Source organism: Gossypium hirsutum, chromosome D01 (genome assembly GCF_007990345.1).
Source record: "Gossypium hirsutum isolate 1008001.06 chromosome D01, Gossypium_hirsutum_v2.1, whole genome shotgun sequence".
Classification (NCBI taxonomy): domain Eukaryota; kingdom Viridiplantae; phylum Streptophyta; class Magnoliopsida; order Malvales; family Malvaceae; genus Gossypium; species Gossypium hirsutum.
The window spans coordinates 26,019,705-26,091,793 of NC_053437.1; the positions used below are offsets into that span (position 1 = coordinate 26,019,705).

The 72,089-nt window shown below is 32.9% G+C and overlaps 2 protein-coding genes across 16 annotated transcripts; both read right to left on the reverse strand.

Moving 5' to 3' along the window:
• Window positions 1-20,346: 20,346 nt before the first annotated feature.
• LOC107921301 (MADS-box protein SVP) lies at window positions 20,347-49,105 on the reverse strand. 15 transcript variants are annotated; one of them, XM_041086468.1, is made up of 9 exons: window positions 48,984-49,105; window positions 43,940-43,972; window positions 43,307-43,494; window positions 35,165-35,234; window positions 34,364-34,480; window positions 34,239-34,280; window positions 21,430-21,471; window positions 21,179-21,336; window positions 20,347-20,620 (listed from the first exon to the last, which is right to left on the reverse strand). In XM_041086468.1, the coding sequence occupies exons 3-9, from the start codon at window positions 43,486-43,488 to the stop codon at window positions 20,605-20,607; spliced, it is 627 nt and encodes a 208-aa protein (XP_040942402.1). In that variant the 5' UTR covers window positions 43,489-43,494; window positions 43,940-43,972; window positions 48,984-49,105; the 3' UTR covers window positions 20,347-20,604. The 15 variants fall into 15 exon arrangements, with proteins under 15 accessions (XP_040942402.1, XP_040942404.1, XP_040942405.1 ...); XM_041086470.1 differs by having other exon boundaries at window positions 34,364-34,463; window positions 35,165-35,227; window positions 43,797-43,972; window positions 48,984-49,090; XM_041086471.1 differs by having other exon boundaries at window positions 21,430-21,456; window positions 34,364-34,459; window positions 43,797-43,972; window positions 48,984-49,085.
• Window positions 47,513-48,688, reverse strand: LOC121213571 (uncharacterized). The gene is made up of 2 exons (XM_041086361.1): window positions 47,999-48,688; window positions 47,513-47,559 (listed from the first exon to the last, which is right to left on the reverse strand). Exons 1-2 carry the CDS (start codon window positions 48,480-48,482, stop codon window positions 47,513-47,515), a joined length of 531 nt encoding a protein of 176 aa, XP_040942295.1. The 5' UTR covers window positions 48,483-48,688.
• Window positions 49,106-72,089: the final 22,984 nt, after the last annotated feature.

Consider the following 72,089-nt stretch of genomic DNA (forward strand, 5'->3'; position numbering starts at 1 on the left):
GAAAAGATAAAAATATGATTTTTGGGAGATTTACAAGTTGTGTCGCGACATAGAACTCCTTGTCTTGCGACACGCAAACTTCAAGTCAAAAGATATTAAAAATCCAGGAGTCGTGTTGTGACATGCACTCCCTATGTCGCGACACACTATGATGAACCAGCCCAATGAAGTTTCGAACGAGCAGGTGACATTTTAATGAGTCAAGATTCCACGTCACAACGATGCTGCTCAAAGTCGTGACACTACTACAAGGTGTCACGACACGCAGTAATGAAATGGCCTGGGAACATAGAATTTATCGTAGCACGTGACGAAGAGCAGATTTCATCATGATGAGCTTACTATGGGATTCCCACGTCTTGAAGCACTAACTATCTAGTCGACCCATGTGATTCTCTTTTCTTCTTTCCCGCCATTCACCGCTCTCCACAAACTTAATGACTATAGTTTTTATTTATTTATTTAAGTTTATATTTTATTCGTAAGTATTTTCTGTTCACTTTGAGCACAAAAATATCTAGAGTTCCAAGACAACAAGAATTAAGCCCTTTTAGGGAAGTTTTCTTGTTCGCACTTTAATTCTTTTATATCGACACAATGTTTGTTCTAAAGTGTGGGGGAAGTACATAGGATTTAATATTTTCAGTTTGTGTTTTTTATTTAATTATTTATACCAAAAAAATTATTTTCCTTCTGTGTAAGAACTCCTCACTTTAAATGGCACAACATTCTGGAGCTCCACTGGAAAAGGGGAGATAGCTGAACAACTCTAGCAACACTTTCATGCCTAAATGGGTAATCTTGTCTCCTTATTGTTTTTGGTGCACATTGAGGACAACGGCCGAATAAAGCGTAGGGATGACATAGACTATTTTAAAATTTTCTATTATTTTTACTTAGTTTTGGTAGATTTTTAGAAGTTAAATTTTTTATTTTTGTGTGTTTTGTTTGTGCTCGAGCTTGTAGAAATACAATTGATTGGTTAGGAGCATGTGAATAGGATTTTATGAATAAAATGTTAATTTAGTTTGATAATAATTGATTCTAGGTTATCTAATTTTAGACAAATTAGTTCATTTCATTACACTGTTGACCTGACGTCAAATGTAGTAGTAATTTTGGTCTATTTCCTCACCTAATGAGCTTATTTTCTAGCACTTTTATTATTAATTATTACATATTAGGTATTTAGTATTTAGTATTTAGTATTTAGTATTACATATTAGTAAAATAAGTGTTTTTAACACATTTGTGAATGTTTGTGACCTATTAGGCCGACATGAGCCCTAAATAGTTCTAATTTGTGTAATTGAGAGTGTACAATGATGAACTATAGGCCTAACCAACGTAGGAGTAAGGGACAAGTGAGACACAAGCTTCCCGGGTCGTGAAAGCATGACACGAACCAAAAAAGCCTATAAATCACTATTGTCTCATGCCATGCAAGGCCTATAGCGCGACATAGCATCGACGTGGTGCCTGACTATTTTGGGGTTATTTTTATCTACACAATTAAGTTTATACGAAGACCTAAGATGTGTCGCAGACCTAATTCAGGCTACCAGCACTCCTATAAATAAAACCTTAGGGGTTTGAAGTAACTAAATCACTTTGGACATATCCAAGAACCCTCGTAGTTTAGGAGTAGGATTTAGATTAAGTCTTCCTTTGTTTCTCATAAACACTTTGTTCTTTCCTCTTGGAATCAGTTTCGATCCAAGAGTTCCTTTATAATATTGAAGTTATTCAGTTTATTCTCTTTCGCAAGTGACAAGATTCATTATTCCAATTAAGAGATTCGTTACTCCACGTTTCAATCAGTATCAAAATAGGATTATTCTAATCTCTTCTCTTTCAATTTATTCATGTTTTTCTACATTTTTAATTCAATTTACTTTGAGATTAAGAATACCATGAGTGGCCAAATCCCTTAAGGGATATTAACTAGGGGATGAGGATGTGATTAAAAAAGTTTCCCTATAAGATTAGTTGGTATAAATTACGCGCTTCTTAAACCCTAGGCCGTACAACCCTAGGAAGTAATCATAGGTTAAATGAGGTTGGGAGATAAGTTTTGCCAAGTAAATGATAATTTATTCTGGTTGAGAAAGAGAGGTTGGGAGATAAGTGAGTATCAACAAATTAATTAACCAGTTAGTGGTCGAGAGGTTATAATTGGTTAGTTAATAGTTAATCCACCATAAAGCTCTAATCCAAAGTCAATTACAACCCCTGAAACGAGTTAATCTTCCTGATTGATTTAATTTTTTTAGTCATTTGTGTTTTATTTGTTATTTATTTTAGTATTTAGTTCCTGATATTAATCTCATTTATGATCTATTATAATATAGAATTTAAATACTACTATTTAGACTTATTACTGTAAAGAGATTTTCTATAGATTTAATCCATCCTCCCTTGGGTATAATCCTTCGAATACTTCTCTGTGTTCCGTTGTGACACAAATACTCTTTTACAATTTGACCCGTATACTTGCGGGTACCACTGCTTTAATTTCTTATATTTTTGGTGTAGTATTTTTCAGTCGAACGTTCGCACATTTGGCGGCGGTCAATTATGAATAGATTAAAGGTGTTAAGTATACCACATGATAAATAGATTTATAAATAGCATGCTTGTTTAATTGAACTATAGGTTGTGAAAATTTATAAACTTGGCTAATTTAATCCATTTATTGAAATACCTTGGAATGACCTAAGCCATCATTTGGTTTGAGCCAAAAAACTAACCCGGTGCATGAATTTTCTAGTACTTATTTTGAGCCTAATTCAATTTTCTTGACGAACTGTCAATGAAACCATTAGCTTATAATATAAATTATTTGATCCTTTATTTGTTTGGTCCCTGCACGGATTAGCCCATATGCCATTAATATTGAAGGTTAGGTAGATACATCACAGAGGTTTTAAAAAAATTGAGAGTGAAACTAAGGAATTGTATGATATAGTGAGTATTGATTTCTAATGAATGTCTTGTTATTAATTACTGTAGCATCCCGTAACCCTAATTTGACAATATAGACGAATGATAGGTGTTACAGATTTCGCACTTATGTGTGCTTTATATCGCCTAAAGGAGTTGTACTTATATGCATCTTGGTGTGGTGTAGTTTATGTTATTATGAGCTCTCTGGTGTGATGGAGGGATGCTTTATGCTATTCTATAGTTTAGCAGTTTGATGCTCATTGGTGTGGTAGAGGAGTCCTGTGTATCTGAGTCGATTTTACTAAAGTTTATGGGTGAAAATGGATTAAAGGTTGATAATCAAATTTAAATGTGACTATAGATAGCTAAAAGCAAGATTAAGGACCATGAGCTAAATGATTTATAATTGAAATGGATTAAATCAAGGTAAATGAACAGATAAGCAAATGATAATTAAATTGATAAATATAAAAGTTTATGTCCTGGTCTTGGAAATCAAAATGAAATGGACGAATCTAATAGAGAATAAGCGCCAAAAATGAGAAATAAATGTCTATGCGTGTTTTGAGAAGATAAGAAACAAATACTTTAAAGATTTACGAGGAAGAATAATCCCTATACAAACTTTTCATAAACTATTGCCTAATGAATCATTGAAATGTAAGCTAAGCCCCATAATTTGATTAATTTAGAAGAATTGATTAGAGACACTAGAATGTGACTTAAATAAATCTATATGACATGCTTAAAGAGACTCAACATTCATAAGTAATAAGATAAGTAGGCTTATCCTTAGCTATTTATTGAGCTTTTAAAGCTCGCGCGTTAGTTGTTTAAAATGTGTAGGTAACGAATCTCGTATGAGAAGATTAAAGCTTTGTTCGGGAGCATCGCATCACTCATCAAGTTTTTAAGGTTGATATTTAATTAATAAATGCTATTTTTATAGGTTATTTGCATGTACATAGAGACTTAGAATATCATAAGTGTTTATAAGTATTTGAATTTGTAAAACCAGATGTTGCTTCTAACCTCATTGAAAGATTAAGAGAAGAACTTAAGTTATAAATTGTTTTGAATATGTTTATGACTTGGAATTATGATTAAATATGATTTAGAAATGTTTTTTTAATGATTTGGAACCATGATTTATGATTTAATGGTGTTTAAGGATGTTTTAGAGTGATTTTGAAGTGTTTTGAGCATACTCAGTGAGTCACATTGCGATCATAAATTTGCAACATTGTGACTTCGGTGTCTAACATCACGACTATACAATCCTCATGTCATGACTTCATTCCTCAGTAAGTCACACCACGACATCATAAATTCCTTGTCACAACATCGTATCCTTGCACTAATTTATATCGTTTTGACCTTTCGGAGTATTTTTTTAATTCTGATTGCCCTTGACCAACTTCTCATCAATTCTAAATATTTTTAAAAATTTTAATTTGACTAAAACATATTTTAATTATTTTAAATAAATTATTTAAGTCTTTAATTTTTAAATAAAAACAAGAATTCTTATTCCTACATACCCTGGTGATATCTTTCATTCGTATTGATCATTCGGGACGGGTGAGGTAATAAGTGTTATAAATCAGCTACGAAAGAATCTCTATGGGCTCCTAAATTTTCCTCAGTCACAACCAAACTTTGACGATGAATAGGTGATGGACGTTCTTACCACAAATCAGTTTTCGTAGTATCAGACTATTGTATATTTGGACTCTCATGTTCAAAGGTAGATAGTGGGTTAACTTGTTAATTAGGTGTACCTTCTTGTAGAAGATTAACATTGCTCATTTCATTGATAGGTAACAAAGTTTCCTCTAAAGTTAATTCATGACTCCAAACCTAAAATTGTAAGTTTTCCTCACCATTCTCTAACTCAATTGAAGTAGCAGTGAAAGAGAAGGTAATGTTATGCCAATGCCTAACTAGTCTCTCTCCCATGGCACAACTTTCAGCATAATTTCTTTAAGGGGGACTTGATAATTACTATCAACCAATCTTGCATTTGTAAACTAGCTCTCACCAATACGAAGCACAATTCTTCATAGACAATTATCATGAGGTCAAATACTGGCATACGTGCAAGGTATGCCCATTTATGTTGTTGCATTCATGTTTGTTTGACTAAGAATAAAACCTTGTGCATTCAATTCAAGTGGCGTATAAGAAAAAATCAGATTTGGTTCAGTAGAAGCAAACACATTTGCACCTTGAGACTCCATTTTTCTAATAGAAGGTTGAAGAGAATTAGTAATTGCAGACCTTGAGGAAAGTTAACCAGGCTAGAAAGGTAGTAGTGGTGTCTCCTCACTAGTGTTGTAGGTTTGTAAAGAGCTTTCATGTCCTAGTACTATCGTATTTGTCATTTGGTCAGTTCTTAAAGTAGACCGAGTATGACCAGCACCAGAACGAAATAGAGTGAAAGATATATTTGACTCTTAGGATGTTATTTCATCATTAGCAACATAGTGAATCCCACCAGAACTTGGCAAACCAGCTTAAAAATGACTTTATTCAGGAAAAACAACTACTTATGTTGCGAAGTGACCATCCATGCAATGGCGACCCTAATCACAAATCTACGAGCTCATCAAATGTGCGAGTTCACCAATAGTGCGAGCTAACCAAATCTATGATGACATTAAAAGTGCGAGCTCTGGGAAAACCCATACCTACGAGCTCCTTACTATGCAAGATGCAAACTTGTCCACTTGTGTTGAAATGGTGATGATTTTTTGATAAGATGTTTTGGTTGTTGATTAGACTAAAATCAGCCAATGAGGAAGCAAGTTGTATGAATCAAGTTGCAAGACTAAGAAAAGTTTCAATTCTTTTATTATTTAGCTTATTTAAGCTCACTTGTTCTTATAACCATTGTATTAGTTCTTTCATTAATGAAACAGTTGATCACAAGCTAATCTTTCTCCATTTTTTATCTTTTTGCTTCTGTTTCAATCCTTTCTTCATAAAAGATCCAACAATTGGTATCTAGAGCCACTTATCTTTAAGGGCTTTTTTTCATAAAAATGTCTTTAGCAAGATATACACCACCCCCTGTTTTCACAGAAGAAAAGTACCATATTTGGGTAGAAAAAATGAAAACCTATCTTCAAGCCTTTGATCTTTGGGAGGTTGTAAATGCTGAAATAGAACCACCATTATTGAGACAAATCTTACATTGGCTCAAATGAAACAACACAATGAGGAATGTTCTTTTCCTGTAAAATGGTGTTTCAAACATGATATTTACAAGAACCATGGCTTGTGATTCTCCTAAACAAACTTAGGATAAGCTCAAGGAGAAAATCCACGGTTCATAGAAGATAAGGTAGCAACAGATGATAAATCTTAGATGGCATTTTGAAAACCTCAAGATGAAAGAAGCTAAGATTGTGAAACAATATTCAGATCGAATCATTATAGTGGTAAACCAAATAAGACAGCTAGAGGACCAGTTTGCAAATAGTTGAGTAGTTGAGAAAGTGATTACCACACTTCTTGAGAGATACGAATCAAAGATATCCTCACTAGAAGATTCAAGGAATTTATTAATCATCTCACTGTCAAAACTAACCAATGCTCTGTATGCTCCAGAACAAAGAAGGCCAAGTAGAAAAGAAGGACACACTAAAGTAGCTTTTTAAGCCAACAATAGAGATGTTGTGAGCTCCACAAGTTAGAAAGAAAAAAAAGAGTTGGTTAGATAAGGAGAAGTCAAAGAAAGACAGTGGAAAGAAAAAATATCCACCATGTTTGCACTACAAGAAGTTAAGTCAGCCTAAGAAATTCTGTTAGTTCAGGCCTAATGACCGATGCAAAAACTGCAAGTAGTTTGGTCATGAAGAAATGGTATGCAAGAATAAGGGGCACGCACAATAACAAACCACTTAGGCACAGACTACAGAAACAAGTCAAGAAGAACTGATGTTTATAGCTTCATGTGAAGCATAATTGGCGAAATTCTGTGAACCCCCTGCGAAGCCAAGTTCGCGGCGTCATGCGAACCCTCCAACAAAGAAAGTAAAAACTAGTTGATTGATAGTGGTTGTACAAGTCATATGACAAGAAAACAGGTTTTATTCCAAGGTGAAAGTTGGAAATGAACAGTACATTGAAGTAGTAGAAAAATTTGTTTTGATTAAAACCCCATCAGGTACTAAACTTATCCCAGATGTTCTTTTAGTTCCTGACATAGATCAAAATCTGCTGAGTGTAGTTCAGTTTGTGACACCCCAAACTCGACCGGGACGGACCGATTCGAATTTGAAGCATTACATTAGCCACCAAAGCGACTCTCTAGCTAACGACCACCCAACGCACACCTCAACCTTATAACACCTCATTTATCACTAATTAATTGTCATTTATTAATGCGGAAGCAATTTGTGAACCATTTTCAAATTTTTTCTAAGTATTTAAACTTAAGGGTATTTTGGTCATTTTACCACCTAAGGTTAAACTATCTTGATTTTATTTCTAAATAGTTACTAACTTTCTTTTATTCAGATTATGCAAGCCCTAAAAATTTCAGTTTAATTCGAGTTCATTTACTATGTCTAATTCAAGACTTATTATTAGGGACTAAATCATAACTTTTACAAACTTTTAGTATATTTTTCAAATTAAAAATTAAGAGTGTTTCTGCCAAATATTAACAGTTACAAGTTTAATCCTAAAATATTACCAAGTATCCCTATCATTAAAGTCTTCAATTATTCTAATCAACTTTTAAGACTAAATTATAAATTAAGCAAATTAGAATACTAGATTACAAAAACCAAAAATCAAACCCCCAAAAACCCACATGCCATGTGCAAACCACTGCACCTATTTTGTCAAAATTCATTTTAATTACCCGATTTTATATATTTTACTTGCCTAATAAATTTGAAATAGCTATAATTAATTACCATAAACATCCACACATCTCTAATTTAATTTGTTTACAACAAGTATGCAACAATTAATCAAAATTTAACACCTAGTTACACGCTTAGGAAACACCAATTAATTCACACAAACTACATACCTTAGGCGCAAGTAATCTACTCCATGGTAAGCTTCAATTAAACATTGTTAGTATAAAATACATGCATCATACACCATGTTATCAACCACTATACGAACACTCATCAACATACCATAAATCAAACATCAATTAGACATAAAATCATGTATTAAAGCAATTATAAAATCACCAAAATTAAAGTCTAAAATTTAATGTCCAATGTTCATTACAAGTAAAATAACACTAGTTTTAAAAGCATCACAATGCCCCTATATAGTCTCTAAAGTAAATTTCTTAAGTCACTACCGAGCCTTATTCTTGGATCACCCTTGCACTCGCTTCTCGACCCCTTACGCCCGAAAATTCTCTACATGAAATATGAGGGTGTGAGCTTAAAAAGCTCAATGCATGATAGTAAAAACATCAAGTAATTTGTACTCAATCATGCATAAATCAAAGCGATTAAGCATTAAATTTTTATTCACAACATGTTAACATTTCACCATAACATCACATGCTATTTCAAGAATTAAGAATCAATTTTTCCATGGCATGTAAAATCATCTTTTCACACATAAACCTTCAATTATATTGGCACAATCAATCAATTATATTAGCATAATACGTCAATGGCAATAAGTAAATGTGTGGTCATACATTGGATAAACGGGTCTCCGAATCCCACAAATCAAATACAGTCTTCTGAATTGAGTGGCCCAAAGCCACACGCTCCCTTATAGCGCCTCAAACAACTCGATAAGTGGAGATTCAATCTGAACACTCACTTATCTACGCTAAAAAATCAGTCCACCAAGAGCCATATACTTACAATATCACAAATAATGGTGAGTACTCACAAATCCTATGGCATGTCAACTATATCCAATGGATCCACCATGCAATGTTTCCAATATAATCATACATACAAGGAATAGAATCTATTGTTTAATCACTTAATTTAGGGTGTTAAAATGCAATTAAAAGCGTGTTGCTAAGCAATTTTAACATCAATAAAATTAAGCATAGCAAATATCATTTTCTTAATATTCATATACCAATCAGAACACTTTCATCAAATTTTCAATAAATCAGCAACTCATGCTCCAAATATCAATTTATTACATACAATTTAATCATGCTAAAAGCATAATACACAACTTACCAAACCAATTGTCATTTTTCTCTTTTATAAAATAAAACCTATTTTTGTAAATCCAACCATCCAATATACAATTAAGTCATTAATAACACCAATTAAACCTATAATTTAACACATAATCAGGTCAATTTACCAAATTTTCCTTAATATCACTCACCTCCACACTTAGCTCTTTAAGCAAAAATGTGTTCAAATAAGCAAGTTTGAGCTTCAATTCTGATTCAAACGTTTCTCCTCTTGATGTGGAGCTTTAACAGAGACAAAGTATGCATTACAAACTAACAATAACAATAAGAAACATGAAATTTGATAAAGTATACGAATCTAAATCATTGCTCTAAACTCCCTTTCCATGATTTAATCTGTTTCATAATTTTCCAGAAAATTCATCCATGTTCTTGATCAAATTTGAATTTCTCCAAATAAATCCATAAAACATGTTTGATATTTTGGTTTAAGATGAAAAACCTCTTATTAGACCTATTTTGAGCTTAGACATTCATAATATTTGGATTCCAACTCAAAATTAAAGATCCATCATTGTTGCTCCTCAAGTTGAAAAAAGAAGAAATTAAAGTTGAAAATTCATTATAATCACTTTAATAAACAAATAATGGTTGAAACAAACTTAAAAACAAGTTTAGAGATAAGGATTACCTTCAATTGAACTCAAATAATTGATTTGGAAGTTTGAATCAAAATGCTTGAAGAAATTCGGATGACTTTTTGCCCAACTTTGAAAATTATTTCGAGAGGTTTTAGAGAGAATTTTTTGAGAGAAAATGTGTAGATATATTCTTTGAAATTTGGTTTATGAAAGCAAGCAAAAGAAACGAGAGAAAAAGTTCTCAATTCGGGTGTAAAATGAGTGAAAACTGAAGTAGTTGCAGAATTTTTAAAACTGAAAACCCCCACCATATTTTCAAATTTTGAGGAATTTGCCATCATGCCACTCCTCCTTTTCCCTTGTTTTACAATTTTCTTGTTTCCCTCCTAAATTTCGAAAATATAGTTTATTTGCTATAAAACCTATTACACATTTCCCTTATTTTTCAAATTCGTCTCATTTAGTTAATATTTTAAATCACCCAATTAAACCACTATTTTAAATTATTTTTAAATTCCAATTTAACCCAAAATATTTATTTTTACCCAAAAATTATTTAAAACCATAAAATTAATTTTTCTAAAAATATTTTTCTTTTTTGGAATATTATTTACCTATTATTTTGATGAAATTAAGCTAACTAATTAAGGATATAAATCACTAATTAACCCGATTAGTTCCCAATTTCACTCAAAACTCAGTAAGCTTACTCGAAACTACTAGACCTATTTTTGGGGCCTTAACCAGTTACTTGAGAAAAATTATTTAGTGCTATTCAAAGACAACAAATTCTTAATCTTTGATCCAAGTGGATGCGAGCTAATTTCGACAAAAATTGTTGATAGAAGCTTTGTTGTCAATTTGAATTTAGCAACTTCAGTAGCATATACCAGCTCATTGGATGAAACCAAGTTATGGCATAGAAGAATGGGACATATTGACAATAAATCCTTAAGTCAAATGCTTGAGTCGCATCTTGCTCACCTCTTGCTTTCCTAATAATCTTTTATCTTCAATTCCTAATTCACTTCGATTTCTGTCATCTTTGAACTATAAACCTCAATTAAAACCAAGAAAATCACCCCAAAACTTCATCATCTTCCTCATCCTCTCCAAAACATAGGTTCTCGAGTTTGTGTCAAAATCAATGTTTTTCTTGCATTCAAGGCAACTAATCATCTTTCTATTAGTTTAAAATGTTATTTAGTTCTTTAAATCAAATTATTAACTTGTAAAACGCATGATTTAGATAAAAGCTAAAATTTTGGTCATTAATGGTGGATTTTGGATTTGTAGATGAAAACATGATTTTAAAGTATTTTTCAACTTGTTTTAACATGATTAGAAGTTTTCTAAATAGTTTTGAAGTTTCGTTAAGAGATTCTTGAGTCTTAATGATTTTTCGTCATAAAGGTTAAAACTTGTCAAAAATTTTTAATACCTTAAAACGCGTAGTTTTGTGTAGTTTAAAAGTTGGGAATTAGCCGCAGATGAATCTGTAGATGAATGGAATTTATTTCTTACGAAAAGATTAACCGTAGACTGAGTTATTCAAATTTTAAGTTTGTTGTGCTAAAGGTTTTGGTTAGAGAAGAATGTTGTAGCTTAGGCTTGTGTTTTTGGCTGTTTGAGGTGAATTATTGGCTGAATATGTGTGGTTTGTCTTGTTGATGTATCAGAGTCAGTAGGACCTTCAATGAGTAGAGATAACGGCAAAGGGAAGCTTGTCTAAGCTTTCGATTTTTTGGCAAAAGTGAATATTTCAATGAGTGTTTTGGAATAGCTGCTTGGAAGCAATTCGTTGTGTACTTGGGAATTTAGAGGTAGCCTAAACCCCTTCTCTAAATTCTGAGTGTAAGTGTTCTTTTACTTATGCCAAATATGTGATGAATATGTTTGTGAATTTGACAAAGAGAATTATGATGTGATGAAATATGAACATGTTGTTATGCCTGTTTTGACGATAAATATGAGGGTATGTTATCAATGCCATGTGATAGTGTGTATAATGTGCTAATGATATGATTATGCACTGAATGTGTGCGGATGACCGGTAAGTGTTATTTGATGACATTATGGATATTTTTGCATTTTGACTTAATGAGACCATTGGATATAGTTGGCATCCATAGGATTATGAATACTCACTTATATGTGTTGCGATATGTGAGGCGCAAAGGCCTAGGGAAAGTTTTGGAGAGATAAGGGAATATGGGCTAAGCTCCATTCACTGGGATATGTATATGTGGTGTGTTGGAGAGCGTTAACTCTATGCTTCGCTTATGGGATATGTTTGACTCTACGAGTATATGTGTGGTGTGTTGGAGATCCATGTATCCGATAAATGGTGATAGAGTCCAGTTTATGTTTCATAATCTCAAGGGTCAAATTATCATACATTGTGATTATATGTGCTTGTATGAGATTAATACATGTTGGAATATATGTATGCCTAAATGCTCGTGTAAGTAATGTGTGGAAGAATGCATGGAATATGACTAAATATGTGAATCATGACACTTAGTTAATGATGTTTTGGGAATATGATGTATGTTGTTCCATTGATGTGTGATGATTTGTTTGCATGTTGGTTATTCTAGGCATTTACTAAGCTTCTTAAGCTCACCCACTCCATTTTATCCATTGTAGAATAGTTGCGTTCCAATTGTGAGTGGTGTGGTCATTGAGGGATTGATCCAAGCCATTATTTACACTTTATAGTAGGTGTTTTGCTTATTCTAGTTCTAGGGAATAAAAAAGAAATATGGTAGACATTTGTAACGATTTCTTAAGACGTATTGGGGATTATTTGTATATTGCATACATTTTGGAAGCTTGTGAACTTGGACATGGTGTTTGGTTTATTGTTTTGACATTTTGATGCATATACGACTAGGTAAATGAAGCATAATGTTTAGGGACTAAGTTTGAATAATTTAAATGCTCTTATATGCTAAATTTTTGTAACTAGAAGCAAAGGTATCGATATTAAGGCTTTTAGAACAATACTTTTGTATCGTTGAAAGTACAGGGAGTTAAAATATCGATTTGGTATCGATACCTTGGCCCGAGTATCAATACTCGTGGTGTAATTATCAATACCTTACGAAAGGTACCAATCTTTTCCAATGTTCTGAAATTTAGTGAGAAATAGAATGCTAGTTTGGTATCGATTTTCCAAGTAGTATCGATACAACTTAAAGGAAATATTGACACCATAGAGGCGATAACGATAACTACGTAACATTTTTGGGAAAATTTGCCAAGTGGTCCCACTACTCGAGATATGTACATTTTATGTTTATTTATCGTATGTTAGTATGATTAAACGCTAAACTAAGCTTGCATGACTTGATATTCTTATAAATGCTAGAATAATTAAAATAAAACAAAACTACATGTATTTCAACTCTAATAACTACAATGAATCAATGTGAGAAGGTGGTGTGGCATCTTGATTTACATCCATCATCAATTGAACAATGTGTACACTGCAGAATGGAGTAAGTGATGGAAAAAAATAGAATTGTAATGAACATGGCTCACTCTTTGCTATTTGAAAGTATATTGCCAAATGATTTTATGGTAAAGGCAGTAAACACTATTGTTTACTTACTAAATAGACTACCCACAAAAGTTGTTGAAGAGAAGACACCATTTAAGCCCTAGTATAGTTTTAAACCTTCTATTCCACACTTAAGAGTATTTGGTTGCACCTGTTTTGTTCATGTTCCAGGAGAGAAAGTAAGCAAACTGGACAGTAGATCGCAGCCAAGGATATTTGTTGGATATTCTAGTGTTAAAAATGATATAGAATCTATAGTCCTTTAGCAAGAAAGTGATTATAAGCAAAGATGTGAAGTTTGATAAAGGAGAAATCTGGAATTAGACTGCAACTAAAGAGATGTGCGAACAGGGGTCCTAAAATTGATGTGCGAGCCACTGGAGACCAAACTGAAAATGATCCAGTCGATGAACATCCAGTGCGAGGAACCAATTCCATCACTAAAATTTATCAATGATGTAATTTGGCGAAGCTAGAACCAGTCACTTTTGAAGAAGCTACTCAAGAAGCTGAATGGCGAACAACTCTGAAAGATGAAATCACCATGATCAACAAAAATGAAACATGGGAGCTTGCGGATATACCAGTTCACAAAAAAGTAATTGGAGTTAAATGGGTGTTCAGAACCAAGATGAATCTTGGTGGACCAGTCAACAGATATAAATCAAGGTTGGTTTTGAAGGAGTTTAGCCAGCGATATGAAATGGGCTTCACTGAAACCTTTGCCCTTGTTGCGAGGTTAGACACCATAAGGATGCTAATAACTCTTGCAGCTCAAACAGGTTGGAGGATACATCAAATGGATGTAAAGTAATCCTTCCTAAATGGCTTTCTGAAGGAAGATATTTATGTTGAGCAACCTCTAGGGTTCGTAGTACCTGGGTGTGAGGCCAATGTGTACAAACTACACAATGCACTATATGGTTTGAAGTAAGCAACAAGAGCATGGTATGAAAGAATTGGAAGTCATTTGTAACACCCAAAATAGGACCTAGTAGTTTGAGGGGTATTTTAGGGATTTTAGCTTTAAAGTGTTCAAAATTCTTTGACAATGTACACCATAGATATTTTCGACTATGGTTTTTAGAAAATTAAATCAATTTCTGAAAATGAGTTTAAATACCTTTAATTTTGAAAATATGATTTTTTTAAATAGTCAAAACTTAGAGTATTTAAGAGGCAATTAGACCATATTTCAAAATTCACCCTATATCTTCCCCGCCTAATTTATTTTCACGCTAGTTTTTCTTCTCCCTCATTCTTGTGTCGTCCCTTGCTCTCCCATTTGATTTTTTATTTCCAAACACTAATCTTTTGATTCCTATCAACATCCAAGCCTTAAACCTCCATAAAATTCCACCACTATCAACCTTGTGGGTTTTTCGAATTTTCAACCAAACGCTCGATTTTCATGAACTAAGGTAACAATTTGATTCCTAATTAGTTTTAAATGACATCTGATCTTGTAAACGGAATTTTTAGCCATTAAATTACATGTTATAAATAAAAGTCAAAAATTGGATCGTTAATGGTGGATTTCGGGATTTTGGGTAAAAATATAGTTTCAAAGTATTTTTCAACTTGCTTTAACATGATTAGAAGCTTTCTAAACTTACTTTAAATTTTTGTTAAGGATTTCAAAGGTTTTAATGAGTTTTTATGAAAAATGCCTATTGTACGTCGAAAAATTTTAATACCATGAATTGAGTAGTTTTATGTAGTTTAAAGGTTGAGAATTAGTCGTAGTGACTAAATAGATGAACAAAATCAATTTTAGGCTAAAATATTAAGTATAGACAGAGATATTCAAATTTTAAGTTTTCTATGTCGAAGGTTTCAGTCAAAAGAGAACCTATCTTAGGCTTGTGCTTTTGGATTGTTTGATGTGAGTATTTGGCTAAATGTTCATTGTGTTGTTGTGTGATTTACTTTGTTGAAGCGTTGGAATCGAGAAGATCTTCTATCAGTAGAGATATAGGCAAGGAAACGTTCGTTTGAGCTTTCGGCTTTTTGGCGAAAGCGTAATTGATTAGTGTTTGGAATAATTGCTTGTGGACATGATTCAATGTGTTATTTGGGAATTTAGTAATAGCCTAAAACCCTACTCTAAATTTTGAGTGTAAGATTTTTCATACATATGTTATCTTATGAACTATGTGCTTATGTGTTTGTAGATATGTGAATTGCGATAAGATACTATAACATGTGATATGTGGTTATGTTAACTGTTGTAAAAGTGCAAATGTGTGCATGTTATGTTTATGTTTATGTTTAATGTTATTGACAATGTTTTGCTAAAAATGTAAATATGCAGTGATAGTGCACGGATAATCGGTAAGTGATATGTGTTTGATTTCGTATATTTTGGCATTGTGATCTTGAAATCATTGGATATAGTTGGCATGTCATAGGATTGTGAGTACTCACCTATACATACAGTGATTTTGGGCGTTAAGGCCCTGGCACATGTTTGAGGGATAAGAGAATGTGAGCTAAGCTCCATTCAACGGGACATGTGAGGGGAAATAAAGAGAGTGTTAGCTTTATTCTTCACTTTTGGGACATGTTTGACTCTATGAGTCTATGTAGTGTGTTGGAGATCCGTGTATCCGATGAGTGATAATAGTGCCCACTTTTATATTTCATAGCTCAAGTGTAAATTTATCTATAAACATGTTTTTGAGTATTGTGATATATGCTTGAATGTTATGTGATTATATGATTATTGTGATATATACTTGAATGTTATATGATTATAAGTTTATTGTGATATATGCTTAAATGTTATGTGATTATATGTGTGATGTGATATATATTTAAACGTGAATGTGATTATCATGTAAATGAACTAGTAAATAATGCATGAGTGAGTATAATATGACATTAGAGTTGGAACTGTTGAGGTTGTGTTATATGGTTGTTTCGTTAATGCTTGATGAATTATTTGCATGGTAATTATTCTAGGCATTCACTGAGCTTGTCAAGCTCACACTCCTTTTAAACCCTTGCAAAGTAGTTAAGTGCCGGTGTGAATGGTGTGGTTCCGAGGGGTGATCCAAGCAAGTCCATTTCTGTTTTTCCGTAGGTGTTATCATTATTTATTTTCGTTTTGGGAATAAGGCAATGTGGTAGACTTTTAATGATATTTGTCTTGATGTTTTGGAAGTCCCATGCTTAATTGCTCTTAGGATTTTGAGAATTGAATCGTATTGTGTAGATTATCATTTGAACTAATTGTTGATGTTTGAGACTACTATTACGGCCATTTTGATGTTTATTTGACGATGTTATGATAGCATGATGAATTGGTACAAGTTAGAATAACTTATATTATTAAAAATATTGTATTTTTCTGCTCTGAAGTAAAAGTTTTCATATTCGTGTTGTAAAAACAATACCTTTGTGATATTTCGATGTGTAGGAAGCTAGTATGGTAATTTGGTATCGATACCTTATCACGAGTATCGATACTCGGAGTGATTTTATTGATACTTTTACAAAGGTACAGATAATTTTTGAGACTTTGAATTTTAGACGAGAAACAAAATGCTGATTTGGTACCGATTTTCCAAGCGGTATCGATACCATGTAAGGAAAATATTAGTACCCATATTCTAGTATCGATAACTACATAGTCAATCTTGAGATTTTGCTAAATGGACTTTATGCCTGTTAAACTATTATTATAAGACTCTTTGATGTATGTTTAGCTTGTAACAATGATAACTAAAGAGTAAGTTTGACTTATAACCTATACGAATACTAAAATGGAAAACGTATCGTTTAGAATGAGATTTTACTTGTTATGTATGACATAAGACGATGGTGTGGCATCCTGATATTCGGGCTTGGCGACCAGCCCGGGTATAGGGTGTTACAATCATCTGACAGAGATAGGTTTTGTAAGAAGCATCAGTGAACCCACATTATAAGTAAAGGAAACTAGTAATGAAATATTTCTCATTATTTCATTATATGTTGATGATTTACTTCTGATTTGTAGCAACAGTGAACCAGTGATTGTATTCAAAAACCAAATGCAAGAAAAGTTTGAAATATCAGACTTAGGTGAAATGACATACTTTCTCAGTCAAGAGGTAAATCAAACTTGCGATGCAATCCTCATAAACCAGATAGGGTTCACGATAAAAATCCTGCGAAAATATGCATGGAGAATTGTAAACATGTGAGCACCCCTATAACTCAAGGTGAGAAACTCACCAACAATGAAGATGTTTGTTTTACTTGACAGCATCCAGACCTGACATAATGTTCGTTGTAAGTCTGTTGTCAAGATACATGCATTGCTGCAATGTGAACCACTATATAACAGCAACAAGAGTTTTGTGATACATAAGAGGAACTTTAAGCCATGGACAGAAGTTTGTGAAAACTGAAAAGGTTAAACTACTTGGGTATTCAGATAATGATTGGGCTGGGTCTATTGAAGACATGAAGAGTGCCTCAGGCTATTTCTTTACTTTAGGATCGAGTGTGTTCTGTTGGAGCTTTAAAATGCAAGAAACAATAGCACAGTCAACTGTTGAAGCTAAGAATTTGACAGCCGCAACAGCTGTGAATCAAGCTATCTTGTTAAGGAAACTGATTAGTGATTTTAATTTAAAACAAGAAGAAACAATAGATATTAAGTTTGATAATCAATCTGCTGTTGCAATTGTACAAAATCCAATGTTCCATGGGAGAACAAAACATTTCAAAATTAAATATCAATTTGTGTGAGAAGTGGAACAAGCGAAGGAAGTAACATTGGTTCAATACAGTTCGCAAGATCAATTGACTAACATTCTAACAAAACCCCTTAGGAAGATAAAGTTTGAAAAGCTACGTTATGATAATGGGGTTCTCAACATGGAGGCCAAGGTGGAGTGTGGCGAAGTGACCTTCCATGCAATGGTGAACCCTGACATAAATCTGCGAGCTCATCAAACCTATGATGACATCAAAGGTGCGAGCTCTGCCAGGCGAACCCATACCTGCGAGCTCCTTAGTTCTTGTCAACTTGCACTGATTAGACTGAAATCAGTCAATGAGGAAGTAAATTGTATGAATCAAGTTGCAAGATTAAGACATGTTGTAATTTTTTTATGGTTATTTTTAGCTTATTGAAGCTCACTTGTTCTTGTAAACATTGTATTAACTTTTTCATTAATGAAGCAGTTAATCACAAACTGATCTTTCTCATCTTTGATCTTTTTGCTTTTGTTTCAATTCTTTCTTCATAAAAAATCCAACAACTTAATCTTCAAAAGGGTTGATGCGATTCGAGAACGATAGCCATGTCTGTAATCAACATAGGTAGATGCATGTCGACCTCTATTTAAAGCCTGAATTTTACTTAGAAAGTGTGGTTGGTGAAAATCAACCATAGGTTGGAATCCAAATCTTTGTTGAGTACTTTAAAGCTGGAAAGAAATAGAATCCTCAACTTCATGGAATTGATGAAGACAAACAAAGGCTGAATTTCCAATTCTTCCGCAATTCATATAAACTTTACGAATACGCTCATAATAAAAATTAATCCAATCAAGTTTCCCATCATCTCTTTGGATAACACACCCAGGTAGCAGAGGTTCCTAAGGTCTAAGACGGGGGCATACTCGCATGTAACGGATATTCCATGGTGCAATATTTTCCCAATCAATTCTTAGTACCTCCCCTGCAACTTGTGCTATTCATCTTGCTACAAAAGGTCTGTGATATTCGAGAGGCAAGCCCCAATTATGTACCCATTTATCAACATAGGAAAACAAGTCTCTGTTAAGGTAAACATTAGGTTTCCATCTAGTAACCATCAAGAGGACGACTTCTATAGACCAAGGGCCTCTATTTAGAATATGTTCCATTTCATCTCTAATTTCAAACTAATAACATAAGAATTATCATCCCGACTAATCACAATAATCCTAAATCTCAGACGCCAAATATCACTTAAAGTACCTTGTAAGAAATCCACAGAGAACCTACGTACATCATGTAGATAAGCTAGAACACAATTTCGCCAAAAGGAACGACTTACGAATCCTAGAAAAATCCATGTCTCCATTAATATCTTCAGAATCAGATAAAGAGAGTTGTGAAGCAGAAGAATCTATGTTTGCACTTTCAGTCCAACTACTTTCATGATCAAGACCCATAGTCTTAAACTAAGAAACCGAACACTTAGAACTGAAGTAAAACAAAAATGTTGTACATCTTTTACATGTTGCCACAGTATTCCTCTTAATAAATAGAGAATTCTTATCTTTGATAGAACACGTCTCTAGGGAGTAGTCTTAAGAACCCCATCAAATCATAAAGAATCTATCGACGTGTCGTTCTATATACGATAGGGAATAGTAGAGAAAGTGGTTATCAATCAAAGAGCAGTTGAAAAAGGAGAAAGGAAAAAATATAGCACTAATTGGTAGGACCAGAGAAGCCCAAAAGCTACCCAAAAGACAAAACAGAGGACCAAAGAGGAGTAATTAAGGAACATAGATTATAATCCGATATAAGACTTCAATACCCTCAAAATCCAAAGATAATCAAAGTATATAAAACACCAGAAAGAACCCAAAGAACCCCCAATAACCACAACAGAGACAAACAGAATCAATCCTACCAAAAGAGATAATAAAAGCAACTCAAATAGTTAAAACACAGGTAAACCGACATAAACTAACTTACCACCCCTTACCAGAACTATAGTGGAAATAATACACAATATCCACTGTGAAAGAGTCTGGAAAAGGTATCAATTAGACAAAAGATGGGATGATATCGTAATTTGCAGTAGTCACGAATTAAGCCTCAAAAAGGAAAACGCTCTCCCTATTTGAGAGATAATCCATTCAAATTATCCCTAACATAAAATTATTTTAACAATTTTTTGTTCACAAGTTGCCTTTAACATGATTTACTAATAGTTTATAAATCCATATAATTTCCTTGCATTAAATATAAAAAAAAACATATTAAGTTTGAAATTCAAACCTAAAAATATGAAGTATAATCTTTTAAAAGTAGCTACATAAAAGGCTAACTTAATCAAATTCTTCTAAAACCCATTATCATCATTATTAAGCTCCTTTGGACTTCTGGTAAAAGAAATACATCCAAGTACATAAAATACTAGAATAAGTTTAAAGTAATTTAAGGTAAATTATCCAAATTCAAAACAATAATACATATTATATGTTTCATATTTGCTTTAAACTTGAAACATAATAGAAATGTATTCTCGCAAAGTTCAGCTTTTATCCTTTGCTGGAATTTGATGCGTCGCTGCTAATCTATATTAGCTAAGAAAAGGGAAGCCTGCAAAAAAACATGATAAAGAAAACAGAAAAAAAAAATTATCAAACATATGTAAAGGAGTGCACATTGTTGATTATTCTATAAAAAAGGAAAGCTAATTCTACTCAATTACATTTGATCATACCAGAACCCTAAGCTTGATTTAATTGATTCATAGTCATTCAATAAATCAAATTTGAAACTATAACATCTACAAACCCTTTCTGTCTAGCTTTATTTTTTATCCAAAAAAGCCTGATCACAGCCTTTTCCTAGAATTTTTTTTAGTTATCTCCAATTTAATCGTGTGATTAAAAGTAGTAGTAAGCAACTGGTATCTGGCTTTTATCTTTCAAACTTTAGTTTTCATAATTTCAAGCATCCATGTTTTAAGAGATTCTTTTGATTATATCTCCATTATTTCAGAGTTTACAAATTGGATCTCAAACAAGAGATGCTATCTCTATACTTATTTTTTACATTTACAAGACCCAGAACAAAATCTTACTTAAGGAAAGTTGAGCTCCTTACTACTTGATTTAACAAAGAATGGTTGGAAGATATTAAATTTTAGCTTACCCTAGTTTAAGAGAAGTATCTGAGCTATCATCTTCCAATGGAGGGCCACTACTACAACTATAAACATTATTGACAGATTGTGATGACATGCCTTCTTCCTGAGTTGCAATTTCTGAATCTACTAAGGCAAGTCTCTTGCCCTTGAAAAATGACACCAACTGAAAACATCACTAAAATATTTTGTCAATAATGCTATAATGAACTTGGAAATTGAAGTATAACATATTAACAGCTATCAAACTACTACTTACTTTTTCTTTAAGTAGCTTGTTTTCTTCCTGCAATTGTGCTCTCTATCATTTTCGTCAAAGAGGAAAGTAAACACATCAAGGAAATGAAATTTTCCTAATGACTAGCATAAACCTGACAATGCTAGACACGATAAACAAGAAAAGAAAGAAAGAAACTAAAACCATGATAGGAGATAAGAACAAAAAGCAAATACATCAAAAGAGTAGTTGGTTCTGTTAAATAAACTTAAATGAAAGTTAAGAGTTATGTAAGTGAAAGGTCAAGAGTTGAAAGGTCAAGAGTTATGTTGTTTTTAATGGGTTTAAATTAGTAGTTTTTTGTTTAGAAAAATGAAAGGTCAAGAGTCATTGGTTTATGGTTATTAGATTTTAATATTTTCAATTTTTTGTTGTTCTAAAGGGTAGACTATAGCCTATAAATAGTTTGTAAGCATTTGATTTAATAAGAGAGAACAATTTTATATTGAGAACATTTTTTACAATTTAGTATCAGAGCTATAGAGAGTGTGACTAGTAATGTGCCATTGCCTCGACTAACAAAGGTGAACTATGAGAATTGGAGCATCCAAATGAAAGCTCTGCTCGGGTCTAAAGATGGTTGGGAGGTGGTCCAAGAAGGTTTCGTAAAACCGACTACTATGGGATATACGACGGCTCAAAACAAGGCGTTGAAAGAAATGCGGTTGAAAGATAAGGCGACATTGTACATGTTATTTCGAGTCGTTGATGAGTCGGGCTTTGAGAAGATTGCAAGTGCGACAACTTAAAAAAAAGCGTGGGACATTTTAGCAAAGGTGTACAAAGGAGCCGGCCGAGTTAAACAAGTCCGCCCTTCAACTCTTCGTGGCGAGCTGGAAGGCATGAAGATGAAGGAATCGGAAGGTGTCTCCGACTACATCACGCGTGTTCAAACCGTGATGAACCAACTCAACCGAAACGGGGAAGCGTTAACCGATGCACGAGTTGTGGAGAAGATTTTGAGATCATTAACTAACAGTTTCGAGAATGTCATATGTGCCATAAAAGAGTCAAAAGATCTAGCAACGCTCACAGTCGATGAACTCACCGATTCTCTCGAGGCACATGAACAACGTAAGAAGAAGAAAGAGGAGACACTCGAGCAAGCACTTCAAACCAAGGCATCAATCAAAGACGAAAAGGTTCTCTATTCTCAAAGCTTTCAAGGTAGAAGCCATGGTCGTGGTGGAAAAGGCCGTGGTTAAGAAAGGAATTATGAAGAGAATGAGCATTCAAACCAACAAAATTGGCATGGAAGAAGACGTGGTCGTGGAAGAGGTGGATGGTCGAATTATTCCAATGTCGAGTGTTACAAGTGTGGCAAATATGGTCACTATGCAAAGGATTGTAACTCTGATAAATGTTACAATTGTGGTAAGGCGGGACATTTCGCGAAAGAATGTCGCTTCTCAAAAAAGATGGAAGAGACAACCAACCTAACCACGGAAAATGAGGAGGCAAAAGAAGGTTTTCTCTTGATGGCACAGAACGAAGTCAACACCAACATGGTGTGGTATCTTGACACAAGTGCAAGCAACCATATGTGTGGGCTCAAGCACCTATTCAAAGAGATGCAAAAGGTTGAAACGGGACGTGTCATTTGGATATGCGTCGAAGGTTGAGGTAAAAGGCCAAGGTACCATTTGTTATTTACAAAATGATGGGTTAGTTAGGTCAATCCATGATGTGTATTACATACCAGACCTCAAAAGCAACATTTTGAGTATGGGGCAACTCATAAAAAAAGGTTATTCGGTACTTATGAAAGATCGGGTGTTACACTTGAAAGATAAGGAAGGGTGTTTGGTCGCTCGAGTTGAAATTGAGAGAAATTGCATGTTCAGGTCGAATCTGAGAAGTGTTCGAGGAAAATGTTTCCGAGTTGATGTTGAAGACAAGGCGTCGTTGTGGCATCTCCGTTTTGGCCATCTACATTATGGTGGTCTAAACAAGTTGGCGAAGAGGAATTTGGTGCATGGGCTACCAGACATGGACTATGAGGGAAAATTTTGTGAAGAATGTGTGCTCGATAAGCATGCGAGAACTTCGTTTCAAAAGAAGGTAGAATATCAGGCTAAGCAACTTCTCGAAATGATTCATAACATATGTGGGCCAATCACCCCCGAATCTTTTAGCGGTAAAAGGTATTTCATTTCTATTATCGATGATTTCTCACGAAAAACTTGGTTTATTTTCTTAAAGAAAAATCCGAGGCATTTGAGGTGTTCAAGAAATTCAAAGTGATGGTTGAAAAAGCAACTGGTAGACACATCAAATCTGTACGATTTGATAGAGGTGGCGAGTATACTTCGACAGCCTTCATGAAGTATTGTGAGGAGCAAGGCATAAGACAAGTCCTAACCGCACCGTACTCCCTAACAAAATGGTGTGGCCGAGAGGAAGAATCGGACTATTCTCGACATGGTTCGATCAATGCTCGAGAGCAAGATGCCGAAGGAATTTTGGGCGAAAGCCGTGCAATATGCCATCTATGTGCAAAATCAATGTCCACATGCGAAGTTGGATGATCAAACACCACAAGAGGCTTGGAGCGGACAAAAACCATCAATTTCTCATCTTAAAGTACTCGGTAGTGAGGCCTATGCACATGTGCCAGATCAGCGAAGAACAAAGCTCGAAGACAAAAGCAAAATGTTTATTTTTATTGGGTATGATGAGAAAACAAAAGGATACAAGCTACTCGACCCGATAAGTAAGAAGGTTGTGGTAAGCCGTGATGTACGATTCAATGAAGCAAGCGAGTGGGATTGGAATAACTCCACGGAGGTTATCATCAAAGATGGAGGATCATCAATCGCTACACCAACAATCATACCAACAAATCCTGAAACTACCGATGATGAAGATGAACCACAACAACTAAAAATGCGAAGTTTGCAAGATTTGTATGATTCAACAAATGAGGTACATATTGTATGTCTTTTGGCAAATTCTGAGATTATAAGTTTTGAAGAGGCGGTGCGAGACAAGTGGCAAACTGCTATGGATGAGGAGATTAAAGCAATTGACCGCAACACATGGGAGTTAACGAAATTGCCGAAAGGAAGTCAACCCATTGGTGTAAAGTGGGTGTTCAAAAGAAAGATGAATGCTCAAGGCAAGTTAAAAAGGTACAAGGCACAACTTGTTGCAAAAGGATATAAGCAAAAGGAGGGGATCGATTATGATGAGGTATTTGCTTCCGTTGTAAGAATGGAGACAATCCAGTTGCTCATTGCACAAGCGGCACAATTTAAACGGTCAATATTTCAAATGGATGTCAAGTCGGTATTTTTGAATGGTGTGCTCGAAGAAGTCTACATCGAACAACCACCCGGGCATATGAAAAATGGAGAGAAGGTGCTGAAATTGAAGAAGGCACTTTATAGGTTGAAACAAGCACCGCGGGCATGGAATACTCATATCGATACATACTTTAAGGAGAATGGGTTCAAACAATGTCCTTATGAACATGCCCTCTACGTGAAGAAGAATGGAGGTAATATGTTATTTGTTACTCTTTATGTCGATGACCTCATTTTTATGGGGAACAACGGTGAGATGATACTCGATTTTAAGAGCAAAATGACACAAGAATTCGAGATGACAGATTTGGGTTTAATGAAATTTTTCCTTGGTTTGGAGGTTCAACAAGAAAGGACAGGTATTTTTGTGTCACAAGAGGCATTTGCAAAGGAAATTTTGAAGTACAAGATGGCACATTGCAACCCGGTATCAACATCAATGGAACCAGGTGTAAAACTCTCAAAATTTGATAGAGGAGAACGAGTCGACGCAAGTAAATACCGAAGTTTGGTGGGAAGCCATCGCTATCTCACTTGCACAAGGCCTGACATTTCGCCAAGTGTTGGCATTGTAAGTCTGTTCATGGAGGAGCCGGTTTATTCACATTGGAAGGCATTGAAGCGAATCCTACGGTACATTCAAGGAACGATGTCACTCGGGTTATTCTATTCAAATATGGAAGGTTACAAGTTAATTGGGTATTCCGAAAGTGATTGGTGCGGAGACTTAAATGATCAGAAAAGTACATCGGGATATGTGTTCTTTATGGGTAACACAGCATTTGCTTGGCTTTCAAAGAAGCAACCAATCGTGACACTATTGACATGTGAAGCAAAATATCTGGCAGCATCTTAGTGTGTCATGCTATATGGCTCAAAAATTTGTTGGGTGAGTTGGAGCAACTTGGTGCAACTGAGATACGAGTTGATAATAAATCAGCGATTGAGTTGGCAAAGAACCCAGTGAATCATGAAAGAAGCAAACACATTGAAATTCATTTTCATTTCATCCGAGATCATGTAAAGGAAGTATGAAATTAATGCACGTGGCAAGTCGGGACCAAGTCGCGGATATCTTTACAAAACCGCTACCGATGGTACTCTTCGACAACTACAAGAAATTAATCAGCATGAAGGATGGCAGAAGCATTTAAGTTTACAGGGGAGTTTTGTTAAATAAACTTAAATAAAAGTTAAGAGTTATGTAAGTGAAAGGTCAAGAGTTGAAAGGTCAAAAGTTATGTTGTTTTTAATGGGTTTAAATTAGTAGTTTTTTGTTTAGGAAAATGAAAGGTCAAGAGTCATTGGTTTATAGTTATTATTAGATTTTAATATTTTCAGTTTTTTGTTGTTTTAAAGGGTAGACTATAGCCTATAAATAGTTTGTAAGCTTTTTGATTTTATAAGAGAGAACAATTTTATATTGAGAACATTTTCTACAAGTTCAAGTAATTTGATATTCCTACAAGTTATGTGAGATTTTGAGATAACATTCCAACGCTTAGATTCTAAAAATTACCTTGTGCTGCTAATTTTATAATCTGAACAGAGTCAAGATTGCAATATATAAAAAGTAATTTCAATACCACCTCTTCCTTACACAACCTTATATTCATTTTATGACATTTTTTCTAGTTTTAGTCAATTTTACCCTTTTAAACCAAAAAATATCATAATTTATTTAAAAGGAAATTGTGTTTCTCTTTTCTTTTACTAAGAAAATATTATATTTTATTTAAATAATTAAGATCAATTTTAAATTATATATGGCCATTTAATTATTATGATGATTTGCATTTGATTTTCTTAATAATAGATGATTAGTGCAAAAATTTTGATTTCTTTTAAGTTTCCTAATTTTATTTTAACTAAGGTTAAAATAGTTTTTACAACTTAAATTTTCTCAATCATTCTCATTTATAAAAATCTCAAAATAAGGCATTACACGCATGGTTCATATACCTTGAGTTCATATTATTCATATGAAGTTCCCTTTAATATTTACAAAAACTAAATTCGAATGCAACTCATATCCAAAATTATAAATCTACGTAATTTATATGTCAATAATTCTTAAAATTATTTCAACTTCTTTTTTTATACACATTAAAAAAATTTTAAAAATTTCTATAACAATGACAATTTATTAAAATGTGCTTTTAGATAATCTTGCATTCTATCAATTGAATCGAACAAGATAATCTAACATATCTAATAATATGTTAATTAACCTTACATTCTAGCAATCCTATTACCAAAGATATTATTATTTTGTGAATCAAACACTCCATAACACGTAAATCTATGTAACATAAATAATTAACTTATCAAAATTTTTGTAAATATAAATAATTTAAACACAATTATGACATAAGAAAACACGTGATTGTGAAGCCTAAGTTTTCACTAAACTTGAATGGTTATAATTGTAAATTGTTGTAGATTTAACATTTCAAGTATTTGTAGCAGCACTCTAATTATAGCTTTTAACATTGGATTCACATTTCAACATGATACATATTTCTTAAAACATATTGTTAAATTGGTCATCTTAATAAAATTACAAAGAAGCATATTTGGAGCAATCCCATACTTATAGTTTTTAACATTGGAATTTTCTCTAAATTGAATAGAAGCTAGTAGAGTTAGAAACTATACAATGGATTATTAACACATGACACATTGACTTAATCTTCCTCCTTTCTACAGTTTAAGCAATCTTATGTGTTGATTTTTTTAATCATATATAGGCTTCTTATTTATTGATTAGGTTGCTTTGATTTTGAATAATTTCTATTGTGATATTAGAGATATTTTTCGACTTTCTTGTTTATTTCAAGGTACCATTCATAGAATCAATAATACATTGTACTTTTTCATCATTTGTAAGATGATTCCTTTATGGTATCAAAGTATTACTAATCTCCAACGAGAATCAATCTCAGCCTGCACATTGTTTTCCCTTTCCAACCCTCACTTTCACACTCCATCTTTCTTATGGCATCTACAACCAACACCCCAACCATGGTGAATCCAAATGATTCCTAAATACTACCATTATAGCTCACTTGAACCATCAACTTTGCAACCATCACAGACCATCAACGTCAACATGGAAACTCCAAGTCCTAGATACAAAATTTGGTTTCATTAGGAACAACTAATCTACAAGCCAATTATGTATCAGTAAATCTAACTATTGCTTCCATAATCACCAAAACCACTACTTCAAAGCAAGCTTGGGATGCTTTACACACGCTGTAGACCAACAAGTCACATACAAAGGTCTTTAGGTTATGGAATTCTCTAGCCGCCAATACAAAAGAACCAAGGACTATTTATAAATATATGAAGTTCACAACATACCTATGAACTTGCCATACGTGGTACTCCTACCAACAACACAAAATTAATTGTCAAAGTCAATGGTTTAAGAATAAAATATGACTACATCTTTGCAACTATTCAAGCTTTTAATTCTTCAATCTCAATATCTTATAAGGATCTTTTTTATAAGTTACACAATCTTGAGCTCTTTCAGGAACATAATAGACTCAAAATATTCAAGACCTAATTATAACAACAATAGTGTAGAAATCATCTACAAACGATTCAACCCCCTGAAACAATAGAAAAGGATGTCAATCTTCCCAACAATGGCATCCACAAAATTCCTCGTACAACCAAAACCACCATCGTCCTTACAATCATAGCATACATCACCCATATCGCAACAAAATGAACTTCTCTATCAACTTCGTTCGTGAAAAGATTTAAAAAGAGTTCATTTTTATAAGCTATGTTAAAATTGAAGATCAATTAGGAGAGATCTTCACAAAAGCTTTGAATGGAACTCGAATTCATTATATTTGTAACAAGTTAGCATGATTAATATTTATGTTCTAATTTTAATGAATGTTCTAACTAAGATATTATTTTGTATTGGTCTTTTTAGAGTTTTTATTTACTTTTAACTTCTTTCCTTAACTCTTATGCACCCAACCTAAGAGATTAGATATGGGTCAAAGTTGAGAATTCTTAAATTGTTATGCCTTGTTTTTGTTGTATTCTTTTAACATTGTGTTGTTATTATGGTTTCAGGTAATTTTCTTGTATTTGTTGTTATTTTGATGTAGACGCTGTTGAGGTCATAGTTCTATAATGACTTTTTGTTCCCATTGATTTTTGTTAGAATTGTGTGACTTAAATCCTGTCACATGTTAAAAAAACAGGAGAATTAATAAGGGCGAAGGCCTGAGGTCGTAGCCTACCACAAATCCCCAATCAACACTAAAATCGATTGGAGGTGCAAGGGCAGAGCCCCCATAGTACGAGTCATGCTGCACAAGTTGAATTCGTATAGGACTATACTTCTATTAGTCATTAATTATAATAGGGCTGTTTTACTCTTAAAATAGATGCATTCGAACTCCTCTTGTATCATTTTTTTCAAAATTAATGAATTTCTCATCTCCCCATGATTTTTTCTTGATAAAGGTTTTCCACGTAAAATCTTAGAGTTCTTATTTTTCTTTCTTATTACTTTGCGATAATTTCTAGTGTCATTATCGTAATATACTATAACAGTTTTAAAAGTTTTAGCTATCAATAAAATTCATTTTGTTGAGAAAAAAAACTCTAATATGTGAATAGTAAAAGTCTTCTCTACTTCTTAATTTTCATTCGATTTTTACCTTTGTTGCAATTGTAAATGGCTATACTATATCAAAACAAATTGTTTGAGATGTAACCCAAATTCATGATAAAATAAAATACGTGCAAGAGAAGTTCGAATAGAAGTATACTTCCTCCGTTTATTATTGATTTGAATAAGATGTTTTAACCTTACTCATTACTTCTATTTTATTTAATTTAGAATATGATTTTACACACCTATAAATAGACATAATCTACTTCTCTTGTATTCATTTGAATTTGACATAATGAATTATCTTCTCTTCTGCTCATGATTTTTTTTCGAAAGATTTTCTACGTAAAATTTTTGTTTTTTATTTTTCTCATTTTTATTTGCAATACATTATCATTATCAACGTTATATTTTTCACAAATTGGTATCAAAGCTTTCCCGATTATCTCGATCATGGTAATGGCATCTCCGAAGTATGAAATTTCGTTGTTAGATCACAACACCAAATTCGTGTTGTGGCAAATTAAGATGCAAGTCGTTCTTGCGCAATTAGATCTAAAGGATATCCTGCTATGGATAGATGAGATGTCTTCGACATTAACGGATGAAGAGAAGAAGAGTAAGGATCAAAAGGCTTTAACGCAATTACTTCTACATTTGTCTGACGAAATTTTATAGGATGCGATGAAGGAGATGACCGTCACTGCATTATGGATAAGGATAGAACAGTTATGTATGCAAAAAGCTCTAACCATCAACCTCAGAAGAAGTAGTGTCTTTATACCCATCATTTGAATAAAGGCGTCTGTGCACGAACACTTAACAGCTTTTAAAGAAATTCTCTCAGATCTTGAGGCCATGGAGGTTCAATATGATAAAGAACTATGGTTGGTTTTTCTTTGTTCGTTGCCCCCATCTTATTCAACTTTTAAAGACACGATTTTTTATAGCCACAAGTCTCTCACAGTTTATGAGATTAATGATTCTTTAACCTCGTATGATAAGATAAAACCTCTTGTGGTTAAACTTGACTCTCAAGAAGAGGGTCTCATTATTTGTGGGAGACTGAATCGGAATGTTGATGATGATGATCGTGGAAGGACATAGAAACAGAATCCTCGTGGTAAATCTAAAGGAATATCAAAATCTTCAAACAGAGGTAAAACTTGTAACTTGTGTAAAAAGGAGCACATTAAATCTGAATATTTTAAGCTACAAAACAAGATCAAAAGGGAGGCTGCAACTCAAAAAAGCAAACCACCAAAAAAATCCGGTGAAACTAATGTTGTAGAAAACTACAGCGACAATGAACTTCTAGTCGCTTTTGTCAACAATTCTAAAGTGAGCGAGAAGTGGATCTTTGATCCGGGTTGCACCTTTCACATGAGTTACAATCAGTATTGGTTTACAGCTTACGAAACAATGTCTGAAGGTGTTGTTTTGATGGGAAATATTATTTCGTCTAAAATCACAAGTGTTGGAATGATTAAAGTTATGATGTTTGACAAAGTTGTCAAACACTTAGTGACGTGCGACATGTTCCAAATTGAAGAGAATTGATTTCGTTGAGTACTTTTGATTCAAATGGGTACAAATACACAGCTAAAAGTGGGGTTTTGACTATTTCTGAATGTTCCCTCGTTCTGATGAAAGGGCAGAGAAAGACAACCAAGTTATATGTTTTGCAAGGTTCTACAGTTACTAGTGATGCAACTTTCACTTCCTTTTCCCTGTCAGATGATGATATTACTAGACTTTGGCATATGCGCCTAAGGCATATGAGTGAGAATAAGCAAAAGAGGACTTCTAGATGGGTAAATAATTTGCAAACTGAAGTTATGTTCATTCTGATAAGTGGGGGTCATCTAGAGTGCCTTCGAGAGGTGGAGCGAATTATATGCCAACACTTATTGATGACTTTTCTAAAAAAATTTGGGTGTTTTTCCTTAAGCAAAAAAGTAATGTGTTTTCCACATTTAAATCTTGAAAGACTATGATTGAAAAATAGATGGGAAAACAAATAAAACACCTCCGCACAGACAATGGCTTAAAATTCTGTTTTGATGAGTTTAATGAAATATGCAAGTCAGAAGGGATCGTGAGACACTTGACAATTCGTCATACTCCACAGCAAAACGGTGTTATAGAACGAATGAATAGAACAATCATGCAAAAGGTTATTGTATGTTGTCGAATGCCAACTAACCAAAGTCGTTTTGGGCCAAATCAACCTCAACTGCATGTTTTTTTATCAACCGATCTTCATCCGTTGCCATTGAGAAAAATACTCCACAAGAGGTATGGTTTGGTAATCCTATTAATTATTCTAATTTAAATATCTTTGAGTGTTCTGCGTATGCTTATGTTCATAATGGAAAATTAGAACTAAATTCCATCAAATGTGTTTTCCTTAGTTATAAAGCTGGTGTAAAATGATATAAATTAGTGTCATGAAAGTAAAAAAATTGTGATTAGCAAAGATTTTTTTATGAAAATGCTATGCTATCTAACTAAACTCTTAAAGACTCTTCCAATAAAAAACAACAAAAGCAAATGGAGCATCAAATTAATCCAAAAACCACTACAGAGTCAACTCATCAAACCATTACATAAATTCAGAATAGAGTTGCTTCTTCACCACAATACTCTATCATTAAACCTCTAAAGAGGTATGCCAAGGTTGACCTAATTACTTATGCTTTAAATCTGGTTAAAGATATAGATGCAAACCAAGAGTCATCTACTTATTCTAAGGCGGTTAGCTATGAAAACTCTGAAAATTTGATGTTTTATATATAAGAGAAGATGAAATCACTCCACAAAAATAGAATATAGGATATTGTAAAACTTATTAAAGGCAAAAAAGATGTTCATTGTAAATAGGTGTTTAAAAAGAAAAGACTCTAAGAGTTAAAGAACTCAGATATAAAGTAAGGCTTGTTACAAAAAGTTACAGTTAAATTCCAAGTGTGGACTTCACAGATGTTTTCTCTTGAGTTGTGAAATATATGTCGATTCGAGTTTTGTTTAGTATTGCAACCATTCATGATTTAGAGCTTGAGCAGTTAATTGTAAAAATTACATTCTTGCATAGAGAACTTAAGGATATTTACATGAAACAACCAGAGGGTTTTACAATTTTAGAAAAAAGATGACTACATTTGCTTGCTGAAAAAGTCTCTTTACAGGTTGAAAGTCACCAAGATAGTGGTACAATAGGTTTGATTCCTTTATTACTTCTCATGACTTCAAAAGAAGTATCTTTTACAGTGGTGTTTACTTTAAGAAAAATAGTGATGGTTCTTTTGTATATCCACTCCTCTATGTTGATGACATGTTGATAGCAATAAAAAATAAATGACACATAAAAAAGGTTGAAGCCTAACTTAGTGAAAAATTTGATATGAAAGATTCGAGACCAGCAAAGAAAATACTTGGTATGAATATTCTTAGAGATAGAAAAGTAAGTAAATTGTACGTAGATCCGAATGGGTACATTAAGAAAGTTCTTTGCAGTTTCACTATACAGAGTGCTAACCCTGCTAGTACTCCGTTAGCAGCTCATTTTAGAATTTCATCGACTTTGTCTCCATAATTAGACGATGAGATTAAATACATGTCACATGTTCCATATTCTAGCGCGGTGGGATCTCTCATGCATGCTATGATTTGTTCACATTCAGATTTATCATATCCAGTCAGTGCAATTAGTAGATACATGGCAAATCCCGATAAAGAACACTGAAAAGCAATTCAATGGATTTTAAGAGACGAGATACTACTAATGTTTGCTTACGGTTTAGAAGAACTAGAAATAGTCACTAGTATGGCAAACCCCTCTTTGGTGCATCTTTATTCTAACCATGCTAGCTTAAAAGGTATTAAATATGCCAAAGGTGTATCAAAAACTCCCCATAGTTGCAAACATTTACTAAAACCATGAACCTTATATCACAATCATCCTCTCCTAACAAACAGATTGAAGAAAAAAGCCACTGAACCTCCCCACTGCTACCGAAAGCTCAAAATCAAAAACAATACAACCCCAAAAACAATTAGTCTACTTGTTATCCATAACTCCAAATTCACTTCAAGAAAATAATCCATTTCAACAATAATCACCTTTAAAACCTAGCTCATGATTCAACACTAAAAACCCTTCCCAATTCACTCGCATTCAAAGGTAAAAACATAGCAGAAATAAAATACCACCACCACACCGTTGCCCTGTCAAGCTTTATAGCATCGTCTCAAGCTTAAGGTCGTTGACATAACCTTCAGTTTATGGGGGTATTTAACACATGAAAAAAATCTAATTTGTTCTTCTACATAATTTAACTAGGTCTTCCTCTTCAGTAGTCTTATTGGTTCAGTTATCTTGATTTTTGAAACATACTTATAGGCTTCTTGTTCATTGGTTGAAATGTTTTGATTTTGAATGATTTTTCCTCTATTATAAGAGATTTTCTGGACTATCTTGTGTACAAGAGACCATTCGTACCATGCAACTTTTTATCATTTATCAACTAGTACTTCAATGCATGACTTTGAATAATGAACAAAAACCATATTCAAATCAGCCTTCTTTACATGGATCAAACGGCACTTGTTTTCTAAACATGTATCTCGTGGCGAATACTCTTATAATTTTGCCGCTAATAAAGCTTTCTGAACAAAGAAAGATATTTCATGAAAAATATATGGCAATTAATGTTACAAAAAGTAAGGGGTAAGTTCGAGCATTTGTTTAACATAAGTATATTCATTTTTTTATGTTTTTCTATATATTTGATCGTACCAAGTATTTCAAGAAAAAAAATCAAATCCATTGTACTAACCTTGGTTTCAAGTGAAGAGATCTCATTCATAATACGTTCACCCTGAGAGAAAAAAAAGAATATATAATATGTTATTACAATGGAAAAAATTCAAGAATTTGCTTCGCAAATTAACATATATGAACCTTGGTCTCAAGAACTCGAGTCAGTCCTAATTCCAGCAGTTTCTCTAGTTGTTGCAATTCATCAATGTTCAATCCTTGAAGATCTTCTCCTCTTATCTGTCTATTATATATAAGTGACTATATTTATATGTCAAATTTCCTTCAGCAACAGTCAACAAACAACTGATTACTGACCTCAGTTGATGTGTTTTGTCAGCAACTTCCTTACTCAAACTAATTTCATTAGTGTTTTCCAATTGCAATTTAAAAGAAAAACAGCAAACACCATAAAAAGCTATACATTCTCAATTTGCAAGACTTCAAATATCAAAATTGGAATACGATGAGAAAAAATAGATTTTGCAAAAAGGGTTTCTTTTTTGTTTTGGTATTGTATAATTACTGTATTTGTATTCACTCACACAGTACATTTAAAGGGAGCTGTCCAAATAAATGCATATCAATTACTTCCCGAAAGTTCAAATCCAAATCCAAGTGAGTTCTATGAATGAACAACCCTTTGGCCATTAGGCCAAACACAGGAGTTCAGAGAAAGAAGATTGGAAACCTAGAAGATGAGTGTTCTACATATGTATGATTAATGAAAGCAGTTGCATTAATCTTCATGAAACATTCGAAGCCTCCAAAGGACACTCAGAAGGTATGACAAAAAAATGGTTTAGGTGGTCACAAACAACTTATACATATGATATTGGCATGAATATAGTTAATCATGCAACATAAATATACTCAAATTTCTTCTCTATAACCTTATATCAACATTCAAATGTGTCAAAAACAGGCATAGACTTATTGAATTACCTGAAGCTCAAGAGATGGTTGATCCAATTTGTTGGAATGCAAATTATACCTTCCCAACATGTCCTTCATGCTTATAGAGAAAAAAGAATGGTAAAAATTAGTTAGACGAAATTATTCTTCAGGTGAAAACCTGAAGCAAGCATCATAAATATGAAATAAACATATAAGCATTTATGGATTTACGGATTTTCTACAAACTTATTATTCAAATGTTGATGTTTGAGGATCCTTTGCAAGGCAGCGTTGGCTGGTGGGTGGGTTTCATTTCACTTGTTGACCTTCTCAAAGCTAGTATTGTCTTTTTATTTTTAATTTCCTCTGTGAGGCATATGGTTTTATGGAGTTTGATAGGATCTTTGTGTGATCATTTTGGTGTTTAATTGGCTTTTTAAGTGTCTAGTATGTTGGTGTCCAATGAGATTTTTCAAGAGAGCTTTTAATAAAACTGTTCTATTTTTTATTAACTAAATAACTGAACTTAAATAGAGAAAAGAGTCTTAATCCTAATTGGGAAAATAATACTCTTATTCTAATAAACTACTAAAAGATAAAATAAAATATTTCTAGAATATGAATAAAACTTATCTACTTAAATAAGATTTATCTACCTAAATAAATTTAAAATATATACATATTTCAACACCCTTCCTCAATTTGATGCATATGTATCAATCAGGCCCAACTTACAAGAAAATCAAAGCTCATCTTAGAGAGCGCTTTGGTGAATATGTCAGCAATCTGTTGTTTTGAAGGAACAAACGACATGCACACTTGGCCTTCTTCAATTTTTTCCTTAATAAAGTGTCTATCAATCTCAACATGTTTAGTTTTATCATGCTGGATTGGGTTGTGAACAATACTAAAGGCAACTTTACTATCACAGTACAACTTCATTGGTGAAGTTATTGATTTCCTTAGCTCTTCCATAAATCTTTTTAACCACATCATTTCTTAAATTCCTTAAGTTATTGATCTAAACTTAGCCTCTGCATTACATCTTGCTATAACACTTCGTTTTTTTACTTCGTCAAGTCACAAGGTTTCCCCAAACAAATGTACAGTATCCTGATGTAGATCTTTGATCTATTATTGAGCCTACCCAATCTGCATCTATATAAGCTTCAATTCCTCTTTATTCGAATTTCTTGAAGAGTAAGCCCTTTCCAGATGAACTCAAGTATCTTTAAAATCCAAAACACTGCTTTTTAATGTTCCTTCATTGGGGAGTGCATAAATTGACTCACTAAACTCACTACAAAAGCTATGTCTGGCCTTATATGAGATAAGTAAATTAACTTACCAAATAATCTTTGGTACTGCCCTGTATCAAATAATCGACTTTCTTTATTTCCGAATTTTACATTTGGATGAATTTGTGTGTCAACTAGGCGGCAACTACTCGTCCCAGTCTCTTTAAAAAGATCAATCACATTTTTTTGAGATTCCACAAGACCTTTTTTTGATCGAGCAACTTCCATTCCAAGAAAATATTTCAAATGACCCAAGTCTTTGATCTCAAACTCCAATGCTAGATGCTCCTTGAGATGCCTTATTTCGCCCAAATCATCTCCTGTAGGAATGATATCGACACAAACTATAATAACTACTATTCTACTTTTTGTGAATGTCGATAAAACATTGTGTGATCAGTTTGTCTTTGGGAGTAACCTTGTTTTTTAATAACTTGAGTGAACCATTCAAACCAAGCTCGAGGAGACTGTTTTAGACCATACAAAAAATTTGAGTCTACATACTCGAGTTCCAAATTTTTCTTCAAAACCTGAAAGAGGATTCATGTAAACTTCTTCAAGTTCCCCATTTAGGAAAGCATTCTTCACATTGAGTTGTTGTAAAGACCAATCAAGATTAACAGCAATTGATAAAAGAACCCTAATGGAATTTACTTTGGCTACTGGACCAAATATTTCAAGATAATTTATCTCATATGTTTGAGTGTACCCTTTAGCCACCAATCGGGCTATGTATCTATCTAAAGATCCAACTGGTTTGAATTTGGTTATGAACACCCATTTACACCTACTATTTTTTTCCCTACAGGTGATTCTATTGGTTCTCATGTACCTATTTTTTCAAGAGAGCGCATCTCCTCTGAAATAGCCTCCTTCCATTCGAGAACCTACGAAGCATCTTTCACATTTTTGGGTATTTTCTTAGTATCGAGACACAAAACAAAGGCTAAGAGTGTCGAAGACAAGGCTTTATAGGATACAAAGTTAGACGTGTGATATTTGACAATATTTCTAACATCTCTTCTTTTAGCAATTGGAATAACTAAATTAGAAAATTCATTGGCTAGATTATGAACTTTACTTGGACTTTTGACAAGATCTTACGAGTTAGATTTTTGGTGATGAATCTGGTAAATTCCACTTTCTTGATTTCGATTTCTTGAGTAAACAATTAACTCCTTTGTTTCTCATTATCAGACTCTACACCTTCATACTCCTTTTTATTAATATCATTAATTTTTGTGTTAATCATAAATTCGCCTTCCCTGTTATTAAAATCCCTATGTTGTATATTCCTAATCTTTTCTTAATTAATTATAAAATCTTCCTTACTATAATTCCCTCCATGAAGATTATAGTCAAAATAAGATAGCGTTTCAACAAATGTGACATCCATGGTAACAATAATCTTCCTATCAATTGGATCATAATATTTGTAACCCTTTTTACTAGAAGCATAGCCAACTAAGAAACTTTTTTTGCTCTAGGATCGAGTTTACCTTGGTTGTAAATATGAACAAAACACTACACTCAAAAACTCGAAAGGATAAATCTATGATCAATTTAGAGTTGGGAAAGTTATCTTTAAAGAGACAAAAGGAGTTATATTGTTTCGAGTTTCACTATGCATTCTATTAATAAGACATGTAATTGTTCACAAGGCTTTACCCCAAAAATAACGTAGTACCTGACTAGTGAACATCAAGGCTCTAATTACTTCTGAAATGTCAGTTTTTTCTTTCTACAATCTCATTTTTGTTGTGTATTTGTACAAGAACTTTTGTGAACGATTCCATGTTCGGTTAAGAAAACACCTAATTGATTACTAAAAAATTCCCCACCATTGTCACTCCGAAAACTTATATTTTCACATCAAATTGTGTTTTCACCATAGCATAAAAAGACAAACACATTTTTAACTTCAGACTAAACTTTTATTAAAAGCACCCAACAAATACGAGTACGATCATCAATAAATGTGACAAACCAACGTTTTTCTGAAAAAGTTAAGATATTGAAGGTCCCCAAACATCACTATGAATTAACGAAAAAGATTTAGAGGCCTTATATTTTTAAGGTGAAAAGAATGACCGGTGATGTTTAGCCAATTCACAAAATTCACAATGATATGGACTTCTATTTTTAAATAGATTAGGTAACAAATATCTTAAATAGTAAAAATTAAGAAGTCCAAGCCTATAATGCCAAATCATAACCTTACCAAAATTAGAAACAGAATTTAAACATAAAGTAGTTGTTGGTTGACTCAAATGGTCGTCATCAAGAAAGTAAATTTCACCAAATTTTTTAACATTTCCAATTATCCTCCCCGAGACCATGTCCTAAAATTTACACATAAAGGAGTCAAATATAACATAACAATTTGAGGACTGGGATAATTTGCTAACCAATACGAGATTACAAGCTCGATTTGGCACATGTAAAACATCATGTAAAACCAAGGAAAATGAAATTTTAACAGTGCCTTTTCCAACTATTGCCGAGAACGACCCATCTGCTACTTTTTGTTTCAAGACGTTAAACTTTAATAGCAGGTACTAATTTTTTTGTTTCTTGCACAAGGTGTAAGTTGAAAAAAAATGATTACTAATCATATGATCACTAGCTCCAGAATCAACGATCCACGTGCTTATTTTACAAGGTTTGACACTAAAAAAGCAAAAAAATTAGTACCTAATTAGGCAAAAGAGGAAGATGGATTATTGGATGAAATAGGAATAAAAGAATCCATCCGAAACTGTAGTGATTTAGAAAGCTTGTGTAGATACTCTAATTGTTCCTTAGTGAATGGAAACTCTCCCAGATAACTTTGGCCCTCATAATTTTCATTAGTTGTTTGAAAAACTCTACTATCTTTTGATCGTGAACCACGACCATTGCCACTCTTTTATCTTTCATTCGTCGGTTTCCCATGGAGCTTCCAACCGTTTCTTGAGTGCGCCAATTTTTCTTGTAGTGATCGCACCAAGGATTTTCCCTTTTTACTATCTATCATTTTTTTAATAGTTACAATAGTAGAATTATCATCATTAGCTTTAAACTCTAGCCTTAAACATTACTTTTCTCCTTGTCTACTCTCTTCTAACCTCAGAAAAAATCTCACGAAGTTTTAAAAGCAATTTTTTTCCTAAAATTCAAGATCTCACTTCATCAAATTCTTTATTTAAACCAGCTAGAAACAAATAAGCTCATTCGTTCTCTTCTTTTTTCATAGCTTTTACACCATCTCAAGGACACTCTCATTCATCATTATAACACTGATCCAACTCTTGCCAAAGATACACCATCTCGTTATAATAAAAAGTAACTTCCTTTTCCCCTTGCCTAACTTTCCAAAGTTTTATTTTTAACTCAATAATCTGTGAAGCGTTTTCTAAATTTGAATAGGTGTCTTTCACAGCGTCCCAAGCATGTTTCGCAATCGAGAGAAAAAGAAAAAGTTTATCTATGGATACTTTCATAAAATTAATAAGCCACGCAATTATCATAGAATTTTTTGCCCTCCACTTACTCATCTTTGGATCACCCACCTATGATTGATGGACTTCTCCAGTTAAATAACCTAGCTTGCCGCACCCATCAATTGCTAATTTTACAGACTGCACCCATTCCAGATAATTATTTCCATTCAGCTTGTAAGATGTCAACTAAGAAGAAATGTAAGACGCCTCTGTCCCTTAAGTCGTACTCTTGGTAGTTGTTTCAATGGTAGAACTTTCTTCCCCTATTTAATTGTTGAATCTCTTATCTCCAATGAAGGTTGTTTTAACCAGGATGTTACTAGAGATTTAACCTAGCTCAAATGCCATGAAAGTTTTTAATAGAGCTTTTAATAAAACTATTCTATTTTTTATTAACTAAAGAACTAAACTTAAATAGAGAAAAGAGTTCTAATCCTAAATGGTAAAATAATTTCCTTATTCTAATAAATTACTAAAACATAAAGGTAAATAATTTCTTATTCTAATAAACTACTAAAAGATAAAATAAAACATTCCTAGAATATGAATAAAATTTATCTACCTAAATAAAATTTATCTACCTAAATAAATTTAAAATATATAAATATTTCAACACAATTTCTGTTATTTTGGTTCTTAGGTGTGAGGTGTTTTTTTTTTTGGTGCTTTTTCTTCGGAAATTTTGGTGCTTTGGTGATGAGTTTTTTTACTCATTGTCTCACTGGCATTATGCTAGCTTTGTAACCTTTTTGGTTCTTAAAAAAATTAATGGCTTAGCAAAAAAATAAATATGAAATAAACAACAGGCCAAACAAAAAAAACATTAAAACAAGGAACGGTTTAAAATTATTTCTTCAGCAAAACTTCCTCTTGAGGAATTCACCAGAAATGAAAAGAGTAAGGTAAAAGATGCCTGCTATTACTACTGCGAGCGGTAGCACTAAACTCCAATTGGCAATCAGGGTCCAAAGCATACAGCAAATCCATAGATGCTAGCGGCAAAGCCTAAACATTTACTGCTACTATCGATGAGCGAACTAGCTTCTTCTTTTTTTCTCAATAAGGGATTTTTTTTTTTAATACAAGGAACCAGAAAGTTTCCCCAAAATCAAAGTTTTTTTCCTTTATAAGACATGATAATATATGACTAAAAAGAGCGAGCAACAACAGGGTCCATGAGCATGAAGCAGCACAAATACATGAAAAGATCTACTGCACAAGGAGTTAGATATTATTTTGCACTTTTTATTCAAAAAATGATAAATTAGTCTCTATAATTATTTCAAAAAGAAAGCAAATTTTTTTTATGTTAAAAATCTTATCCATTTCTACTATTAGATACTTACATGACTAACGAAATAACCAAACAACTATACATGAATTAATTTATTTTTTTAATAGAATAAATAAATTACAATTCAACTTCTAATACAAAGTTCTCCATAATCTTCTTATTTGTAACAAATGTGTAAAAATACAAAACAAAACATAATTGAACGGCAACAGAAGTGAATACAAAACACAGCAGAACAAACAAGAAAGCAACTAGCTATTTAGTAATAGAAAAAATTAGTTGATATTGGATCTCAAACAAGAATCCATTTTGTACATTTAACATTCAAACTCGAATGTTAAAAGAATGATTCCGGCATGTATTCATGCTCGAATCTTACGTTCAACTTCTTTTTAAATTTTTGCATTTTGAGATTTTCAAAAAGTAAACTCCTATTCATGTCTTTTTACTTTAAAACCGAAATAAAAGAAAAAGTAATAAACTATTATGCTCCTATTTATGGGAAAGAGGAGTTTTTTTATTTATTTTGAAGATATTTTATTTTTTTATAAAATTTATTATTAATTTTTTTAATTTTAAATTTAAATTTGTACTAGTTATTTTTTTATATTTAACTATTGTAATATATGTAATAAACAATCTTTTGCTTTTATCTTATTATAATATACTAATAACCAAAGGAAGCATTAGTATATAATATTCACTTAAAAGGAATAGAGATAGATAACTAAATACTCTTTAATTAATACCCTAACCCATAAATTCAAAAAAGAAGTTTTCAATATTCAAAAAATAAATTGAGTAATCAAATATGCAATATTAATAAACAAGTGTATTTTTTGGGGCCAAGTCAAATAATTTATTAAAAACCAAAACGATTTCAGTACTAGCTACAACCTATTAAAGCAAAACATAGTATTTTGCAAGTTCTAATATCAACATTACCTAAAAGAAAAGTCTCAACTAAAACCCATTCCAGCCCCACAAAAAATACACAAGAAGGGCAACCAAAAATTAGCATTTTCCAGATTTTTTTAGACTTTTACGAACTCAACCTTTTTTAGACGTTAACCGGATAAATGGGTTCTTATTTGTAGAATTTATTCGCAATATAAGCTTTAAAAATTGTCAACTAACTTTTAGTTTAGTCTTAGTTAAGGTCTAAAGTTTAAGCTTCGACACTGAAGTTCCTCCCCGAATATATAATTTTGTGATAGAACTGGTTTTTGGAAAATATATCGAATATTCCGTACGTAATGCAAGAAACTAGACCTGAATGCAAAAACTTGTATGCTTGCTTACCAATAAATGCTCTTTGCATAACATTGATTAGAAACAGTTTGGAAAATGAGTCGGGATACATTGAAATCAAAGGTAAGATCTGATAACATATGAGGATTAATATATTGTAAAACATCCAACGCAACTAACTTTGGGAGATTAAACCTCACCCCTATATTTTAATATATATATTGAAACGAATATTTAATAAAAAATAAACATAAAAATCCAAACAAGATATAAATATAATATAATAATAAGAAGTTTGTGGGTAAATTTAAAATGGATATAATCTTTAGCTAAATGTGCCGGTAAAGATTCTCAACATATACCATGGAAAAACAAAGATCTCATACCCCAATAAATCAGTAACCGAAGGGCATAGGAAGATCAAATGCAAAGTGCCCAAATTTATCCAACACTTATGAACTAAAACCAATCGATTAATGAATAAAGCCAGGAAAAATTAAATCAAAAAGACATCGAGAATTTTTTTTAATCATAAAAAGATATATTGGTATCTTTTTAGAGAGAGAGTGTGTGGCTATTTTATGCAAAAGATATCAGTATGGTAGTATAGCCTCCACGATCTAAGGAATCTGAACAAAACAAAGATCATGTTACCAGGTTTGTTTAAGACTTAACTTTTTTTTTCTTTTTCATTAAAGGCTTAATTTTTGTTTTGGAAGACCTTTCACAGGATCTAAACCGGACATGGCAATGGAAGCTTACTACAAGTTCCCTTTGCTCTTTCTCTCCATCTATAACTATGATATAAGTAGACAGAAAGTAAAAGAAGAGAAAGAGTATTATTGGAAATTGATGGAAAATATACCTGGAGCTAGCAAACTCAAAGAGCTTTCCAGTAGCTGAGAAAATAATGAGAGCAACCTCAGCATCACAAAGAACTGAAAGCTCTTCGGCTTTCTTGAAAAGCCCTCGCCTTCTTTTAGAGAAAGTCACTTGCCTTGCCGTCAAGTTGTCGATCTTCTTGATCTTGATCTTCTCCCTCGCCATTTCTACCTTAAAAATAACAATATAAAAAAACAAAAAGATAAACAGTTTGCCTTTCCCATGTCTGATTTCTCCTCTCAGAGGAAAAAAAATTGCAACAATAATACATAAAATGACTTAAAAACAAGAGGGAAAAAGTGGCTTTTCTTGACTTTTTGTGCCAAGTTCATTTGAGGAAATTTTAAGCTGAAGCCCTAGTGAAAGACCCCATGTTTCAGATCCAGGTTTCTAAAAGAAGAAAGAAACTGACAGAACTAAAAACTCAGACACAAAAGGAGTAGGATTGGTGGGTTTACTTTCATTAATTTTACCTTATTGAGATATATTTGTTCAGGAGCTGGAGTTAGGTCTGGTGAAAGAAATCAAAAGCCTCCCAAATCCAGAGTTTTAAACTGAAAAATCATAAAAGAGAGAGAAAAAGAAAGGCAAAAGCCCTTTGGTTTGGGACTGTTACCTGACTCAAGAAAGGAAAGGTCTCCTCTTCGACCTGTTGGAAACGTGATGGGCCGAAAATTTACTTTTTATTACACACTCAATATATTACAATACGAAGATTACAAATATTTTCTCAATGACTAGATAGTCTAGCTGCTGCTAGATTTTAACTCACTCAAGGTTTGCTAACCTTCTCACTCTCACTCACGTTGCTTCTCTTATTTCTTTTTTCTTCTCATTTTTCTTCATTACAACACAAGTTCAAGCCTCTATTTATAGGCTGATAAAGTGACAACAAATGTGGCTATTAATCCACTTAATTTCCAGCCACAAAACATCTCAATAATGGAGCACTTTGTATGGCTAAAATTTCAGCACTTTGCATGGCACAAAATTGCTCAACGTCTCATGCTTCTAGATTATGCTTGGAGTGGGTTTGATTTCTAACACTCTCCCTCAAACCCAACTTTCATACCGAGCTTCTCTTTGAATTTGTTGAATGTCTCCACTTTCAACGGCTTTGTGAAAATATCTGCCAGTTGATCTTCTGTCCTGCAATGGACCAACTCCACGTTTTTGTTTTTCACTTGCTCTCGGATAAAATGATACTTCGTATCGATGTGCTTGCTTCGGCTGTGCGACACCGGATTCTTGGCAAGTGATATAGCGGATTTGTTGTCAACGTAGATGGTAATTGGACCTTCATTTGAAACACCTATTTCTCCCAAAATATTCTTCAACCACATTGCTTGGCATGTACAAGTTGCTGCGGCCATATACTCTGCTTCACATGTTGAGAGAGCAATTGTTTGTTGCTTCTTTGACGACCATGAAAAAACTGCGGAACTGATGTGAAATGCATATCCGGAAGTGCTTTTCCGATCATCCAAGTCTCCCCCATAATCGCTATCTGAGTAGCCAACTAATTTTGAATCTTGTGAGTGGGTATAGAATAAACCATGGTTCATCGTACCTTTGATATATCTCAAAATTCTTTTTGCGGCAATTAAGTGGTCTTGCTTCGGCTTCTCCATGAATCTGCTCACCAATCCTACTGCATATGTAATATCTGGTCGTGTGATTGTCAAATACCTTAAACTTCCAACGAGACTTTTAAACAACGTCGGATTTATCGACTCCCTTGTCGAATCAACACTTAGCTTCATCCCTGGATCAGCTGGCGTGACTACTGGCTTGCAATCCTTCATTTTGAACTTGTTCAAAATCTGCTCCGCATACTTCTTTTGAGAGACAAAAATTCCATCTTGCATTTGTTTCACCTCGACTCCAAGAAAGTATGACATCTCACCGATATCTGTCATTTCAAATTCTTTAGTCATAGCTTTCTTGAAATCATCAGACATACCTGGATTGTTTCCGGTGAAGATCATGTCATCCACATATAGGCATACGATCATGATATCTCCATATCCATTCTCCTTTGTGTACAGGGTGTGCTCGTGCGGGCTTTTGATGAATCCATTTCTTCGGAAGTACTCGTCGATCCTTGTGTTCCATGCTCTTGGGGCTTGCTTCAATCCATACAAAGCTTTCTTCAATCGGTAGACTTTGTCCTCCTTTCCTTGTATGCTATATCCAGGTGGTTGTTCTATGTAGACTTCCTCCTCCAAGTAGCCATTCAGGAATGCAGACTTGATGTCCATCTGATAGATTTTCCATTTGTATTGTGCTGCGACCGCTATGAGAAGCCTAATTGTGTCTATTCTTGCGACTGGAGCAAATATTTCATCATAGTCCACTCCTTGTCTTTGCTTGTAGCCTTTGGCGACTAGTCTTGCCTTGTATTTCTCTACTTTTCCTTCTTTGTTGGTCTTCGTCTTGTACACCCACTTGACACCAATCGGGCTATGTCCTTCTGGCAGACTTGTTAGCTCCCACGTGTCATTCCTTCTTATTGCAGCAATCTCCTCGTCCATGGCCTTCTTCCATTTATTGTCTTCAATTGCTTCTTCGTATGTCACTGGATCACATTCTGTCATTAGACAGAATAGTGAATAATCGAACTGCGTCTCTACAGGTTCCGTAGAATTGTAGATGTCGTTGAGACTCCGTGTTCTTGTGGGTGCTTCATCTGAGCTGCTGCTTCCGCTGCTGCTGGTTGGTGACGAAGGGGCTGTTGTACCAGGACTTTGATCATCGCCTTGTTCTTCTTGGTTGATGACATCATTGTCGTCTTCGTTGAAAAATAATCCTTCCACTTTCTTTTCTTCTTCACTCCATCTCCAGTAATCCGCTTCATCGAACTCGACATCTCTTGAGATAATCAATTTCTTAGTAAGAGGATTATAAAGTCTGTAGGCCTTACTTCTTTTGTCATAGCCTATAAAGATACACTTCTCTCCTCTATCGTCAAGCTTTTTCCTCTGTTGCTCAGGAACGTGTGCATATGCAATGCATCCAAAAATTTTGAGGTGTCCAACTCTTGGCTTGTGACCGCTCCATGCTTCTTCTGGTGTCTTGTGTCTTACACTTTTTGTTGGACATTGATTCAACAGATAAACTGCGCATTCAACGGCTTCAGCCCAGAAAGTTCTCGGAAGGTGTTTACCTTTTATCATGCTTCTTGCCATATCCAGAATTGTCCGATTCTTCCTTTCTGCAACTCCGTTTTGTTGTGGAGTGCGTCTGGCTGTTAACTGATGAATGATTCCATGATCCTTGCAGAAACTTTCATAAAGCTTTGCAGTATACTCGCCTCCTCTATCGGATCTGAGTATCTTCAAATATCGACCACTCTGTTTTTCCACCATTGCTTTGAACTCCTTGAATTTTTCTAGGGCTTCCGATTTTGCTTTGAGAAAATAAACCCAACATTTTCTGCTATAATCATCAATAAAAGTTAGGTAGTACCTGTTTCCACCGAGTGATTCAATGTCGTACGGACCAGATATGTCGGTGTGTACAATTTCCAATGGTCTTCTAGCTCTTCGAGATTTTTCTACTTCAAATTTCTGCCTATGCTGCTTTCCTTTGACACAGGCTTCACACAGTTGATCTGGATGATTAATACTTGGTAATCCATTCACCATATTTGTCTTCGACAACAGCTTCAAGCCAGAAAATCTGAGATGTCCGTACCTTAAGTGCCACAACCATGATTCATTCTTCAGATCCGTCTTCATGCATTTTATTTCTCCAGACTCGATGTCGAGGGTGAAAAGACGATTTCGCGTCATATCAACTCGAACAACTAATTCTCCACTTTTGTTCCTGATGGCGAGTGAGCGGTCTTTCATATGAACTTCATATCCTTTTTCTAGGAGTTGACCAAGACTGATCAGGTTGCTCTTCAAAGCTTGTACGTAGTAAACGTCTGAGATGTACTTCTTCTCTCCATTCTTTTGTGTTATAACAACCTTGCCCTTTCCTTTGATTTCTGCATGTGAGTTGTCTCCAAAAGTTATTTTTCCATGAACTGTTTCATCTAATTCTGTGAACAGCTCCTTTCTTCCACACATGTGGTTGCTTGCACCATTGTCGAGATACCACACACTTCTCTTGCGATCTTCATTTTCTCCGTAAGTGAGAAAGACACTTGATTCCACTTTTTCGTTGCCTTCTGCTGCGACTGCTACATGGTTTCTTTCATCCACTTTGTGTGTTGATCTGCACTCGTAACTGAAATGTCCATACTTGTTACAGTTGTAGCATTGTACCTGAGATTTATTTTCTTGAAATCTGCCTCGGCCACGACCTCTAGATCCACGTCCACGGTTGGATGTTTGATAATCTTTATTTTCTTGATATCTCCCATATGATTGATTTCCACGTCCTCGTGATCCTCTTCCTCCTCTGTTTCCACCACGGTAGCCTCCACGGTATCCTCTGCGGTTTCCTCTTCCTTGGCTAAAGTTATTACTTGTTTCTCCGTCGTCGACGGACAACTTGCTATGCAAGGCTTGATCAAGATTTTCACTATCTTCATTTAGCTTCATCTTTTGCTCATGGGCTTGCAGAGAACCCACAAGTTCTTCGAGCGACATCTTTGACAAATCTTTTGATTCTTCGATGGCAACGACTACGTACTCGAATTTGCGTGTGAGTGACCGTAGAATTTTCTCCATCACTCTTACCTCGTCAAGAGTTTCTCCATTTCGTTTCATTTCATTTACCACCGATTTTACACGATTGGCATAGTCATCGATATTCTCGGAGCTCTTCATTTTTAACATTTCAAATTCAGCTCTAAGTGACTGAAGGCGTACCTTTTTAGCTTTTTTTACACCTTGAAATAATTTTTGCAAAATCTCCCATGCATTCTTCGCGTTCTTCACATCTGATATTTTCTCGAAGGTTGATTCATCCATACCTTGAAAGATACTATTCAAGGCCTTTTGATCCTTCTTTCGTGCTTCTCGTAACGCCTTCTTAGCGTCATTTGATAAAGCTGCTTCTGTAGCGGCATCTCCGGGCTCGATGTATCCTTTTTCAACGATCTCCCAACAATCTTGGGAACCGAGCAAAGCCTTCATTCGAATGCTCCAATTTCCATAATTTGTCTTCGTCAATTGTGGAACTTGTAGCTGAATTACGTCGCCCATATCGACTTGTTAGATGAACACCAAAGGTACTCCGAACTGGACACGAACCGGACACGAACCGAACTCCGAACCAAGCTCCGAACCGTAGCTCTGATGCCACTTGTTGGAAACGTGATGGGCCGAAAATTTACTTTTTATTACACACTCAATATATTACAATACGAAGATTACAAATATTTTCTCAATGACTAGATAGTCTAGCTGCTGCTAGATTTTAACTCACTCAAGGTTTGCTAACCTTCTCACTCTCACTCACGTTGCTTCTCTTATTTCTTTTTTCTTCTCATTTTTCTTCATTACAACACAAGTTCAAGCCTCTATTTATAGGCTGATAAAGTGACAACAAATGTGGCTATTAATCCACTTAATTTCCAGCCACAAAACATCTCAATAATGGAGCACTTTGTATGGCTAAAATTTCAGCACTTTGCATGGCACAAAATTGCTCCACGTCTCATGCTTCTAGATTATGCTTGGAGTGGGTTTGATTTCTAACACGACCTTGCTTTTTAGAACTACATATAAAGAGAAGCTTTCTATATTTTATTTTCAGTCTTCGGACATTTTGTTTTTGGAAATTAAGAGTCTCACTCGGTTTTATTTTCCCTTTTATATGGAGAGAAAGGAATAGCCAAAATCAGCTCTGATCACCAATAATAGCAGATTTGATCAAACCAAACAAAGTAACTACATTTAACTCCTTTTCTTTATTCAAAATAATTCCTTATTTTGGGGATTTTTTTGTGGACGATGGCTTTCCGTACAATGGATAGTAAACGACTGCCATTGGCTAAAAACCCAAGATATTAACCCACTTTTACTTTAGCGCGTCACTTCCATCAATCAACCGACAGCGATAGCTCCAGAAGTCGTTTCTTTCTTTATCACTTCCCACTTCATATTTATATATCACCCCCTACCTCTCTTTTTCTTACAAAATTTTCACACGTGTTCCGACAATTTATTGATATAAAATTAAAATTCCATCTATCGGCACCAAAATAAAGATGTCCGCCGAGCCGAGTTCGGACTAGGTCTAAAAAAATTTTGAACCTCGTCCTAGATTCGGGTCCAGCTCTGCCTGAAATATGAGTTTAAAATTTTGTATAGGTGTGGCCCGAGAAAAATTTTTAAGCCTGAGTCTGGCCCGGCTCGGTCTATTTTTTAATAAACATTAAAATTTATTTTTAAAATAAAAAATAAAAAAGTATTTTAATAATATTTTAAAATTAAAAAATTAAAAAATATTTATTATATTTGAACCAAGCTAGAGTCAAAAAAGTGGTGCTCGATGCCCGGCCCGTTTTTTAAATAACCCTCGTTTTTTGCCTAAACTCATATTTTGAGCCTATATTTTTACTTGAACCCTCTCATATTTTGGGCGGACCGTCGGGCCGGACCAAGCTGCCGGCCCATGGACACCTGTACACCAAAACAGGTTCTGTTGTTTTATAAACAAGTTCCTATAAATAAAAAAAAGATAATGGTAAATTTTCACATGTACTTTAATAAAAAATTTGAATGTATCTTCCATTAAGATGTTATTTTTTAACTACAACACGTAACTCACTTAAATAATAACAGGTGTTGCTTCTTTTCTATTTTCTTTTTTATCTTAAAAGATGTTAAAAGAACTCGAAATTAATTTTTTTTTAGCCCAAGAAAAGCCTTGATGGCCTATTTTAATTTAAGTTTTAATATCATGAAGTCATCTTTTCAGTCTTTTTTATGCTAATTTCATACACTTTCTCCCATCGTATAATAATCGTCGATTTTTGAAAGCTCAAAAAAATAAAAAATAAAAACAACCCTCCTGGGAAATTTAGACATCGACTGTAGGGCTTGGTGACAAATCCACTTGGAGAGATGAGAAGCAAGTGTGTGATGTTCATTGAAGTTTTACGACATATTTGGTTAGATGAAATGAGATATTTATTTAAATTTGATTCAACAAGTTTAAATAAAACATCTACTTAATTTATTGTAATTGAATATTACGAGTAATATCGTTTTAACTTTTGTTCGAAGGGAAGCCTGAACAGCATTCAACGCACCCTCTTCTAAATCTCCAATTCCGGCTAGGAAGAAATAGGTGATAAAATAAGATTTTACATTATTAACCGGTTGAATGTGAATGTCGTCTCCAATTCTTCCTTCCCCTTTGGTTTCTATTCTATTCTCAAACCTCCAAAACCCCTCCCTTCACTTCTTTGCTATTTCCCTATTTTAATTCAAAAAGCAGGTCAGTTTCTTTCTTCCCTGTTTCTTCCTTTTAACGATATTTAAATTCTAGTAAACTTTTGACTTAATCCAAGTAGCATTATTCTAGGTTTTGCTTTTTTGAATAACTGTTTATGTTTTCCATTTCTGTTTGCTAACGGGTCTTGTGAAATTGATTTACTTTTGTTTTAGTAAGCATTTTTTTTAGATTCAATATGGGTTTTGTATTTTCGATTATAGTTATTTTGGAGCTCGAATATATATATTTTTTATAATTAGGGTTTTAGTTCTTAAGTTTTGAGGATTATATTTACAATTTTTTCCTTGAGTGTTAAAACGAGGGAATCTATTTGGTTTTTCTATTTCTTCATATATAGGCTTCTGTATGATTGCAACGTTGATGGAAATTGTGATAATATGATTGTAAAGTTTCGACAACATGATTTTACAGTACAAAAAATTGATATTTAGATTAAATCATGAACATGGAACACACAACAAACTTATTTTTGTAGCAATGCCATGACTAATGTTTTGTTTTAGAACTGTTTTATCTTTTGTTCAACTCGTTCAAGCATAATAATACAAAGATTTAAATATACCATTAATTTTCTATTAGTCTTGCATGTTTCTATTATCTTGTGCTTGCTTGTCAATGTCATTGTAGAGTTATAACTTTGTGATAGTTGTATTCTAGTTTTTGTTTTTGGATATTCTAAATTGCATATGATATTTGCTTGTGTACTTAAAAAATTGGATAGTTTATGTTTGGTCTAATGTCAAATTCAGCACTTAATTTTACATTTTTTTATTCTTTTTTTAGCAAATTTTGGCTCTCAACATTTAAAAAAAAAGTTAAATTTGTAATGCCTCAAAAATTTTAGTATGAATGGTATAATTTTGGCTTGAATGTTGAGAAAATTATGGAAAATTTTATGGAATGACTCAGATAAGAGGCTTTATGAAAATAATTTGATATTGGAGATGGTAATATGTTAAAAGAGTTGTGAAAGTGAAAATATGACAAAAACAACCAAATCATAAATTTTGAAAAGTATGAGGACTAAAGTGCTTTGACCTAAATGCAAAAATGTGAGTTATTAATGGTTAATTAACATGATAAAAATTTAGAATATGCATTGTTATTATGGAAATCAATTTTGGGACTAAATTGGAAAAAATGGAAAGTACAGGGACTAAATTGTAGATTTTCCTTTTTATCGAGGAATGAGCAAAAGTGTAATTCTCTTATCTCTTAGTAGTATATTAAATATTTATTATGAATCATGAAATTGAATTGATCTAAGTATTGAATTTTAAAAAGAAATTACTAAAAAGGGTAACAAAAAAGGGGCAAAATAGTAATTTTGTCGTAAAAAGGTAATTTGGTCAATTCTTGAGACTTTTATGATGGAAAAAATATTCAAATATTATATTCAATATCTAAAATTATTTTGATCCATTGGAACCCCGTATTAAGGAAATGGGCTTTAAATGGACAAATTTGGACTTAAGTTATTAGACATGAGCCTAAAGCCCATATGTGTTTTTTAGGGGATAAGAACCCTCATTAGCCCCATTTCTATTCTTTTCTAGCCAAAAACAACCCTTCTTTCCATTCTTCTTCTCCTTCTTCTTCTTCTTTTCTATACTTTCTCCCAAAATTTCCACTACCCACCTTAAAATTTTATTAAAAACTTCGTGGAAACAACATCCTGAGCTCATCTCATCCATCAATTTCAGCCTAGGGTTTATGGAGTTTTAGAGAGAGAAGTTAAAGCTAGAGTGAGAAAGTTACATCAAGGTAAAAAAAATGGCTTTCTACACCTCCATTTACTTTATATTTGTTGAGAAATGTTATGAGAAAGCTTGAAAGAAATTTATATTAATTTTTTAATGTATTTTATTGTATGAAAATTAAGGAAATGTTTATTTATAAAGTTCCAAGCTTGATTGAAGATGAGTTGAAGTTCATGGAAGTTTGATTTAATGTTGTAGAGCATCCATTGAGGTAACTATCATGGATGCTCTTCTTTCTCCTAAATTAGTAAGCTTAGAGTTTATGAAATTAAGGCTATAATTAAGTGTTTAGTGGTGCTAATATTAGTGTGAAATTCCATGGCATTATCATATGAGTAAGTCATTAAAACATCAAGTTGTAATTATGTAGCCATGAGGTGCTTTGTCAATTAAAATTATGACATAAGAATTTTGAGGTGCCAAGAAAGTATTGGTGGATATGTATGAATCATGTCACTAATATGGAAAGATTAGATAAGGCCACTATAGAAAAAAATATGTCAAAATGCAAAGTCCTTTAAGTTAACAAGTATCGATACAAGCTTAAAGTAATGAAATGGCCATAAACTTTTATACAAGTCTCTTACTATACTTATTGTAACATCCTTAAAATTTTCGGAGTTCGGAACAGTGATAAATACACAATTATTATAAAATAAATAGAGATAGAGAGAATAAAGAACAAAGAAAATATGGGATGCAATAGAGAATGTATTTTATTAATCAATGGGATGATTACAATATTTCATCAGAGTCTCTATTTATAGGCATAAGAAGTATAAAAGAAATAGAGATCTAATTCTAATAATTATTAGAATTTAAAGTACATCAAAACTTTATCTTGATCATGATGGACATCCACTTAATAAGATATTCATAACACTCCCCTTTGGATGTCCATTGGTAGATAATGTGCCTCATTAAAACCTTATTAGGAAAAACCTTATAGGATAAAAGCCTAATGAAGGAAAAAGAGTACACAATCTTCTATTACAAGTTGCCTCATTAAAAACCTCTACTAGGAAACCCCAATGGGACAAATTTTGGTTAAACGAAAATAGTACAACTTGTTTTAGACTTTTTCTAATGGCAACATTACATTACATTTTTGAGTTGACGCATTCCAATCTTGTGTAGTAGTCTTCCAAATGTTGAAGTTGTCAATGCCTTAGTAAAAATATCTACTAAATTATCACTAGAATGAATTTTATATCACCTCTTTTCTCAAGATCATGGGTGAAGAATAATTTTGGCGAAATATATTTCGTTCTATCACATTTTATGTAACCACTGTTCAATTGAGCTATACATGCTACATAATCTTCATATAAGATAGTTGACATCTTTTCCTGTAAAGGTAAATTACATATCTTCTGGATATGTTGGGTCAATAACCTTAGCCAAACACACTCTCGACTTGCCTCATGCATTGTAATTATTTCTGCATGATTTGAAGAAGTAGAGACTAATGTTTGTTTTGTCGAATGCCATGATATGGTAGTACCTCCACATGTAAATAAATATCTTGTTTGAAATTGACCGTTATATGGATCTGATAAGTATCGAGCATCAACATAGCTAACTAATAGCGATTTTGAATCATTTGAATAAAATAACCCCATATCAATGGTCCTTCTAAGATATCTAAATACATGTTTAATTTCATTTCAATGTCTACGTGTTGGAGAAGAACTAAATCTTGCTAACAAGTTTACAGCGAAAGCTATATCAGGTCTTTTGTTGTTTGCAAGATACATCAATGCCCCTATGATACTTAGATATGACACTTTAGGACCAAGAAACTCTTCATCATTCTCGCAAAGACCAAATTGATTTTTATTCACATCTAACAATCGTACAACCATTAGAGTACTTAATGGGTGTGTTTTATCCATGTAAAATTTCTTTAATATCTTTTCCATACAAGTTGATTAATGAACATGAATTTCATCTTTTAAATGCTCGATTTGTAAGCCAAGATAAAACTTTGTTTTTCCAAGATTTTTCATCTCAAATTCTTTCTTTAAACAATTTATTGAATTTTGGAGCTCTTCAAGAGTTCCAATAATATTTAGATCATCAACATAAATAGCAATTATCACAAAATCTGATCCAAACCTTTTTATAAAGACATATGGACAAATTAGATCATTTTTGTAGCCTTCTTTTCACAAGTATTCATTAAGACGATTGTACCACATACGCCCGAATTGTTTTAATCCATATAAACTTTTCTTTAATCTGATCGAGCAATTTTCTCGAGAAACTCTATATCCTTCTGGAATTTTAAATCCTTCAGGGATTTTCATATAAATTTCACTATCAAGTGTATCATATAAATAGGCTGTAACAACATCCATTAGATACATGTCAAGTTTTTTACGTACTACTAGACTAATAAGATATATAAATGTGATTGCATCCACCACAAGATAATGTCTCTTAATAATCAATGTCGAGCCTTTTCTAAAATCCTTGTGCTACAAGTCATGATTTATATCTTATGACTTCATTTTTTTTTTCATTTCATCTTTGCACAAATACCCATTTATATCCTACCGGCTTTACACCTTTAGGTGTTTGGACTACAGGTCCAAAAACTTTACATTTAAAAAGTGAATTCAATTCTGCTTGAATTGTATCTTTCCATTTTGACCAATCTTTTCTACTTTTACATTCCTTAATAGATTTAGGCTCAAGATCCTCATTTTCTTTTATTATTTAAATAGAAATATTATAAGCAAAATTATTGTCGACAACTACAGTTTTTTCGCTTCCATCTTTTTCTCATATTGACATAACTTATCGAGATCTCTTTATTTTCGTCATTTTCATTTTCACTTTTAGGTACCTGAATCTCTTCTTGAGTTTTATAATTAGTTATCTCATGGGTCTCTTCAATAACCCCTGCCTCCACAATATGACCATATTAAATGTTTGCTCCTTTTCTTTTACGAGGATTTTTATCTTTGGAATTGATCAATCTTCCACGCTTTAGGCATGAATTAATTTCTTTTGCATTAACAGTTTGCCCTATTAGGACATCAATTCGTATTAGAGCATTTTCAGCTGGTATGTGAGATTCAATGAATATGGCAGTTGATTTGTAAAATGAATTATCTGTTGAACTTTCAGTTCACATTGCTTTGTATGAGGACCTTAAACATTGATAATTCATTTCAAGTACTTTATTAATCTAGCTTTTTATTTTCTCCCTCTAATGTTGGGAAAACTGACAACTCATGTCATAACTAAATCTCAAATTAATAGCTCAAAAATATTATAATGAGACTTGTAACGCCCTAAATAATTTATTTTTGTTTCTGTAAATCTTGGCACAAATGTGTATTTTCTTCAATGGTTAAGAGTTCTAGGTGTGTGTGTGAGGTTTTGGGTTCAAGTCCCACTTTTGGCAAATTCTGTTATTTTTTGTCCTAGCCTTATCCTTGGTGGGTTGGGTTTTATTTTATCTTTAGTAACTTATATTAGAATAAGCCTACTGGTTTGAGTGGTAAGGAGTTAGTGTGCTGGAAGTCTTGTGTTCGAATCCCTGCGTGAGCATGAGTGTTAATTTTTGTCTCGGTTGTCCGACCAAGTTTTGGTGGAGCTGGAATTTTGTAGTGGTAGGTTCGGGTTAGTGGGGAGTTAGAGAGATTTTAGGGATGTGACTAATAATATTAGTTAAATTTATTTTATTTTAATTTCTTTTTCAAGTTTTTCCCTTTCCCAAATTCACGTTCCTTTTTTTCCCCATCTTCCTCATTGTGTTTTCTTTTTCATTCTTTTCCTTGCATTCGGTCAAAGGACAAAGTGGTAAGTTCTTCGATTTTGTTTAATCGTTCGGGTGCTTCTAATTGTCGGTTCTATAGTCGGGTTTTTTGAGAGGGGCTAGAAACGATCATTTCTTTGGTGAATTTGGTTTGAGAAGCGTTGTTCATTAAAGGTTCTGATGGTTTCAAGATTGCAAGTGCTCCGAAACAAACCAAGTGTGTACTCCCAACACGAAAAATTGAGTTTTGATGAAAGTAGAAAGTGGAGTTTGTCGACACCACACAGGCATGTGGTCAGCCGTGTGGTTGGCTGTGTGCGAGACACAGTCTTGTAACTGAAGAAGGTGTGGTCGTGCGCAAGACATGACCGTGTGATGGTGTGAGTGTGGCCGTGTGGGCCACACAGGCGTGTAGGCCTACACGCCCACAGACATGTAGGCCCATAATTCTAAAAATTTTTCTGGGGTCACACAGGTCGTTCCGATTGACTGTGGGCCTACCATAGGGTCAATAAAGGCTAACCAAACCCTATTTTATAAGATTTGATGTTCTGATAGACTGATTTGAGTAGGATACTAATACGTATGTCTGTCTATACTGTTTAATGTCTGTCTATACTGTTTAAGTATGTATCTATCTGTATACGAGCATGTAAGCATGTATAATCTGATATATCTGCATCTGTATTCTATACCTGTGTTTGGGGTGAGAATTTTATATGTGGAGGAAGTGATCTGTATGGTGACTCTTCGCCTATATTCTGGCAGCTTGACTACATATTATCTATTTTGTGTCGCATCGACACTATATGGTGTGTAAGGATGGGTGGGAGTTTTCAACCCCAAAATGGTGTGATGGGATGGTCATAGATGGTGTGTAGAGGATGAGGGTAGGACTCACTATATCTATTCTATTTATCTGATTCTGATATCTGTATCTGTTATGGACTTAGGTTTGAGTCTGTATCTGACTGGTCATGAAATTCTGTGTATGTTGCATGACTATTTCTATTAGATTACACATTGAGTTTACGAAAACTCATATTTGTTTGTCTGTTCTATTTAAGTAATCCACAGATTTAGGCGGGTCGATATGGCAGAGGACCAAAGGTGACCAATCTATTGAGATCCATTTTTTACTTAGTAATAATGTTTTAATTTAAAAATCTGGTTTTCTTTAGAGTTTGTAATTTTTGGGACTCTTTGGACTGTATGGTTTAACTTTGGATTTGGATCTCGATTTGCATTCTTTTGATGAAAACACTACGCTAACAAATGGTTTAAACAAAAGGTTTTTGGAAAACAAGCTTGGTTTGGTTTTAAACGATTTTCAACCTTCCATTACGAAATAATTTGTTAACTTAAAAGGAGACCAGGTTTGGGGTGTTACAAGACTCATATAAATACACATTCTCATTCTCTTATGATAACCCATCTTTGTGTGTTGTGGTGGAGCAATTGGAACATATACCGCACATCCAAAAATTGTAAGATGGGAAATATTTGGCTCTTGACCAAAAATCAATTGTAATAGGGAGTATTTATAATTTATTGGCTTGATGCATACAACATGTAAATCAATACAATCTCATGCTGAAATAGGAATTTTTTTCTCATAAGTAATGATTTAGCTATTAGTTGGAGGCATTCGATAAATGATTCAGCTATATCGTTTTATGTGTGAACATGAATTACAAGATTTTCAACTTTTATCCCAATAGACATACAATAATTATTGAAAGCTTGGGACATAAACTCACCAACATAAGCAAGATGAATTGTTTTAATTGCATAATCTGAAATTAATCATTTAAACAAGCAATCTCACAGATGATAGGTTGCGAGTTGATAACGCATGAGATTATTTTGTAGATGCATCTACCAAAATCATATAATGTCAAAATCATCCGCATGGTGGATGAATGGGGCCATATTCATTTCAGAAATGTAAAACATTAAATCTCAACTTTAACCAGTGAATTTGTAATAATCAATTATCATTGAGAACAAGCAATACATGAGAATTCTTTAAATTAAAGAATTTGTTGGTTCTTTAATAAATGTCTATATGAATTCTCATTTAATTTTTGCATTATATATAATTCAGGATGGTCTAACTGGTCACGTCAAATAGTAAATATATTTGTATCACTAAACTTCTGGTTTACTTAATCATGTTTTTCAATTGTACTAATGATGTAAATATAAATTTTGACAATTAATAATTTTATCGTCATTCTTTTTATTTTGTATTCACATATAAGCAATATCCTGACATTTACTTTTGGAAATGTCTACATCAATGTGAAGTCCATAATGTTATTAACTCAATAAAAGAAATATAATTTGCAAAAAATTATTTGCAATATTCACTTCAGGGAATATGCCAAAATCTTCAAATATTTTGACCACAATTTTCTTGTTATTCATTATTATTCTTTTTCTAGTGGTTAGAAGTACCACTATAATAACCACATTGATAACGGTTATTAGAACGTCTCCAACCACATCCTCAATTACAAAAACAATCATGATCTCTATATTTTCATTTTTCATAGTTGTTATGTACTGCTACATTCACTTCAGGGAATGAAGCAAAACTAGTGGGAAGAATTTCATAGTTTTTTTATTAGTAACTTATTATTTTGCTTAGCCACTAGAAGGTATGAGATCATTCGAAAATATTTTTAAAGTTATTTTCACAATATTGCTACTGCAGGAGCACATTAGATATTTCAATCATATAGTGAAATGTATTCCTCCGAGAATATATAATACAAATACATGAGTATCTCATGTTATTTCTATATATGGTTTTAATGTAAACCACGTGAAGGTTTTATTCAACATATATAGTTTTTATCTAAAAAAATATTATATTTTACAAAATTTTGCATCATAAGGAGGTAAAATATTAGCTCTTAAAGAGCTTTTTACAGTTTGATGCAATATTAGTTCTTGAGGAGCATATAATCATTTTATTATATAACCTTATTGAATGCTTAATTTATTTTAAATAATATATAGTTTTACAATTCTTTTTAACATGAATGATAAAAAAAATTTCTGATCTTTTAAAATTTTATTTATTCATATAAAAATAAAATGAATAGGTATAAATAAAACATATATTAAACATAACAAATAATAAATTCATGTTACTAATAAATCATTATGGTTAGATAATATTTTTTTATATATCATAACACAACAAAATACAAAATATTATAGTGTCAAATTAAAATAACTTTACAACTATAAAGGTTTAAACATAAACATTTTCTAACCTCCACCTCTTATGACATAATTTCATTTCAAATTTTACAATGATATGAAATTATCATAAACAGGGTGAATATCCCAAAGTTCATGACAAGTAAGTATTTTTACTCGTATTCCGTAATAATCATATATATTAATCAAAATCAAAATTAAACCAATCAATTCTATTAAAAAAATATTTATCTCCACATAAAAATCCCAATAACTAAATGCGTGAAAGGTTTTATAAATTCATAGAGATACAGATAGTGAATTATATAAATTGAACTTTTTAATAGAAATCAATTCAAATTTCAAAAGAAGTTCATTAGATTGACTTACATTACCATGAATGAGAAGTAGTGATTATAACATCCTTTGTAATGAAGAGAAAGCGGTCATCCCTAAGCAAATATCAAAAAACAAACTTTGAGAGTGGATCTTATTTCTCGATTTCATACAGATAACGATATCAAATGTTTCACCATCCTTAAGAACAAAAAGTAAAATAAGTTAATCAAAACAATGATAACGTATAATGAAATAAGAATGAAAAATAATAATCAGATATGAAACATTAAATAAAAGAGACTTCTTGTAAAAACTTTGCATCTTGCCGTTAAAGATATTGGAAATCATGGAGGATAAATTTGATCATCGATAAAAGGAACTATTACTTTGAGCAATATTGTGCTAATAACCTGTTATAAAATAAAGAGAGATGGAGAGGATAAAGAACAAAGAAAATATGGGAAGCAATAGAAAATTTATTTTATTGATCAATGGGATGATTGCAATACTTCATCAGAGTATCTATTTATAGGCATAAGAGGCATAAAAGAAATAGAGATCTAATTCTAATAATTATTAGAATTTAAAGTACATCAAAACTTTATCTTGATCATGATGGACATCCATTTAATAAGATACTCATAACAACAATAAATTAGTCAGAATTTTGAGAAAGTTAGAAATAGGAAATTTACAGTATTATGAGATAGTTAAAATAGGTGCAAAAGGTATTTGAAAAAGTATGTATGTTGAGAGAAATTAATCTAGATTATCAAATAAATTATAAAAGTGTGAAAAGTAATAAGGCCAAACTGAGAAAATTGAAAGTTATATGATTAAGTTCAATTAATGAAAAAGGTGGAGGGACTAGAGGTGAAATTTTACCAAAAGAAAATATGAATCATCTATGGAATTATAGGAAAAGATGAAAGGAAAATAGTAATTATTGGAAAAGATAATTATGCAGTGTAATGATTATAGACTTTAATTGTAATAAAATAGAAATAAAAGGGTAAAATGGTAAATAGCATAAATAGATCTTTTTTATAGAGATTTTATATGGAAAAATGTAGAAACTTGGAGAAAAAGATGGAAAAAGGCTATAAAATCCATAATCCTTCTTTGTCTCTCACGTTAGACACTAAAACCATCCATCCCAAGTTTTGCTTTTCTTTCAATTAAGTCCTTTTCAATATTACCAAACCAATCAAGCCAGCCTCTTCCAAATTTCTTCATAATTAGTGAGTGAAATCAATAGAAGAGTGTAGCAACTACCTAAATTCCATAAGAAGTGCATCCATAAATGTCTGAGATGAGAGAGTAAATAGGAGTTAGTGTTGAGTATAAGTGTTTGAGGCAAGAACTATCAACTTCACTTGAAATACATGCTAATTATAGTTGAATAATATGAATTATGATATATAAGTATGATTTTAATGTATAAATGTTGTGTATTTTGATATTAAAAATGAAGTAAAAGTGAAGGAAGGTGAGAAACAAATAGAGAAATAAAGCAAGAAAGTGGACAAAGGGAGAATGAGAAGAAGACAACTTAATTTCAAGTCTTGAATTATAAGTAAAACTAGAATCTTACTTGATTTAATTATATTGTTAATTGTTAGAATAATTATAAGTTTAATATGATGTTTAATTATAAGTTTATACGTTAAATAAATGTAGAACAAGGTATGGTAATGACTAAGGGTGAGTAAATAATAAATTGATTGTGTTTATTAATTAATATGTGATAGAGGAAATGAAAGAAAAGTGAGAAAGAAATTAAAAGTGAATAAAATGATTAAATTGTAAAAGATGACAATGTTGGTAAAATTATAAATATTATAAGTAAGTGTATAGATGCGAAGTAAAATAAATGTGTACACGAAGGATATGTGAATATGATAATAAGAATTTGTCGTGAAATGTGGAAATTAAACAAAGAAATGAAGTATGTTATATGAGTTTTTGAAAGTAAAAGATATTGTTACATGGAATGTTGTGATGAGGATTAAATTGTAAAATATGTAAAAGTGATATGTGCAATGTATAATAAGAATTATTAGTAAATTATGGAAGGATATTAAATATGGGGACAATTACATGTGTCCATGAAAGTGGAAGATATAATTATACGAAATATTGTTACAAGGATTATATTGTAAAAAGTGTAAAAGTGATGTGTATATGTTATGATTTGCCCAAGTAGACCAGATAAGAACTATTGAGATATTGGTGACATACCATTGAGAAACCTTAGCACACTCTCTGATTATTAGCATGTAACACCCCTAACCCGTATTCATCACCGGATTAGGATTACGGAGGATTACCGATCATTTGGAACCTTTAAAGATCATAACATTCAATAAATTCAGAAATATCATAAAGCATTCATTCTCATACATTTCATCCCTAAATTGAACCCTCGAGGCCCTAAAAATAGCATGGGAGCAATTCGGGACTAATTCAAAACAAAATAAAAAATTCAGGAAAAAGAAGCAACATTTGAAAACAGATGACACACGACCGTGTGGAACCTCCCAGGTTGTGTAACTTTCAAACAAAGGACACACGGCTGTGTCCCAGCCCGTGTGCCAAGCCATGTAACTCTTTGAGTTGCCCCACACGCCTGTATGCCAGGCCGTGTATCTCACTGACTTGCATACAAAAGACCTTCAGATGACATACGACTATGTAGCAAGGTCATGTTCCTCACACGGCTGAGTCACACGCCCTTGTCTCAGATTGTGTGAACCCAAATTGATCTATTTCTTGCTCAATTTCACTCCCTTACTGCATAGGTACCTACACACTTTCAAATACACATATGGAAGGTGCAATTCAACTTCAAACACACTCAATGTGCTTCATCACAATTCATTCCCAACTTATAGCCACAATCACATTTATCTCTATAAACAAACATCAATTTCATTAAAAGTTTAAGTTAACTCATAACATATCATTTCATACTATAATATTTCAAACACATTTAAGTAACAAGTAGGAGATCACAAGTTGTTCAAGTGCACAACACATCACAGCATATTACTCAAAAGCTAGGCATTTGACATAACAATACATAGGGACCTAGTACATGCCATATACCAAAATCGAGAAATTAAGTCTACCAAGATTCCTAGATAATGTGATTCCTAGCGTTGACCTGATCTTTCTAGCCTTCACAATGTGACCTACAAAATGAACAAATTATAGGTAAGCTTAAATGAAGCTTAGTAAGTTCGTTTAGAAATTAATAAACATTTCTAATCAAATATAGATTTAATCAACATTTAGCATAGAGATTTCCATTTTATCAGCTTATAACGGTAGTTACAACCATTTCAGTAGTTTAGTATAATCAATGAGCATTACTCGATTGAGCTTTTCATCAGTATAAGCGTAGATTTCTACTCGTTTGATCTTCACTCAGTATAACCGTAGAATTTTCTCGATTAATCATCATTCAGTTTAATGGTAAGATTTGCTTAGTTAAGCTTTATTCAGTATAACGATATAATTTGCTCAATTGAGCTTCATTTAGTATAACGGTAAAATTTGGCTCGATTGAGCGTACTTCCAGTATATGATACAACATTCATTAAGAGCATATTAACAAGAATGTAAGAATTTTAGGAGTATAAATAAACATACGAACTTACTGGACTGATTTATAGGAGATTCCAGAGTGTATGGGTTATTTCGTAATTTTACCTTTTCCATGATTATCAGCACGTTCTTAATCTAAAAAATAATAATTTCATTCCATAAATTAGAATAACAACACAATTTGACCCTATCATGCAACTAATTCCCTTTTAGAAAATTACCTATTTGCCCATTAACTTTTCATTTATTCAATTCAGTCCTTAGGCCCTAATCATGCAGTTTACCCATTTTTCCTAAACACCCATGACATCCAAATATTTTATAACTTCATATCATCCCCCTATTTGTAATAATTTCACCTCAAGTACAAGAAGTTTATCATTTAATCAATTTAGTCCCTAAACATTAAAAATCATAAAAAATCACTTTTCAAAATAATTAAATCTATCAACAAGGTTTCATATTTCATCTCAAGTTCTAAGAAATAACTTCATTCATCAATTGAAACTTTTATAAACTTTAATAGTTTCACAAATTGGTCATCGATTTAGCTAGATCAAGCTAATAAGAGTCAAAAAACAAAAAAAATAATAATAACGGGTTAAGATTCACTTACCAAATTTTAAAGTTTCCAATTGAAGCACAAACCCTAATTTTTTTAATTTATTTTCTGTGGGGAGAAGGAGTTAAAGGAAGAAGATGAGTTTTTTCTCATCTTTTTCTTTGTTTAATTTAATATATATACTATGGTAATTTTGTATTTTTTATCAACTTTCTTAATTAAGCCTTACTTAATCTAAGATTAAGCTTAATTAATCCATTTCCACTAATGAAAACAATCATCCCATTCCAATAACTAAATTTCATGGTTTAATTATCCCTTTAACCCCTTTTATTTAACTATTCAACTTTTATAATTTTTTTGATTCAGTCCCTTTTACTTATTAAACCATCTAAATAAGAGAATCTCTTTTCCAAAATTTAACATAACTCTAAAGACCTCATAAATATCCTAATTAAGTAATATCCACGAAGTATTTCGTCGGAGTTATGGTCTTAAAATCATTGTTTCCAACACCACTGAAAATCGGGCTGTTACATAGCACGTCAATACTTTCCGGTTAGCACATTTGTGTTCTCTGTTTACCTACTTTAACGGTGTCTCGTTACCCTCTTCGGTGGTGTCTTGTTCAGTTTTATATGTCCTATGTGTTCTGTTAAGTCTACTGGGCCTCTATTAAAAGGTAAATGACAGATCTCGCACAATTTGTGTGGCAAATTAATGTCTTTCCGACACTTAATGAGTTTGGTTTTAGTGTTTTTATATGTTCTTATTTCATTTTTATTTTTTTATTATCCTAAGTTTAAATTATGTAAAATAAGCATTTTTATGCAATTTTGAGTTATGTTTTGACCTAATGGGCCATTACGGGCCTAGGAATGATCTAACGGCTCTATTTAGTGTGTAGGACACTATTTTCGGGCTTAGAAGACGAATGACGATTGCAACATCACAACACTGAGGAGTGGTGTCGCAACATTGAAATTTGAAGCCAAAACATCCAGAAAATGAAGGCAGTGTCGCAAAACCAGGCGATGATTAGGAAAATTAAACATGAGTATTTTTGTCCACACAATGTAACTTAATCGGATTTTGGGTTGTTTAGTAACCCTAATTAGGTCAGATCATAAACTCTATAAATAGGCATGTTTAGCCTCATTTTAGAAGGTTTTGGCCAAGGGCCTACTTAGTTAGTTTTAGGGTTTTAATTTAGTTTTTATTTTATTTAAATTTAGTCTTTTAAATACTTTTTGTTCTTTTTTATTCTCGGATTTGATTTCGATACAAGCCTTTAATTTAATATTTTTTAGTTATTTCTTTGTAGATTCCAATTGCAATTGAAGTGATCTTCGCAATTGTCAAAGGAAATTTTTATTTCGCGCTTAAATCGACATCGAAACAAATTTATTTTTGTATTCCCTAATTTTATTTAATTTATTGTTTTGTGTGTTAAATATGAGTTTAGGGATTATTGCATCTAGATTCCATGAGTAGCTAATTTTCTTAGGGGGATTAATGAACGAATATGTGACTAATTAATAGATAAATTAGGGTTTAAAATCTGAGTTAGTTGGCTTAAATTATGTACGATTAAACCTTAGGAAGTGACGTTACTAGGAAGTAATTTAAGATAAATGAGAGAGATAAGGTTACTGAGTAAATCATAATTATCCTGGTCAAGAAAGTGAGGGTTAGAGGTAAGCATGTATTGGTCGATTAGTTAATTAGTCAGAGTCTGAGAGGTAATAACTGGTTAATTAATAGCTAACTAGATAAAACCCGAGTCTGAAGTTAATTAGAAGCACTGAAGTGAGTTAATCTCCTACCTGTTTCATTGGATTTATTTTCATTGTTAATTGGTTTATTTTTAGTTAAATAATTTTAGGTTAATTTAATTAATTGATTTTAATTTGGTTTTTTGTAATATAATTTTAAATTAGTACTAATAAGCCCTGTTAGTGTAGACAGCTAATTTAATTTTAATTCAACCTCCTTTGGGTCCTCGAAATGTTTCCTGGAGTGTTTCGTTGTAACATTCTTTACGATATTACAATTTGACTCGTATACTTGTGGACACCGCTGTTTAATTCTATATTTATTTGCTGCAGTATTTCCAATCCAGACGTTCGCATGTCTGACGGTGATCAAGTTGTTGGTGGCATTTTCGAGGATGTTTCGGCATTAAACTTATTTTAATTTTCTAAATTTTAATAGCATAAATATGAATATTTAGAATTATAGATAAAAAATTAATTTAGTTATTTTTATTTATTTATCTTATTTAATTTTAAACCACTAATTTTATTTTTGATTTTTATTTCTTAGAATTAGTGAATTGATTATTTGTTAGATTAAACAATGACAACTCTCTTGGGACGAACAATATTCGACACAGGCTAGATTCAACCAAGCATAGCAAAGCCTATTGTTCATGGAACTCACTTTGAGATTAATCCTACATTGCTAACTTGGGTGCCAATGAGTCTTCAGTATACTGACGAGGCTGATTTTGGTACCGTGGTATTCCTGAGGAGATTTGAACAAATTTACAGTACCATAGGGATTTGAGAGTTTCCAAAAAAGTCTTTAAATTACTATTAATTCCTTTTGCACTCAGAGGTCGAGTTAGGGAATGGCTGGAAGCATTACCATCGAGCACTATAATATCATGGGAAGAGTTTGTAAAATTGTTTCTACGGATACTTATACCTATGCCTACCATTCTGAATACATACGAAGAATTGTTGAAGTTTAAACAAAGCCAGTAGATATATTATGACAAGCTTGGGATCAAATCAAAACGATTCTTCAGAAAGTGCATGGAGGAGGTGTCGATCTTGTGGTTCAACTGTAACATTTTTATGAGGGTTTAGGTTACAACAGTAGTCACCAATTTGACATTATCGCAGGGGGAAGTGTTTGGGCTAAATCAAATCATGAAATAATTGTGTTGTTGGAAAAAGTAAGCAGCAATGATCATACTTGGAGGAAGATTCGCGAGCTTGAACCTGTAGATATGTCGATGAAAGCAACTGAGGTAGTTGGCTTTGAAACAGATGATGATAATTGAAGTAATTAACAAGTTAGATTGAGCAGCAAGGAGTCAGTAGGTGGTAACTCAGACACATCTGATCTAGAAGATACGAAGGAGGAAGAGGTGACAAGAAATCATCTAGAACGAATTTATCGGGTAGACAGTTGGAAACACTGCAAGGAACCATTGAACACGGAGGGTTCTTCACTTGATAAGATGCTTCCATCGATTATTAAGCCACCAAACTTGGAATTGAAACCTGTAACACCCTAACCCGATTTGGTCATCGAACCCGAGTAACAGGGTGCTACGGACAATACCAAACAATTTACATGCAATTTATTTATCAATATCTCAATTAAATAGCATTCATTCACATATAATTTGCAATCCATATGAACCTAATTATCAAATCTAGGCATGAAATAGGGTTGAATTGTAAAATTTCAAAATTTCAAAGTTGGTATCAAAATTTAATTGCTTGGTATCGATACCGTATTGATGCTATATTAAATATTGATACCAATTCAAGATTCTGTTTGTTTACAAAAACAAGGTATTGATATTTATTTTCGAGAATTGATATTTTATGAAATAGTATCGATACTCAAATAAATATCGATATCATTTTGGCATTTTGTCATTTTAAAACTGTCCATATGGTCAAGTATTGATATCAATTGCCAAAATATCGATACTTGAGTTAAAAATTGGTAAAATCCTATCTTCAAATTGTCTATTTCATGCCAAAATCACCGAGAATTCAAATGGTACCTTATAAACACAATTATAACATAAAAATCAACAACTAAGGACTTTTCTATTCATTTCCAACATATCAAAAATATCATTTTAACAATCAGCCTAATTGTCTAACCAATATTCTATAATTGGCACCTCAACAATTTTAACTCTTTTAAAAACAATCAAAAGAGTACGCACATATATAAATATACCAATTCAATAAACATTTAACGACAGTTCCACAATCATCTAAATCAAACATAAAATGACTATTCAATCGATTTCATATTTAGACACCAAACTTACTAATTCATTTCAAGCATACCTAACCTTACCAATCATCATTCCATAATCACAAATTAATCAAAGCATATCAGATAACATATCATTTTCTCCACCATTAAACATTTAACATTTGATCCAAGCTATCTAACAAGATAATAACAACATGACTATTTCCATCACACACATATACACTTATATAAATAACTTCCAAAATGCCAACAAAAATACTCAATTTTCATTGTAATCATTAGACATCCTAGGTATATGCCAAGACCAAAATGAATACATCGCCAACACTTGAGTTTAGGATTGCCGATGGATGCTAAAGTTGATGATCTAATAAAAAAGTACCTAACTTGCTCACAGAAAATAATACAGTGAGTATAACTCAATGGTATTTCTGTAATCCGAATAATTAAGCCAAATAGATATCATTAAGATGAAAATTTTAAATCAAATAATGACCTACAATATAACCATTCACAAATGCAAATTTACCAACTCTTTGATCACAATCGATTCATCATTCTAATATCAATACATGGCAATTATATTTCATAATACATACATTTGATCATCACCACCTTTTAGTCACATTTCATCCACCATTTGTGTTTCCATTTGAAATTTCAATTCATCTAATACCATTTGCCATTTTACTAACATTATCTTAATTTTTACCATTTATTTCCCTAAAAACATGATTCGGACTCTAACGGATACACAGATACAACCAACACACCAGTTTGATACCTAATGCCTCATTGGATAAATCCGAAGCAAATAATTGCACCCAACACTATAAATAAGTTGACACCGAGTGTCTCATCGGTTAAACTTGTAACACCCCTAACTGGTATCTATCGTAGGAATAGGGTTACGGAGCATTACTAGAGTTTACAGATCAAATAAATAGACATTTCATATCAGAAACCAATCGAAATCAAACATATTGTCCCTTATACAAGCCCTTGAGGCCCAAAATACGTATTAAAAACAAATCAGAACTAAATCGGGTACTCAAAATTTTTTTCAAAAAACATTAAAATTTTTCAAAGCTGCAGGGGTCACACAGCCGTGTGTTCAGGCCGTGTGACTCACACGGCCAAGAGACACGCCTGTGTCTTAAACCGTGTGGACATCGAAATAGGGACACACGGCCGTGTCCCAACCCGTGTCCGTGCCTGTGTAACTCCCTGACTTAGGCCACACGGCCAAGCCACACACCTGTGTGCTAGGCCATGTGAGCATACTGACTTGTGCAATTTAAAAAATACAGGGGACACACGACCGTGTCACCTACCTGTGTCTCATGTACGGCTGAGACACACGCCCGTGTCTTTGCCCGTGTAGGTGAAAATAGACTAATTTCCAAGCCACATTTCTCACCCAATTTGACATCAACAAGGCATTCAAAACAAACCAAAATCAAGTCTTAAACATGAAATATCAGCACATATAACCAATATGCTCTTAGGCACCTCAAATGACAACTTAAAGACATGTCAACCAAGTATCTCAACTTACCTAAATGACCAAATTCATATATGCATATTCAAGCCACATTTTTACTTTCTTTCATTCTACCATATCAATCACACATCAAACATGATAAAGTCACTTATATACACATCAAAATATACCAAACACAAGCTATATAAATGGTTAATCTCAACAAAACATTTATATGCCAATATTGGCCAAAATAACCTATACATGTCATTATAGCCGAAATTAATTTACTGAAAGTACCAAAAGGACCGATGGATAGTGTGAAATAGCTCCGACCAGCTTCCAACCCAAACGAGCTTCCGAATTACTATAAAACATGAAAAATAACAAAGAGTAAGCATTTAAGCTTAGTAAGTTCGTATAACACAAAATTTAACTTACCATATATCCATAAAATAGGTAAGTGAACATAGCATATTTGAACCAATTTGGCCAAAAGCCTAAACACATGATCACCAATATATTAGCCATGGAAATCGCATATAAGATCCAACACACATGGTTGAATTTATCAAATAATCATATTTCATGTATTTCATGTAAATACCAGTAATAGTTCATATCGAACTCATATAATCTCGTAATAGAACTATGCCCGTTGAACCATTTAAAATATCATTAGATACACGGGTAGTACACACGAGGTGTACTAAACTGTAATCCATCAATTCATATTCATTTATGCTTATACGAGATATGAATCAATATGCTCTCATGAGTTATGAACTGGGAAGCTCATACGAGCTGTAAATTGGGAAGATCATACGAGCTGTAAATCGGAAAGCTCATACGAGCCGTGGTATGTCTGTAACACATGTAGGACCCAAACCAAATCGGTAAGCCTAATGACATGTCATTTGTATCCTACGAATTTCTACGGTTCAAACGGGACTCGGTAATTATTGGATATGCAATCGGTATTTATATATGGAAAATATACAAATTACATACATATGATTTAATTAAAACATACAAATACTCAATTTAATTACACGAACTTACCTCGATAAATGTACGTAGATATGAAGGTGACTATTCAGATATTTTCTCTTTGCCTAGATCTAACTCTGTACGAGGTCTGACAGGATCTGTAACATCCCGATTTAGGGCCTAGTCAGAACAGTAGTTTTGGGACCACAAATTCGATGAGGAAAAATTTATTTTATTATATTATGATGGCCTAAAATTTCACGGAAAGATTTCATTCAAATTTCGTTTAAAAATTTTGACGTTTGGGCACTCAATTCAGTCAAAAGGACTAAATTGTAAAAAGTGAAAAAGTTGAGTTTTATTGGTTAAAGGTACTTAATTTCTATGGAATTATAAATTAGGGGTCCTTATATGGTAATTAGACCATTATTTAGTGATGGACATGAGATAAGTGAGATATGATTTTTTTAAATAAGGGCATTTTAGTCATTTAGTAAATAAATATAATTAAAAGGGAAAAAGATGTAAAAATTGTGTTCATCATCTTTGCTTGCTGCCAAAATTTGAAGGAAGTCATAGCTAGGTTTCTTCACTTTCTCAAGCTCATAGTAAGTGATTCCAAGCCTCGTTTTTAATGTTCTTTGTATTTTTGAGATTCTCGTAGCTCGGTTTACCTATTTCAACTGTTATTTCGAGCTAGGGTTGAAATTTGAAAAATTACCCATAGGTTAAAAGTGTGTATTTTGATGTTTTATGGTAAAATATGAAGCTAGAAATTATGTTAAACAACTTTTGCTAGTCGATTTTAAGTGAAAACGAGTATATTGACATAATCGGCAAAAATACCTAATGTTCATAAGTAAATGTTAGAGTAAGAATTTGATGTTGTCATAGAAGGGAAAAATGTTCAACATGTTATAAAACATAAGAATAAGAGATGAAGTTTAATTTCTTAGCTTTGGGGCAAAATTCTAAATATGCAAAAGTTTAGGGCCAAAACTATAATTTTGCCAAAATTGAGTCAAGGACTGTTTTGATGAATGTGAGTATTAAATAAGCTAAATTTGCTATTATAGATCGAGAAGAACAAAATTTGGAGCTAGATCGGGGAAAGAAAAAAATTGAGGACTAAAGTGTTAGATTTGATCACATTTTTGTTCCGAGATAAGTTTACGGTAAATAAATGCAATATTTTGATAATTATTAACAATGTTGTTATTTTTCAGCAATTATGTATTTATTTCATGAAAATATCTAATGTTGACTTAAGTATGAGATGATAGAGAATTAGTGACATAAGCCCTGTTGAAACATTCGGAATGTATTGGATACAAATGTCATGACATTTGGGTAAAGAGGTCCCATGTAAGACCATGTTTCGGACATGGCATTGGCACCAAGATGAGAGGTCCCATGTAAGACCATGTCTGGGACATGGCATTGGCACCGAGATGAGAGGTCCCCCGTAAGACCATGTCTGGGACATGGCATGGGCACCGATATGGGAACTCTCATGTAAGACCATATCTAGGATATGATATTGGCAGTACAGGAAACATCCCATATAAGACCATGTCTGGGACATGGCTT

Coding starts and splice junctions, on each gene's coding strand:
- LOC121213571 (XM_041086361.1), bottom strand. CDS start 48,482: ATGGGCGACGTAATTCAGCTACAAGTTCCACAATTGACGAAGACAAAT. Junction 47,560..47,998: donor CGAGGTAAGAGTGATGGAGA/AAATTCTACGGT, acceptor TGGACATTTCAG/TTACGAGTGCAGATCAACAC.
- LOC107921301 (XM_041086468.1), bottom strand. CDS start 43,488: ATGGCGAGGGAGAAGATCAAGATCAAGAAGATCGACAACTTGACGGCA. Junction 21,472..34,238: donor TCTCTTCACTTGAAACCAAG/GTTAGTACAATG, acceptor CGAAAATGATAG/AGAGCACAATTGCAGGAAGA. Junction 21,337..21,429: donor ACAAGCTACTTAAAGAAAAA/GTAAGTAGTAGT, acceptor TGATGTTTTCAG/TTGGTGTCATTTTTCAAGGG.